Source organism: Hibiscus syriacus, unplaced genomic scaffold, assembly GCF_006381635.1.
Source record: "Hibiscus syriacus cultivar Baekdansim isolate YM2019G1 unplaced genomic scaffold, ASM638163v2 tig00113725_pilon, whole genome shotgun sequence".
Taxonomy (NCBI): domain Eukaryota; kingdom Viridiplantae; phylum Streptophyta; class Magnoliopsida; order Malvales; family Malvaceae; genus Hibiscus; species Hibiscus syriacus.
The window spans coordinates 8,679,463-8,741,815 of record NW_024063471.1 but is presented as its reverse complement, the minus strand read 5'-3'; the positions used below and the strand labels follow the sequence as shown (position 1 = coordinate 8,741,815).

The window sequence follows — 62,353 nt, the reverse complement described above, 5'->3', positions numbered from 1 at the left end:
ACCAAAGTTGATATAATAACTAATAACATTGGTACTCGAATGTACTAAAGCTGATAACTGAAAAGCACTCAACTAATGACATGTAAAGTGTACCAATAATTCTCAATATACATACAATGAGCTCATGTATAATAAATAAATCCATCATAAAAAATATCATGTTTGGGCAATTCATACCTTAAATCATTCATAAAACTGATATAAAATATTATAAAAATATTCTTTATAAACTTTATAAATCTTGTAAATTGGAATGAGGTTGATTTATCGCAAGTCATTCTCGATCAAAATAATTAAATAAATAATTGCACTCATCTTTACTTCACTATAGTACCTTTTACGCGATATTCCTAATCACATGCTTTTCCTTTTCCTTTCGAAATAATAACACAAAGTGTTTGAACTACATATTAGTATCGTACTAACATAAGTTGATTTTAATATTAAAAAATTTATAAAATAAAAATCGAGATTAAAACGATATCAAACTAAATCATAACCCTACTATAATTTCTAACTTCTAAAAATACTCATACAAATCCATGAATATTTATTTTCATCCTTAACCCTTCATCTTTTGCTAATTTACACAAATAAGCCACAATTGTGAATTCTTTTTAGAATTTACCTCAATCTTTCCATTTAGTTCATAATGGTTCTTCACCATTAAGATCATTGCACTTTAATTACTAAAATTTCAGCACTTTAATAAAATACTCAAATCAATACCTCAACATTCCAAACATTTATAATTTCAACTCAAACTTTCCTAACTTTCAATTTTCAACCACTTAACTTTATAAATTTGTAATTCAACCCCAACTCAATATTTAATTCAAAATTTAGTATACCAATAAAATTTACAGCATTCAGTAATTTACACAAATAACACCTCTACATTTAATAGCTTGTGAACAAGTCCCCAAGGTTTTGGGACCTTTCGAATTCCACCACAAAATTTACCAAATTTACAGTTTGGTTCCCAAACAACTTTCCAACTAAAATTCCAGCATTACAAATATCAATAATCAACATGAAATCCTTCAAATATTCAATCGTATAATAATATCCAACAATTTCAAAAACTTGTAAACTAGCCCTTTTGCACTTTTAAGGTTCCAAATTGATCTAAATCATTCTCCAAAAAACATAGAATACTTCTAATATCATTTCTAATCCATAGGAAATTTTTCAAAATTTTCCTCAATTTTCTTCCCTATGGCCGAATAATTCAAATCACCAGGGGGACTTTTTGTTCAATTTCAAGCATGAATTCACCCTCCCATGATTAAATTCATGCATTTCCAATCATCACAACATCAAACTGAATCAAAATCTCATCATTCTCACAAAACCTAACATGGCCAAATCTTATATACACATGTACAATTAATTCTAATCATTGTACATGCTTTAGAAATAATCACTAACATTAAAAACATAAAAATCCTTCAACAACTCTTTAAAATCACTAAACTCTTCATAACCCTAATCATCAAATCTCATCACACAATCATCTTCACCATGAAATTTTGGTACTAAATGATAGATAATTTCATGTAGATTATTTCTCTATCTAATAACTAAACTCAAAAATCAAGTAAATAGCTTCAAAAATCAAAATAAAAAATTTTACCTTGAAGAACTTGAAGTTTCGGCCCTTGGAGAGAAGAAATCTGAAAATGCCCAACTTTTATTGATTATTCTAATGATAATTAGCCTTAACATGTAGCTAAATACTAATATAATTGAATTTTTTATTCAATTATTAAGAAATTCCATTTTTGCCATTAATGAAACTTAAAAATTTTCAATTTCTATTGTCATATTCTCCATTAAAATATTCATTGGTCATAGATGAATCAACTTGACTTCGACTTTTCACTTTGGCCATGTAATTTTTGAAAATTGCATTTTAGTCATTAAACTTCCACTGTTTCGGACAAATCTGAAAAATTGCACTGTTCTGAGCCAAATTAATCTGATGTAAAATATACAAATAATATTTCCAACCATTTTCTAGTATCCTTCAAATTTTCGTAAAATTCCGGTTCGATTCAAATATTCGATTTCAATACCGAATTTTACCGCTTTATAGTTTTTAACACAAATCTCGTACTGAAAATCTGATTCCCACTAAAATCTCTATTTTAATCCACACTGTTCATTTAAATGCTAAAATATATAACTTTAAAAATTACAATTTTAGTCCCTATACTTTTCAAAGTTTATATTTTAACCACTAAACTTTTAAAACCTATATTTTAGTCACCAGACAAAATTTGTGGTATTATATTTATACATTTCTAGCCCACAATAAATGGGTTTATAGGCATATTTGAGGTGTTTTTCTAGGTTGTAAATTGGAAAATTATCGTAATTTATAAAATTAGAGGCATAGTATTGCAATTTATCTATCATTTGAGGCTAGTATCAACACATATGAGACATTGTAAGTGAGGTAAAAATTGCATTGAAAATTGTTTCAAAGCTTGGTTTTGTGCATGAAGAACTAGCTAAAATGACTTTGATAGACATGTTCGAGGGGTATTTCTAGGAAGTTAATCGAATTTTTTTGTATTTTTTAAGCTTAGAGGCGTAGTATTACAACTTATCTTTTAGTTGAGGGTAATATCAACACATACGAGACATTGTAAGCGGGATAAAAATCATATTGAAAATGGTTCCAATGCATGGTTTTGTGCATGAAGAACATGCTAAAATGGCTTGATAGGCATGTTTGAGGGGTATTTCCAAAAAGTTACTCGAAATATTTTTTGTAATTTTTAAGCTTAGAGGCATAGTATTGCAGCTTATCTTTCATTTGAAGGTAATATCGGCACATACGAGATATTACAAGCATGGTAAAAACTGTGTTGAAAATGGTTCGAAACCAAAAGAAATTGAAAATTAACTAATATATTTTATTAATTAGAAAAGTAGTAGTACAATGAAAAAGCATAATTACTCAATATGAATATATTTAGTTAATTATAAAGTTTAAATATTGATACTTATGTTATGATGTTTAATACATTTAAATTTGAAAAAGTTGATGAAGGTAATCGAAAGTTAAAATATTGATACTTATGCTATGATATTCAATACATTTACATTTGAAAAAGTTGATGAATGTAATATTGAATATTGAGGAGTCAAGTTTCTTAGAGATCCTTATGACAATATCAGTTCTAGAAGATCAACTCGCATTTTCCCTTTCAAGAGGAGCATAACTTCTAGCACTAATATTGGTATAAGGACTCAAAGAAAATGGCGCTTGAGCATAGAAAACCCACCTAAAGTAAGCCCCATCAAATTAGCACTTCTTTCTTATAAAGACATCATCTTTTGGTGACATGACTTATACAATTGATATTGACATAAGAATCTCTAATTGAGGAGCTGAGACTTTGGAGGTAAAAAGCACAAGGCTAATCAAGCAAGGAAAAAAGCTTATAACATTGCAAAAGAAACTCTAAGTATTTATGCATCGAACCAAATAAATAGTTATCATATTTTTAAACTATATTCGATTCTGTAAGTGTTGAAATAAAAAATATTTTTAACATAAAAAAGTACGATAACATATCTGAGGGACCTCGTGTTTTATAGAAAATGAGGTCTTTAGAGATTCCTGACGTGACGTGTCAAGGACCTTGAGTTCTACAAAAAGTGATGATCTAAATATATTCTTGACGTGGCAACTGTAGGGGGTTTCGAAACCAGCAAGTGGGGTTTTGAAACCATAACTGCATTTTGGCTACTTCTTTAGTGGTTTTAAAATTAAAACCATAAATAAAGTTTTTGCTACTGCCTTAGTGGTTTGGAAGCCACCTGAAGGGGGTTTTGAAACCATAAGTGAAGTTTTTGCTACTGTCTTAGTGGTTTTAAAACCACCTAAGGGGGTTTTAAAACCATAAGCTAAATTTTGACTATTATTGTATTTTTTGTATTTTATTGGTTCAATTAAATCAACATATTTTTTATTGGTTTTGATTAACTCAACATATTTTTCATTACTATAATTTTTTAAACATTACAAATTTTCATTAATACATAAAAAACATCTAATGAGTATCCACCCGTACCGCACAGTGGTGAACGACGATCCTGATGTGGATTCTTTCGAACCAATCCTACTTCGTCTTCATCATCATCATCTCCATTTAAAGTAGCACCACTGACACTAAGATCGAGACAGGTGTAGAATAGGCTCTACGATGGCGTATGCTCAACAATATCGAATATGAAGTCTATTTCCAATGGTGAACAATTATATAATGGTGTAACTGATGCAGACGAAAATGAAAGATAATATGCTTGTACAAGCACATGAAAAGTCGACGTGTCTACAAGCGTCGTATAGGGATAAAATGTGATTGTGAAAAACCTTCCAACGGAGGCCCCATTTGCAAAAATGATTGACTTCCCATATGGTAAAATGGTGAATGAGTATAGTGGGTGAATGCATGTGGTGGCACCGATGTCTCAGGCTCTACTGCTGATTGTACAATGTTATTCTTTGACTTGATTTCCTCTGCTATCACGTTGTGTCAGTGAATGTTGCATTGTCGAGCGTTTCGGAGGAGGCATATATATTTCTCGTTATCACTCCACTTCAGTTAGTATATGTGGCTTCCCATTTTTTTGTACCACTACATGTAAATAGATGTAACACTGTGGTCGAAGATGGGTTCACAAATTGATTGTCTATCAAATCTTCTCATCCACTCAATCATCTTACTGCATGATGATCTACCCAATTTACATTCGTCTTTCTTTGTCGCATTAAGCGATTCAATTTGTCTAAATTTATGGGTGCCGATAGAATTCCTTGGACAAAGTTAAACTATCGTAAAACACATTCGGGAAGATGCCACTTGACTATTTCGTAATGTATCAGCGTGACTGTCGATATTTAAACATTCAGACTTTGAAATATTTCAGGTGGAATACATCCATTAACATCAGGACCATCATACAACGTATAGAAGAACTACATAAAAATTTTGTAAATTAAGTTAGAAAAACTCGATTTAAAACAAAAATGATTTTTAAATTAAAAAATTAAATCGACTAAAAATATTACCTCATCTCTCATCTTATCGATCAACAGTCTAAAATCTCGTAGAGTTGTTGGTAGATGGGCGTGAAATAATGGACCACACCACCTATCATTCATACAAAAAAATATTATTATTCTCATATTATAAAAAACATATAATATAAACTTAGTTTATTTTTATTACCTCTAAAGTAGTGGAAATCCGAATGGGGCCAGTTCTTTAAGAATCGGACATAAAAACGACATTCAGAATCAAGCCCACAACTGTAGCAATAGTAGTCACCCTTATATTTTTGGATTGCTAAAAATTATATAGATGAGAAACCACATTAAATGTACTTTGTTGCGTGATTTGTCTAATTATACCCTAATTTTGTGTTTCACCTAGGGTTTATATTGGTCTTAATGGGTCTCAGCCATAGTAATATAGGGGCTTTAGAGAAGAAGAAAACACTTATGTTTCTCTTAGGGTCTAGTTTGGGTTTATCCGGCCACCGTTGGTAGTAGTCAGATGCTTCATTAACATTAAAATATGATAGAAGAACGACAATTTTAAGGTTTGGATGAGAGGCGATCGAGAAAGAAATGAAAAGGGATTTAGAGAAGAGTGAAAACGACTAAGGGATTAGGGCAGACTAAAGCTAGGTTTAACTTATTATTAGTTTTTTTATATAAAATAATTTGGTTTTAGTCCCCTTACTTTTAGCGTGAGATTACATTTTCGTCACCCATAATGTCTTTTTTGTTATTATTTTAATTACATTGTCCTGATTTTGTAATTTTACGCATTTCAATTATTAGTATATTTTAAGCTTGAATAAAAACGGAAAATTATGTTTAATTCCTCTTAGTTTTAGCTCATTTTTGCATATAGGTCACTAATGGGTATTTTTAATTTGTTAATTTAGATGTTCAATTTGTTTATATTTTAATTTATTCCCTGGTTTAAGTGTTTCTTTTTTAATTAAAGTTTGATCCCAATTTGATGTTCTTGTTACATCTTGGTTCCTAGATTAATTATATTATTAATTAATCCTAATATTATTTTGGTTTAATAAATTCACTTTGGTAATTAGTAAATTATTAATTAGTTTAGTTTTTATTAAATTTGTATTAATACTTTTAGCATACTTAGATTTGTTATGCATATTTGTTTTTATATATTGATTCCAATTATGTTTAATGTACTTTATTTTAATATTAGTATTTTAAATTAACAATTTTTAGAATAATCCCATATTTTTAATTTTCTTCAATTTAGTCCATAATTAGAGCCTTAGACTTTAAATTTAGTCCTTATATTTAGATTTCTCACACTTTAGTCCATAAACTTCTTAATTACGGAATAATTTAATTTGGCCCTTGTATGTGACCATTTTAATAATTCGACTCAATAATTGATTAAAATAAATTAGTATTAATATTAGAGCCTCCATTTTTTAGGTTCAATCCTCTAGATTTTTAAAATTCCATAATCTGACACTCTAAGATAGATGGAAGCCTTAATTAACCCACCTAATATAATTAGTTTCATAAATGAATGATTGATTGCATTTTAAATTTTAAAAAAATAATAAGGTAATGTTTATTTATCAAGGAATTAATAGTGTATTAGCTGTGTTATGCTTATGGGGTGACCACTAGTAATTCCCGAAGTAAATCAACATCCTTTTTAAAAACCCATATCATGATTTCTTAAACTTTAAGGCAATGTTCGTTTACTTATATCAATAACAAAACTTTCACATTAAATGCTCAAGGGTGGTCGTTATTGGTCTTAGTAAACCGACATCCTTTTCCAAACATAGCATCCATAATGATTTTTAAATTAAATAAAACATCAAACTCAAAATTTCCAATTTTTAAATATAGAGTAATAGACTAGGTATCAATTTCTGAGCATTGAGGTGGTGCTAACCTTTTCCCACGCGTAGCCTACTCCCAAACATGTTTTCTGGTTTTCACAAACCCAAAAATTTAGTATTTTTATAGAAAAAATATTTTGTTACAATTATATGATTTTATGTGTTCCAATCTTAAAGTGATTGGTGGCGACTCCCAACATTTCATTAAAAATCATTTCAAAAGAAAAAAACCACATCGTTGCACCTAGTCAGCTTTCCCTCCGAAGGGCCGGTTGTGACATATCCAACATCAAGATACCCCAATAACTCATTAAATAATGTTGAGTTAATCGAATGACGAAATTGGCCAAGAGGGGGGTGAATTGGCAATAAAAATTTTGTGGAAGCTTTTGCAGAAAATTGAAAGTAATTGCACAGCGATTTACAGTGGTTCGACTTTCTCAAACAAAGTCTACGTCCACTACCTTAGCTATCCACACTAAGGATTTCCAACAAATTTCACTAATTTGTTCTTTCTTTTGAGGCCAAAGAGATAACCTTACAATTCCCTCAAGAGTATACCCCAACTCTTGAGAACACTCTTTTCTCAAAGAGAAGATTACAAATTTGCAAACTTACAAGAAAACCTCACAAGGTAAGATGTTTGCACAATTCTAGAACAAAGAAAAGAACACTCAAAGATGAATACAATTGAGCACAAAAAGGTGTTCTTGAAAGCAAAATGAATATTGAATGAAAATGGGCTTGAAATGCTCAAACTTGAGGTTTGATGCTTTCTCTCTGATTCTCTCTTGATTCTAGTTGCTTGATGTTTCTTGTTGTTGATCAATGGCTTCTAAGCTTGCTTAAATACACCTTGGATCACTTCTGAACGTTGGGGATAATTAGAGAGATATATAGCCGTTTTAGTGTGAAAACATTTAATAAAACAGCTTGGACAGTGGGGGGAATCGGTTCCCTCTCATAGGGAATCGGTTCCCTAAGTGTAAAATTCAAATATTTCGACCGTTGAACAAGGGGGAATCGGTACCCCCTTTGGGGGAATCGGTTCCCTCCGAGCATTCTGGAAATCTCGGAGCCAAACCATTCAGGGGGGAATCGGTTCCTCCTATGGGGGGGAATCGGTTCCCTCTGAGTATTCTGGAATTTTTGGCTTTGAATTGGTTCGAAATACTTTGTAAAATATTTTGAAATTGTTTTATGATTAAAACTTAATTTTACACTTAAGTAAGGATCAAAAATGATTTTTGAAATATTTGGAGTAATGTTTTGATATTCGAATAGTTATATCGAATATACTTAGAAAATCATTTGGAAAATCTTAAAATTCATTTAACTTAATTTGTTATATCGAAATATTAAAATGTTCAACAATCTCCCCTTTTGATATAACAAAACATTTTAAGATTTTTGAAATCAAGTTTGAAATTACTCCCCCTTACTTAACACTTCTTCAATTTATCATGTAAAACATTAAACACTTATTCTTCTCCCCCTTTTTGTTAAATCAAAAGACATTGTAAAGGTTTTGAAAATCATTTAGCCAATTGATTTATTAATTATAAGCTTAAGCTGCTAAGATCACAATCAAAAGAGAGGTTAGCCATTAGTTTCATAAATCAATATTCATAAATAATGTGATGGCAAAATTGGTCATATTGCTAATGATAATGTAAATAATGCAGAAATGTATAAAACACACCAAACATAAGTTCACACCATTCATATATCCAAATCCACTAAATCAAACAAATCAAAATGTTGAAACAATATTCATTTTGTTCAAAGTTTTAAAGCTAAACATAAAAATCAAGCATCCGGATCGGTAGGAGGAAAACGGGCTCGCATAGCGGCCATCTCGTGTGTGAGTTCATTTATACGAGCGTTGGTTGATTCATTGTTTGCACGCATCTCCCGAAGAATCTCTAATTGTTGAGCTCCCATTGTGGATAAATGAGACTCTATAGAGGAAAAACGCGAGTCCATGGTAGCGTGTCGGAAATCGAATGTCTCCATAAAGGATTGAAAATATGGAGGCATTTGATGCGTTTGTTGTGCTTGCTCCTCGGCTGCTCTTCGGGTAGTTCAGGTTCTTCTTCACTTCATCAATATCCCTCATTAATTGGTCAAACTCGGATCTTCGTCAGCTTCGGGTGGAGCTTGTGAAGAGCTAGCTCCCGGAGTAGAAGAACGAACCCATTCACCGGTTTCTTTGTCCTTTACCCATCCCGCTCTCGTTAAGGAAAGAAGATTTATTTGTTTCTTAAGAGGAAAAACGGCATCTAGACCGACTCTAAGCCCAGCTTTGGAAAACAATTACTCAAAAAGCAACCGTAAACTAGAGATGAACAGTGTTTCTTGTTAGGAACAAGATTTACGGTTTCAACAATTTCAGCAAAAATAATCTGAGGTAGGTTAATTTTAATACGGTTTTCGAAACAATGTAACCACCAAAGATCCAAGCTCTAAGAGTAGAATAACGACCTCCGGATGGTCGAAACCACCAAGAAATCATTAGATGAAGAAAACGTTCATGTAGGTCTAAGACACTCGCACTATCTCTTCTTTTATAACGAGAACCTAAGATTTGTTTTCATTCGAAATACCATCATTATCTAATCCAAAAGTATTGGCTATATATGCCGGGTCAATATATAAGAATTGTCCTAGAAGGTAGGAACGAATTCCTATGGTTCGGTTTCAGCTTGGTTTTTAACACATACGGCATTAGTAGTAATATACGAACAAGTTGATGGTAAACGAGGGTTCAAGATCAAATAGTTTATCAAATTTCCATTCTTGTAAAATGGGAAGATATTTAAAATTGATAGCTAACATAGCTTGACGAGAAGGAATACGTTCTTCCCGGATTTTGTAAGAATCGAAATACTGATAATACCAATATCGGTGATTTCTAGACCCAGGATGATTGAAACACGAATTTTGGATAGTCAAGTTAGGATCATGGGATTGGGATTAGAAATTGGAATAGAATGAGGATTTGGAGGTGGATTTGGTTGACGACTGGAACGACTAGATGAAGACCTAGGACGTTTAGGATTTGACATGGTGAAGGAAATCGGAATAGATATAATAACCTGCAATTTTAAAACAAGTGTATGCAATTCAATTAATCCCAAAACTCAAATGAGTCCTCAATATTTCAAGATTCTCTAAATCAATCCTAATGGGCAAAGTTTTTGAAAAACTTTTGAAAAATGGTTTTGAGAAACAATATATGTATGGTTTTTCATAACAACAATAAATTTTGATCAAACACAATAATTTGAAAAATAACAATTTTTTTTTATTATTTCGAAAAAATTTTTTTAAAAAAATTTGAAAAATTCTTGTGTTTTTGATGAAATTAGTTGTAACATCTAGTTTCTAATCACTAAATAATCAATGCCCGATCACTATTCAACCTAGAACTAATTGAAACTAATCCTATGTTCAAAATAATGAAATAAAGAGTTTAGAAAATTTACCTTGAAATATGAAGATTGAGGGGATTTAGATGTTGTTTGCACGATTTTAATGATTCCAAAGGTTTGGAAGATGATTTATGAATCAAATTCCGATTAATATGGTTGATTTGAGGCAAAAATGGAGATTTGAGGGGTTTAGAGGGTGAGAACGGCGAAGAGAGAGAGAAGAGGGTTTTTGGAGAGTTTGGGGTTATTCTGCCCGATTTTAGCAGAACCCCAGGGGGGTATCGATTCCCCTGTGGGGGGAATCGGTTCCCCTTCAAAGGGGGAATCGGTTCCCTCATGGGGGGGATCGATTCCCTCTGCACCAAAATGCTAAAATCCGAATTTTTAAGCACAAAATGCTAAATTAATCTTTTCTAGTGGTATTGGCAACTCATATATCAAACATTAATTATGTTCAAATAATTAAATTAATCTTTAATTGATTTTTGAACATAAAATTAATTTTCATTAAGACACAAACTCCCCCTAACTAATAGCAAGAATGCAATCAAATATTATTATTATAAGCATTTTTCAAGCTTTATTAAAGTGCTAAAATTATTTTAAACACTAAGTGAAGATAGGTTGGTCAAACCTAATTCTCTCCTAAGTGTCCAAATCTTTCCTTGTCTAAGGTTTGTAAAGATATCCGCTAATGGTGCAAAGTATCAACAATTCTAGAACTACATCTTCCTTAGTGACATGGTCTCTAATGAAGTGATGTCTTATTTCAATGTGCTTAGTTCTAGAGTGTTGGATGGGATTTTTAGTGAGACAAATAGCACTAGTATTGTCACACTTGATAGGAATAGTACCTACTTCAATTCCATAATCAAAAAGTTGTTGTTTCATCCATAAAACTTGTGCAGCAACTACCGGCTGAAATGTATTCCGCTTCAGTGGTAGATAATGCAACACAATTTTGTTTCTTTGAAAACCAAGAAATCAGCATATTTCCAAGGAATTGGCAAGTACCGGAGGTGCTTTTCCTATCTAATTTGCATCCTCCATAATCCGCATCAGAAAAAGCATGCAAGCTAAAACTAGAGTCTCTAGGATACCAAAGTCCTAAACTAGGAGTCCTTAAGGTATCTAAAGATTCTCTTAACAGCTAGTAATGTGATTCCTTAGGACATGATTGAAATCTAGCACATAAGCAAACTAAACATAATGTCCGGTCTACTTGCAGTTAGATAAAGCAAAGAGCCAATCATTGACCTATATTTAACATCTACACATTTACCTCCTTCATCTAAGTCAAGCTTTGTTGAAGAGCTCATTGGAGTGTTATGAGGTTTCCCATTTTCCAGTCCAAACTTCTTGAGCATATCTTTGACGTACTTAGCTTGATTAATGAAGATGCCATCTTTTCTTTGCTTGATTTGGAGTCCCAAGAAAAATGAGAGCTCCCCCATCATGCTCATCTCAAACTCACTTTGCATTAGCTTAGAAAATTCTTGGCAAAGAACATCATTAGTAGAACCAAATATTATATCATCAACATAAATTTGAACTACTAATAAATCTTTACCTTTTCTCTTTAAAAACAATGTAGTGTCAACCTTTCCTTTTAAAAAATCTTTTTCAATTAAAAAATTGGACAATCTTCATACCAAGCTCTAGGAGCTTGTTTTAAACCATAAGAGCTTTTGTCAATTTTAAAACATGATCCGGAAATTTGAATCTTCAAAACCTGGAGGTTGTTCCACGTACACTTCTTCTTTTATAAAACCATTTAAAATGCACTTTTAACATCCATTTGATATAATTTAAATTCATTGAAACATGCAAATGCTAATAACATTCTAATTGCTTCCATCCTAGCTACGGGAGCGTATGTTTCATCATAGTCTATGCCTTCTTCTTGAGTATAGCCTTGAGCAACAAGTCTAGCCTTGTTCCTCACTATATTACCACTTTCATCAAGTTTATTTCTAAAAACCCATCTAGTACCTACAGTAGATTTATTACTAGGCCTTTCAACTAATGTCCATACTTTACTTCTCTCAAATTGATTTAATTCTTCTTGCATAGCCATAATCCAATGTTTATCTTTTAATGCTTCTTTGATGTTCTTAGGCTCTATGCATGAAATAAATGCAACATAATTATAGATATTTCTAAGAATCGAGTAGTTACCCCTTTTGATGGATCACCTATAATTTCACCATCTTTGACATAGTTGTACTCTCTTGGAAAAGATAATTCCCTTTCTTCAATGGTTGGATTCTCGAGGGGATCATGGGTTTCCTCATCTTTTGTTTCTTCCTTTGATGATGATTCTCCAACGTCATATCTAACGTCATTTGCTTGTACAATACCTACATCATCATTAACAGAAGAATCCTTCCTCGGAAGGGGATTATCATCGAAAACAACATGTATAGACTCTTCTACAACTAAAGTTCTTTATTAAATACACGATAGCTTTAGAGTTTAATAACCCAGAAAATTCCTTCATCACTTTTAGCATCAAATTTACCAAGATTTTCTTTACCGTTGTTTAAAACAAAACATTTACATCCAAAGGATGAAAATAGCTAATGTTAGGCTTTTTATTTTTGAGAATTTCATATGGAGTTTTCTTTAAAATTGGCCTAATCATTACTCGATTTATAACATAACAAGCGGTATTTGTGGCTTCCGCCCAAAAATATTTTGGCAAATTATTTTCACAAAGCATGGTTCTAGCCATTTCTTCTAAAGTTCGATTTTTCCTCTCAACAACTCCATTTTGTTGAGGGGTTCTAGGTGCTGAAAAATTGTGGCTAATACCATTAGAATTACAAAACTCAATAAATCCAAGATTTTCAAATTCAGTTCCATGATCACTTCTAACACTAGTGATAGAGTATCCTTTTTCATTTTGGATTATTTTTGAAAATGTGATGAATTTTCTAATGCTTCATCTTTAGTACTTAAGAATAGAACCCAAGTGTATCTAGAATAGTCATCTACCAAGACAAATGCATATTGTTTTCCTCCCAAGCTAGTAGTTCTAGTTGGCCCAAAAAGATCTAAATGGATCAATAGTAATACTCTACTAGTTGATACATCATTAATAGATTTAAAAGAAACTCATTTTTGTTTTCCTTTAGCACAAGCATCACAGATTTTATCATTATCAAATTTAAGCTTAGGCAACCCTCGAACTAAATCACCTTGAATTAGCCGTTGCAAAACACTCATACTAGCATGACCTAGTCTCCTATGCCATAACCAACTATCATGCTCATCCTTAGCAACTAGGCATAAATTAGTCATATCAATAGAATCTAAATGCACCATGTAAATGTTTCCTATTCTATGACCAACAAGCATAATCCGATTAGATGCAATGTCAATGACTTTACAACCATTAATTTCAAATAAGACATTGAATCCTTTATCGCATAATTGACTGATACTCAATAGATTATGCTTTAATCCATTCACATATAAAACATTCTTAATTTGTATGGAAGAGGTATTACCTATTGTACCAGTACCTTCAATGTGACCTTTTGAATTGTCTCCAAAAGTCACTTCTCCTCCATTTTTGGCGTTAAGCTCAATGAACCGGCTTTTGTCTCCGGTCATATGTCTTGAGCATCCACTATCAAGGTACCATGAGTTTGAATTTGTTTCCCGTGCCTTGTAGCAATGCTCCTTTCCCTACAAACATAGATTAATTTTTGATTTTGGTACCCAAATTCTTTTGGGTCCATATTCATTAGTTTCCAAAATCCTAGTCCCTTTAGGTATCCATTTGTGTAGGATATTTTTATCTTTAGTAGTAATGAGTTCTTTAGGAACCCACACACTTCTAATGATTTTTCCATTAGAGGTTCTTTGGGGACCTCTATGATTGTAGTTTCTAAAACTTTTTCTAACAAAGTTGGATTTTGAATTTTCACCTTTTCAAAATGTTTTGTTCCAACTTTATCAAAAGAAGTTTTAAGATCATCAATTTTCTTTTGATGATCATCATTGATCTTTGAAAGTAAATTTTGCAAATCTAAATTTTTCTTTTCAAACTCTTCTAGTTTGATTTGCAAATTTTTGATTTTACTTTCAAGATCGTTGTTGGTTTTGGATATGAGTTTGTTTTCATTTTTCAATTTTGAAACATCATTTTTATATTTTAAAAACAATTTCTCATAATCCGAAGCCAACCCATTGTACTCCTCAAATAACTCATCATAAGATAAATCATCAAAATCAGATGAGTTAGAGGTTACCTTAGAATCTTCCCCGAATGCCATCAAGCACAAGTTTGCTACTTCTTGTTCCTCTTCATCGGAACCTTCTTCATCGCTCCATGTAGCCACATGAGCCTTGTGCTTATTCTTTGATTGACCCTTTTTCTTCAATTGTGGGCAATCATATTTGACATGCCCCGGCTTTTTGCATTCATAGCAAATGATTGGGTCCTTCTCTTTTGGTTATTTTTTGAGGCCTTCGTTTCGTTTGAATTTTCTTCCTTGGTAAGGTCTCATCATTTTTCTGAACCGTTTGGCAAACAATGCCATTTCCTCGTCATCATCATCATTAGAATCACTCTCATCTTTTGTGGATTTGAGAGCAACTCCAATGTTTTTCTTCTTTTCCTTCTCCTTTGGTGTCTCTTCAACTTTATCAAGGTCCACCTCATCTTCAAGCATCATCTCATGAGTGAGGAGTGAACCGATAAGTTCTTCAAGAGTTAACTTCCTCACAAGCTTTTCATTTGATTGCCGTCTTCTTTGATTGCCATGATTTTGGGAGGGAGTAGACTAACTTCCTCACAAGCTTTTCATTTGAGATGATCTCTCCATATGATTTGAGACCATTGACAATCGTTGAAAATCTATCCGTCATAGATTTGATGTCTTCATTTGGTTTCATCCTGAAATCTTCATAGCTATGCGTTAGAATACTAATTTTTGATTTCTTTACCTCATTTGTACCTTCATGTGTGACTTGAAGTTTGTCCCATATTTCTTTGGCGGTTGTACACGATGAAACTCTTCCGTATTCATCTGGTCCAAGAGCACAAAAAATAATATGGATGGCTTTGGAGTTGAGCTGGAACATTCTTGTCTCTCCTTCACTCCACAACCTTGGATGAGTGAGAGGTTTGATGTATCCTTCTTCTACAGCATTCCATGCTCCCATGTCACTTGCTTGAATGAAGTACATCATTCTATTCTTCCAATAGGCATAGTTAGCTCCATTGAAGAAAGGAGGCTTGTTGACGGGCATCGAATCGAGACCGGAGTCGAAGTTTGAAGTGGAGGCCATTGATGACTTTGTAATCGATGTAACTCTTCCCGGATCGACTCAAGAGGCGATTAAACCTTCAAATGAGTTAGGCTCTGATGCCAATTGTTGAGTTAATCGAATGACGAAATTGGCCAAGAGGGGGGTGAATTGGCAATAAAAATTTTGTGGAAGATTTTGCAGAAAATTGAAAGTAATTGCACAGCGATTTACAGTGGTTCGACTTTCTCAAACAAAGTCTACGTCCACTACCTTAGCTATCCACACTAAGGATTTTCCAACAAATTCACTAATTTGTTCTTTCTTTTGAGGCCAAAGAGATAACCTTACAATTCCCTCAAGAGTATACCCCAACTCTTGAGAACACTCTTTTCTCAAAGAGAAGATTACAAATTTGCAAACTTACAAGAAAACCTCACAAGGTAAGATGTTTGCACAATTCTAGAACAAAGAAAAGAACACTCAAAGATGAATACAATTGAGCACAAAAAGGTGTTCTTGAAAGCAAAATGAATATTGAATGAAAATGAGCTTGAAATGCTCAAACTTGAGGTTTGATGCTTTCTCTCTGATTCTCTCTTGATTCTAGTTTCTTGATGTTTCTTGTTGTTGATCAATGGCTTCTAAGCTTGCTTAAATACACCTTGGATCACTTCTGAACGTTGGGGATAATTAGAGAAGATATTATAGCCGTTTTAGTGTGAAAACATTTAATAAAACAGCTTGGACAGTGGGGGGAATCGGTTCCCTCTCATAGGGAATCGGTTCCCTAAGTGTAAAATTCAAATATTTCGACCGTTGAACAAGGGGGAATCGGTACCCCCTTGGGGGGAATCGGTTCCCTCCGAGCATTCTGGAAATCTCGGAGCCAAACCATTCAGGGGGGAATCGGTTCCTCCTATGGGGGGGAATCGGTTCCCTCTGAGTATTCTGGAATTTTTGGCTTTGAATTGGTTCGAAATACTTTGTAAAATATTTTGAAATTGTTTTATTAAAACTTAATTTTACACTTAAGTAAGGATCAAATGATTTTTGAAATATTTGGAGTAATGTTTTTGATATTCGAATAGTTATATCGAATATACTTAGAAAATCATTTGGAAAATCTTAAAATTCATTTAACTTAATTTGTTATATCGAAATATTAAAATGTTTCAACAAATAAGGTAATGTTCATTTATCAAGGAATTAATAGTGTATTATCTACGTTATGTTTATAGGGTGACTACTGGTAATTCCCAAAGTAAATCAGCATCCTTTTTAAAAACCCATATCATGATTTCTTAGGCAATATTCATTTACTTAGATCAATAACAAAACTTTCACATTAAATGCTCAAGGGTGGTCGTTATTGGTCTTAGTAAACCAACATCCTTTTCCAAACATAGCATCCATAATGATTTTTAAATTAAATAAAAAATAAAACTCAAAATTTCCAATTTTTAAATATAGAGTAATAGACTAGGTATCAATTGCTGAGCATTGAGGTGGTGCTAACCTTTCCCCACGTGTAGCCTACTCCCAAACATGTTTTCTGGTTTTCACAAACCCAAAAATTTAGTATTTTTTATAGAAAAAATATTTTGTTAAAATTATCTGATTTTATGTGTTCCAATCTTAAAGTGATTGGTGGCGACTCCCAACATTTCATTAAAAATCATTTCAAAAGAAAAAAACCACATCGTTGCACCTAGTCGGCTTTCCCTCCGAAGGGCCGGTTGTGACATGTCCAACATCAAGATACCCCAATAACTCATTAAATAAGGTAATGCTCATTTATCAAGGAATTAATAGTGTATTATCTGCGTTATGTTTATAGGGTGACTACTGGTAATTCCCAAAGTAAATTAGCATCCTTTTTAAAAACCCATATCATGATTTCTTAAACTTTAAGGCAATATTCATTTACTTAGATCAATAACAAAACTTTCACATTAAATGCTCAAGGGTGGTCGTTATTGGTCTTAGTAAACCGACATCCTTTTCCAAACTTGACATCCTTTTCCAAACTTTGGCATCCATAATGATTTTTAAATTACATAAAACTCAAAATTTCCAATTTTTAAATATAGAGTAATAGACTAGGTATCAATTTCTAAGTGTTGAGGTGGTGCTAACCCTTCCGCACGAACGGCCGGTTGTGACATGTTCGACATCAAGATACCCAATAACTCATAAAATATGTGCATGACCAAACCATTGCAAAAATAATAATTAACGATAAAAAATTATAATAAGATAAAATAAAATAAAATTTCAAAATTATAATTAAAAAACAAAATCACAAATCATAAATAAAAATTATATTAACCCACTTAATTTCTAAAGGAGAATTTTGGGATAGCTCTGTAAAATTTCGATCCAAAAAAGTGATCATTATTTTGTCACCATCCAAATAGTTTAGAGTAATTCCGAGCAGTTCATCACACAAGTTGTATCAGTTTACTTCGGCAACACCGATTATAACCGTTCTGTCAACAGATAGAGTAAGATTAAATGCAACATCTTGTAGTGTAATAATAACCTAGCCTCCCCACACGAAAGATGAAGTGCGTGTATCAATTGAGGGTGCAACCTGATACCACCAACTATAGTGATGATGTGGCCAAAATCGACATCATACAAATATGAAAAATGTCCTCATGAGGTGGTGTAGAGGTTGAGATTCAATGAAAGTTCATATCCATTCAAATTAAAAATTTTAAATTATAAATAAGTAAATAACAACTAATAAAAATTAATTCACTAAATAAAAAAAGATTTTACCTTAGGATTTATCCGAACTAAGAAAATATAGTAGACAAGTAGGAAAGAAAGATAATTGAGAGACATGTGAAGGGAAATAATAAGGATGGACTCTATTTATATCAGTCCTCGCACCCTTTTCCGAAGCGAGGAATTAATGGACCTCGCGCTACGTGGAACGTGAGGTCATTTGAAAAGACGTGGTTTTAATGCAAATCAATTCTAATGTGTCAGAAGGGACCTCGTTATTTGCAGAACGCGAGGTCCCAAGATTTTTAAATTTATTCTTTTTTATTTATTCAAATATTATATTTTTTTGGGTTTTATTTGTTCAATTAAAATATAATAATTAGGATATTTTTTTAAAAAATATATATATCATTTTTAAATTTTCATCTTTTTTAAATTTCCATTTATTATTTTTCTTTAAAATTTAATACCTTGCTATACGCATAACGTGAAATCCTTTGAAAAAAGTGACTTTTCAATCCCACGATAAATTTTTGAGTCAGTTCAATTTCTCAAGGACCTCGTTATGTGCAGAATGTAATGTCCGTTTTCCAAATTTTAAATTGAGTTATCTAAAAGTGCTTCCACGTTGGATGAATCTCTTGCCCTACAGAACGTTAGGTCCTGTATAACACGAGGTATTCCTACATGGTTGATTTTGGGGTCATTTTTCCAAATAAACTTAGGTGAGGGTCATTTTCCTAATAAATTAATAAAAGGGGTTATTCTATTAAAATTGTCGTAGTATTTATTCAAAATCTTTCTTTGGCACTGACAACGCGTACACACCATGTAGCCATAACTGCACTAACCTGAAATCTCTAGGAATAATAAATTCTCCTTTATCCATTATACCACTGTGTTACTTAATGAGTTTTTAACCGTAAAATTGAATGATAATTGAAGAAAAAAAAACCAAGATTCTCAAATAAAAAATAGTATATAAACTATTTTTTATAAAAAAAATATGTAGAATGAATCATAAATTTTGAAATAATACAAGGACTTATTATATTTTTAGACATAAAATGTTTGGCATTGGTTTAAGACTATATATATATCACGATTGAAAATCCGAAAAATAAAATTGGGAATTCTGGAAAAATGGCGCAGTACTCACATTTGCACCAAAAAAGAACTATAGGATACAGAGTAAAGAGTAAAAGCGCCCCCTAAACCCACATTAATCCAAAAATTATCTGATTTTAATCCAAAAATTATATATATTTTTTAAAATTAAAAATACATTAATTTTGAAATAATCTCAAAATTTTGAAAACCTTCATTTCAACCTCTAAACCCACGCCAACCACCGCCATCGCTCGTCCGTTCCTATCACTGCCCAGCCCAATCGAAGCGCCTCGCCGCCATTATCAAAGCCTCAAAACAATTCGTGGATAGTCATAACCCTTGAAGTTTCGTCGAAAACCCACCCAACGCCTCGAATTTTGGACGATTCCGGCCGCCTCGGACCTCTGTTCGCCTCACCGTCACTATATTTAGCTTCTTCGTCGCTGTCCGCTCAAAACCCATCCGGTGGGTCACATCGTAGTCCTGTCCGCCGTTGTGGGTAAGCTTCAGTGTTAGGATTTAGATTTTTTTATAATTTAAAAGAAATAAGGTTTTTTTTTATAAATATATTAATATTTTTAATATTTATTTTTAAAAATAAAATTTTAAAATTACCAGATTGTGACATGTGTCACTTAACGGAAAAAACTAACGGTCCGTCACGGCGTGACCCATTATGAGTTACGGAATGTAACGTTAGGCACCAAACTGAAACAAAAAATACCTTAGGCACTGAACTGGAGAAGTGAACATACATTGGGCCCCTTTTGTATATTAAAGCCAAAAATAAATATCTGGTTGACATTGGCCAAAGATATTATCGTTCTTGATGACGTGGAACATAGCGACGATATTGACACGTGTAAAGCGTCGCCATGTGGAGTCTTTATTGGCTACCGAGTCCCGTCCCCCACCACGACATCGCCGGCCTCTCTCCATTTTCTCTGCTAAATTTAAGGTACAATTTCTTTCCCTTTTTGTAAAGTGAAATTATTTTCACCTTCTCTTGTTCCATTTTCAAAGAATATACAATGGGAGATCATCTCCGGCGGAGTTTTCCTTTTGCGACTCGGCGCTTTTTGGATCCTCAGCCTTGTGTACCTGAGTTGACTCGAACCCAATCCGATTCCTCCGACTCCGGTGTTACCATTCAGAGCGTCAGAGATCCTACTGCAGATGCACAACCGGTAATTTCTCTTTCTAATTTTACCTTTCATTTTTCCTCCAGTGTTTCGAATTATGGTTTTGCATTTTTTATTCTTCCTCAAAAAATTTATTTCTTAGTTTAAGTGTTATATAATAATTCTAGAATACTGTTCTGACCGCAGAAAATCTGTTATTTTCTAAAAAAATAAATTTTGTTTGAAAAATCTAATTAGGAAAAACTAGAAAGATGGGATCTCTTCATTGAAAAAGAAGCTGCAGTTAATATTATTCTTTTTCAGTTTGCTTATTTTTCAAATATAGAAGTTTTATTGTTAAATTTGAACATCATAACAAAAGCAATTAGTAATGCTTTTCTTGTAATACACTGACACTATATTGATGAGTTGCTTTAGTTTTGAATTACTGATCCGTAATTGAGAAACCAGTTTTTTTGAATCTTACTTATTGGGTATGATTAGCGGTTCTGGAGTGGAGAAATGGAAATTCAGTATCTTGCAGTTCTATAAAAGTATACTGTATGCCCTATTGGTTCAAATTTTGCACTGAATCATAGAACAAAAGTTTTGGTGTCTCATTAACCCTATACTTGCTTGAGATATATGTGGGTATCAAAACTATTGGAAGCAGCTCCTGCTGAAAAGTTTTGTCCACAATATCAAGAAAGTTTTGTACTCAGCTTTTCTTTGCAAAGAAAAGCTGAGTACAAAACTTTCTCGATATTGTGGACAAAACTTTCTTAGACCTTTCAGCAGGAACTGCTTCCAATAGTTTTGATACCCACAAGATATTGATACCAAATGAACCTAAGAGAACATAGCAACCCTTTGTTCCCTCTATAAGATGATATGGATAATAAAGGTGCCTTAATTTGTTATTTTGGCATTTGTTTTTATTTTTCTTTCGAAACGAAGATTTAGTTTCTGATCATTTAATAGTGTAATTGAAGGCTGGATGTAGGTTTTAAAGTCTATTTTCTGGTTCTAGTTAGAACATAGAATTGGTTACATTTTTGTTCGAGATTGGTCAGTGGTAGTTTCAGCATTATATTTTAACATTGGTTACATTTTCATATTCTTTTATATTTGAGGAACTTTTCTTAAAGTAAAGTCTGAAGTTTATATTAGGTATTTACCATTGGAAAAGCATCTCATCTTTCTAAATTGAGGCAAAAGTTTGGGTCGATGATATGGGATATCCTCATTCTTTTCTATATGATATACTGAGGCTAATGATAGGATTTTGGGAAAATAACCTATGCACATTCTCTGGTTTGAGGCTAAGCTTTTGATCTACAAGGGGTATTAAGACATCCTAGATGGAAGGAGATGTTTTTCACTTGGATTAAGTGATTATTAAACTTGTTTTTGTTGATCTTCCTCCACGCTTTGCTATTTCTATGGATCCTTGCTTGTTATAGAAATCTCTTGTTTGCCTTTTTAATGAAGAAAATGTTTCTACTTGTTGTTTATGACCCTTGGGATCTAGTTCCCTCTAGATTTCTAGCCTGCTCTAGTGCCCTCTATTTATGTACAAGACCATCATTTCCATGTTCATTTCATATATAAGATTGTGTTCTGCTGGAGGTAGTTAGGTTCCCTGTAGAATGCCTCAAATTGTCGTGTTCATTAGTTGTTTTCTATCAGTAAATTTCTCATCAGCAGTTTTAAATTGTCCTGTCTTCTCCAAGTTCCTCATGTAGTTTTTAGCATTGCATTTCTGGATTCCTTAGCTTTGAATTGCAATTTCCTCTTGGTCACCAACTAGTGCTTCTAACCTACGCTTAAGTATTTGTCAGCACCTTTTCCATCTGTTTTCTATAATAAAATCTATCTGAGAAATCCAAAAAGGTCAGCATTGTTTGTGTAGAACCTAGTTGTGTAAAGCTGTCGTGATTTAAAAACTTTAGAAAATGAGTTTTTGTTTATCTTAAATTCTAAGTTGTAATTTACTTAGTATTAGGCTTTACCTTTTTAGAAGATAAGTTTTCTTAGGAGATAAAGGTTAAGAAAAAGATACCTAGTTAAATTGTAATTCTTAGCCTGTAAAAGCATGCTGGTTTTTTATTTTTCAAGTAAGCAATACGAACAGAACTCAGGTTCTCTCTTCATTTAAAATTTCCCTTTCTATCTTCTTGGAATATCTCTTCAATTCTTCTTCGAATATTCACACTAGCAGAATCATACTTTAGCTATTTGGAGTCCCCGTGGATTTGATGGCAAGTTAAAGATTGTCCTCTTGTTGTAGAAAACCATTTTTCTTTATTGATTAGCCTTATATAAATGGTTTAATTTTTCCCCCTGCATGCAATATGTTGTATTCGATTTTTCTCTTTATTCTAAAGCTCTCTTTTCCTCGTGGTTCAGCTTTAATCTTTTACTATGTTATTTTAATTTTTAATGTAGCAGGGAAAAACTATGGTTTGGACAAATGAGAAGCACAACTCTTATCTTGATTTCTTAGAAGCATCATTTGTTAAGAAGTTGCATTATTCTAAGAGTTTGCATGGCTGTCACCAACAAATGGGAATGTGGGAACAATGTCCATTCTCACAGCAGCCACCAGAAGGGCATCATTCTTCTCATCGGGTCGGAGACTTAATCTGCTTGTTCCTTCTTATTGTTAGGGTTATATCTCAATTAACTGCCTAGCTTCAATAATTTATCTTTAATTTTCGTTTCAGTTTTCAGTTCTACGAGATGGCTATGGCCAGAAGATGAACTATAAGAGCCATGACCATTTCTTGGAAAGCACAGCTGAATCTGGTGCTGTCATGGAAAGTCCAAGGTTAGGTAAGTTTACATCTGCAGAAAAAACAAGCATAACATATCCTGTTCCTAGAGAAACTGTGGTTCCCAATGATGGAATCTACTTGGGAAATAGTGCAAACTTTTCTTGCAAATCAGCAGTAAATTCAGAGCAGAATCCCATCATTGATTCATGCAATCACAACCTGGGTAGCTGCACCGCTGGTAAATCTACTTAAAAGCCTCAATCTGATAGCAAATTTTCCTCTTTCCCCTGCCCCCTTCACATCTATTTTGAGTTTCCATATTCCGTGCTAGTCGAGCATGGTTTTAACCATTGCACTTCCTCATGCGCATGCCTTAATTTTCTGGAAATTTCTGAAAACAAGCATGTTTTCTTCTCCTAGTATGCTTTTGATGGAGATGTTTCATGGATGAACTTTATGGGGTCTGTTTCTGACTTACTGGTTTGACACCAGTGAAGGCTTGTATGCTTAGGCTATCTTTCTCTCTATTTAGACTTTTCATGATTGGTGAAAGCAATTTAATCTTACATAATTTAAGTCTTGTGAGCAGTTTCCTTGGTCTGCAGTGCCTCCAAATTTCACAGTGAATGTACTGTTTATATGTGTTTGCGCGTGTGCACCTTGATTTCGTTGTTTGTTACTAGTAGCTTTAAATGATGGATTTTAAAGGAGGGAAGACCTACAGACGATTTTATTTTATTTTTTTGGATTAGAATAGACTGGATGAAGTACTTGTTGGGCTGGGAGGCACATGTGGTGTGTAGGATTGGCGCCACAGTTCATCCAAAGAGACTCAAATTGCAGAGATGCCATGTGGGGTGCTGTGTTTCAGTAAGATCAGGCTGAAAGGAACGTAATGAAATGCTCAGGTTTTGCAGTAGTAAGTTGTAAGGAAACTTTTATGAATGGTTTGCTAGAGGAGCCCTGCTTTATCTACGGAGAGCTGGGTAGCTAAAACATCTCGATAATTGTAGTAAGGTTACGAGCTTATACAAGAAATGACAGGAACATAATAAAATGTTTGGTAAAAGCACCAACTGCCTATAGTCTTTTAGATGTTTGGTCATCTGCTTATGGATCCTAAAATGTTTCTGTGAAACAAGAGTGTTTAGATGGGAAGATGAGTTAAAGTACTAAAAAAGATTTGAAGCTTTATATTTTATCAGTTTTAGCCATAAATCTTTCTTTCTTGCATATTATCTGGGGTTCTGAATGGGTTACTATAAAAAATCATCCAATTGATTTGTGATTAAGCATCTCTAATTCCTTGTTAGGTAGCCACCTGTTGGCTATTCCTTTGTATCTGTGACTTAAGGATTTTGTTGCCATTGGATACTTTTCCTTTACATGTTCCTTGAGAGGATCATATTTATATTTTTTTGTTTATGCTATTCCTTTGCCAATGGTTGTTCTGTTTTTTTTTAACTGAAGTATTTGGTCTTTTATAGACGCCTCAGATCAGAATTTTGTGGATGAATACCAAGAAGAAAAGACTAGCTGTATGTCGGGGGCAAAACGCTTGAAGATGCAGACAGTGATTAATGCTTCAAGTAACAGTCTAGTAATGTTAAAACTTTGCGACTTGGATGTGTAAACAAGATTTGAGTTATTCAATGATGCTTCATGTTTTAGAAATCTCACATTTATTATTCATGAAATGCTTGTTCAGGTTGCCCCAGTTGGCAAATTGTTTGTTTACCGTAATTGGAATTACGGAATTGGTTTTCCCCGAATTCCCGTGTTTGTTTCACGTAATTCGTTTTTCGGAAAAATGTTTTCCAGTGTTTGTTTTACGTAATTGGTTTTTCTGAACGTAATTCATTTTCCTAGTAACAAAATTTCCTTTTTGTTTTCTGGAAAATGACTTACGGATTCATTTTCCGTAAGTCATTTTCCGAACTTTTCACTTCAAATAATAAATACTCAAAATAATTTTATTTTATGAATTTAATAATAATAAAATATTTTAATATCATTTTCATCAAAATATTATTTATTAATATATATAAAATTATAATATTATATTTTTAATATATAAAATAATCAATTATATTATAATAATATAAGATTATATTTTTTTTAATAATATAATAAAAATTTATATTTAATAATTAATAATATTTATATATTTAAATGATATTTAATAAAGATTTAAAATACTAATTAATATTTTAAAATATAATATACACTATTACTTTAATAAATATTTATAATATTTTTATTTCACTAAAATAAAAAAATTAATATTTTTATTAATAAATTATAAAAATACTATTTAATAATAAATAAATTATTTTTAATAATAAAAAAGTTTTATGATAAATAATATTATTTATTGTATTTAATATTTGTAATAAATAATTTTTAAAAAACTCCTCAACTAGTGGAAAAAATGTTTAAATAACATCTTCCAAACATCATAAAACGTCTTCCAGATGTTTTTCAGAAAAATGTAATTTATTTTACGGAAAATATTTTCCGGAAAACGTTTTCCAAAAATGTAATTCATTTTTCAGAATTCAAATTCTAATAATTCATTTTCCAGAATTCAAATTCTAATAATTCATTTTCCAGTAATTCAAATTTCAGTAATTCATTTTCCGAAAACCAATTACAGCCAAACAAACAGACCCTTACATACAACAACGGATGACTCAATAATCAGCTATATGACTGCAGAAAGAGGGGAAAAGAAATTACTGTCAGATCGTCCAGAGAGCTTGACCCGCCCGAAATCTGACATACATTACTTTCTAAGGGAGAGTTAAATTGCTACTTTGAACTGAAGCACTGATACATGTTTAACCCAACATATGGAGACAGATTGAGCTAGTTTCCCTGCATTGTTTGCTCGAAGAACAGTTGTGCACTCATAAGATCTGACACAGACATCGATTTGAGTAAGAACCCTTTTTTTTCACCCTTTGTTATGGGGTATGCATTACAAATTTAGGATTGACATTTTCCTAAACTTGTAATGGTCAGTGATGTTAATTCTTGATGCCCAAGTCTGAGATGCGAAATGGCTCCATTTGTTTTTTTTTTTTGGTAGTGAATGTAAATTCCCAAAGTTTTTTTTAGCACACTGTAAATTATAGAAACAAATGAAATTCCTATGGTGGTGGTATTGTTATATCATTGAGCTATATCAAAGTGTTATTTGTTAGGTATGTCTTGTATGAATCGAATATGCATTTTCTTTTGATGTGTAGGAATGATGACTTGAGCAAACTAAACTAGAAAACAAAAGGGATAATCCCAAAAGCTAGTTTGTTGAGCTATGATCGGCAATTTCATATATACATTGGAGATTGACAAGGCAACGATTACTGTATGCATTTATTCTTGTTCTAACTAAACCACTTGAGCTACTAACTGTTTGTCCTGTTGTAACCTTTTAATAAGATCAACTAATATACTCTTTCCTCTAACAAAACACTATACTTGAGCATTTACCTAACATTCTTGAAATTATACTAGACCCATGTTGAATTCAGGCATGATATATATTTCAATATTATTATAATTTCCCCCAAAAACAGTTTTACAAGGAATTGGCTTCTACACTCTACGTACAAAATTGAAATTTTGGTAGATTTGCGGGGAATATCCATACAATTTACTGAGTTTTGGTGTAGATTTTTATTGATTTTTTTAAAAAAATAATTTATGTGCTTCTATTCAATTTTTTTTAACCTATTGACAATTCTCACACATTTTGTAGACGTGACTGTTAGGACTCATGACTTTTAGAGAGAATACTTGATGGGTTTAATTTTTATTGATATTTTAAATCCAACTTAAACAACTATATTTGATGATAACAAACTTAGACCATCAGAATTAATATGAGATCTAAGCCATTTTTAAATCTTCTATTCCTTATTAGATATTTCTAAAATATAATTTATATTTTAAATTGTTATTTAACACTAAAATTTCTAACTAAATCTTTAAAATATTAATATCATTTCAATGATGTTATTTTGATCATCATCTTCGATATGAATAATTTTTTGATAAAAAACTGCTAGTTTTATTAAAAATAAAAAATGTCCAGAATAAATATACTGAAATAAATAAAATATTCAGAATAAATAGATCTTTAAGAAAAAAATTTAAATTCTAAACACTGAAATAAATACATGGTAAAAAAAGTAAATAAACTTAACCATGGGTTATTTTGTGAATGTAAATACAATATTAAAATTATTAATAATTTATAGAGAAAATAACCTCAGTGACAAAAAATGTCTTATAATATACGATTTTAACCAACTTTTTTTTGATTTGCCAAAATGACCAACTAAATCGCAATGCGATCGATAATTCGCAACGCGATCTCCGGTATCGCAAATTAGTTTCCAGATTCACAACGCGATTCTGACTATCGCATTGCGATTTCCCAAATTCGCGTTGCGATTTTCCTAATTCGCGTTGCGATTTTCCTAATTCACGTTGCGATTTTCCTAATTCGCAATGCGAATACGTAAATCGCAACGCGAATTTAGAAAATCGCAATGCGAATACGTAAATCGCAATGCGAATACGTAAATCGCAATGCGATTACGTAAATCGCAATGCGAATCTGTAAATCGCAACGAGATTCTGACTATCGCAATACTGAATTTCAAATTCGCAACTCGATTTCTAAATTCGAAACAGGTTTTAGTTTCGTAACTCAAATGTTTTGGGTATATAACTACGCATCAACAACAACTCATAACCTAAATCCCTAAATCGCAACTCATTCCATCTCCATCTATCACTCTCTCCGACGACATCCGTTCCTATATCCAACGACATCCTTCCCCATCCGGCAACAGGTTTTAGTTTCGCAGCTCGTTTGTTTAGTAAATTAATTTACAATAATGAAATCATCTAATGTTGATCATGTTTGGATAGATTTGTGTTTTGGAGGGTCATGGGAGAATGTTCATGGTGTTTTACAATATATGCCTTTACCCATGAATCTTCAACTAAAACTGTCATTAAAAAAGTTAACTTATGAAACTCTATGTTACGTGTTGCAAATAAATTGAATTTAGAGCCCTAAGTGGATTTAGGCTATTATCAGAGAAATGGTCAAGTTATTTGTTAACCGACAATGAAGATGTTGAACGATTCATTGCTTACATTAGTGTTTCAAGTGATGATGTTACATTGTATGTTGTTGAACCTAGAAGTAGTGAAGTTGGGTCAGTAGCGGGTAGTAATCAACTAAGTTTTTCAACCCCAGTTTATGGTGCTCAAAATTTAATGGTTCCACCACAATTTCATCACCAAGCAAATTTTGTTTCACCACATTTCCAATACCAAACACAATCTCAAAACCCACAACCTTTCCCTAATCCAAATCCCAATCAACTTTCAGCACCAAATTCGGTTTTCGTATTGACCAGTTAGACGATGATGAGCCAACATAAAAAATTATGAGTACTAGTCAGTATTCAAATTTGATCTTGGTCAATACCGGACTTTGATCTTGGTCAATACTCGGATTTGATGATTTTCAGAAGAAGAAACAGACCCTGCGTGTAATGATTTTGATATTGGTCAATACCCGAATTTTGATGATGAAACAGCCGTTGCCGAGGAAGATGTGTTGTTGATGATAATGAGGAAGAAGTTACGACTGTAAATGAACATGTTGAACATCCATTCTGTAATTATATAACACTGAAGAAGAAAAAGAAGAAGAAGAAATCCCCAAAGAAAGTCCCCGAAGAAAATGCCACAGGAGTATAATGGAATATGCCAGAATTACTTCAGATACCGGATAAGAGTTGGTAAAGATAACAGTTAATTGTTACACAAAATTATTCGTATCAAGAAAGATGATTGTTTGATACAAAGGAAGACTTGAAGATAGCTTTGTATGAAATGTGTGGAAGATGGCTATCATCTAAAAGTTAACAAATCAAGCAAAGATCGTTTCGAAACAAGGTGTATGATTGACAAAACTGTACGGGCGTATGATTGCAAAGAGGATAAAAGATTGCGAAATGTTTCAAGTTAGGACTTTTATTGATAACATACATGTTCAAGAACCCAAGTTTTTCCTCACCATAGACAGGCAAACAAAAAGGTCTTGGGTGGTTTTCTGGCTGAGTTAATGTTTTTGAATGGCAGGGGTATATCGGGGACATGAAATTATGACTGACATGAATGCTCGGTTCAAGATTAGTATCTCATATTCTCAAGCTTGGAGAGCCAAATGTTATGCCTTGGAATTGTTGAGGGGGTCGCCAGAAGCATCGTTTGCCCAACTGCCGGCTTATTGCCACAATTTAAAGCTGAAAAATCCTGGGTCGGTAACTCATATCAAAATAGATAGAGATGGACGCTTTGAGTTGCTGTTTATCGCCATTGGTGCTGCGGTTAGTAAATCAATATAATTTTGTTGACTCATTTTTGTTAGTTACATGCATTTCACATTTAAATGATTATATTTCTTGTGTCAACAAATATTATGTACACATAATGCATTCAACATTATGTAACTCAAAGCGTCCATCTCTATCTGTTTTGATTGCCATGACGTCGTTGCGATTTTCATTTCGTATTGCGATTCTCTCATTGCGATAGTCATTTTCGCGTTGCGATAGTCTGTTTTGCATTCAGCATAATGCAGATTGAAATCAACAAATCAACTATTATATTTCAATCAATTAAACAAGAACAAATATTATGTACACATCAATTAAACAAATCAACATTTACAAATCATCTTTTACAAATCAATTAAACAATCAAAAAATAATAATGAAATCAACTTTTGCACCCATACATCCATTTCACGCAGCTCACTTCAGGATTAACCTGCAGAAACCAAACATTGAATCAACAACACTTTCTACACATCTAAAACCTACAAATAGTAAATTACTGAATTCTAGCTACTTAACCAAACATTTTCAAACAAAAAAGAGTATATATGTTTAACAACACTTCCATTTTAACTTACAAATTGTTTATGGACACTTTCATAACGCGGATGCAGGTAGGCAGCGTCTCGCATATATCGCTCTAGCCATAAATGCCGAAACCACAAGCCTACTGCACCTCTATCTCTATCGGTGGGAGGTAGAAAATGTGTACTTCCTGTCGTCAAACGCTCCCAACACATGCATACGAGAGGACCACAATCCCCTCTGGCTTCCTTCGTTTATTGTGGCGCGGTCTCGTCTCTGATAACTGTAACACTGAACTTCTTTAGCTTATTGTTTCCAGACTTAGTCCAATAATTAATTGCATCCAAGAATTTAGCCAAATGAGAGCTCCATCCCTTAATAATATCTCTCAAATCAGACAATGATATGTAATTTATCATGTTGTCACATACTATTGTCTTTAGGGATGGGAGCTGAAGCTCGACGAGAAGCCAATGAGTACGGTCCAAAAACAGGGATAAACACCTGCATCGAAATGTAATAATTCAAATTGCGCACTTATTTATGAACACCTTTAAAATATTTAAACAAATATACTAACCTTATCGACCTCCCACCATGCAGGATAAAGTTTAGCTTGTCCATTAGCCAACACATATGATTCCTGTCGTTGATTCTTCAAGTGAACTACGTAAAAAGACGTCGGCATAATTGTATATCGCGTTTTTTTTTATATTTTTCTTCAATTTCCTTACAATTAGAAGACGTGTCACCCATGCATCAATATATTGTTTTACAAAAAAAAGACATATATTAGTGAATTACATAAATTTAAAAAAAAAATCAATCAAACTAAAATATAAGAAGAAATATAAGACTTACCCCCCATCGAAATAGCCGTTGTCTTCAACCCCTAATAATACACCCCACCAAGACCGTTCAATCAACAAATGCATATCATCGTTGAGTTTGTATATGTCAACGTAACACCCTTGGCTCCGCTCATGTAGATAAAAATCAACTGCGGTCTTAGCCCAAAGGGTATTATCCAGAATTGTTTCTGGTAGTTGTTTCCTCTCCACTTCATATGCCGGAATAGTACTGGCCGGTAACTTATACGAAAGCCAACAGTCATCCATCATGTCCGACACGTGAGGGGGCTTCTCAATAATTCGATATATTACGCCGTGTGAATCGGGCTCTAGAATGTTGGGAGGGACCTCTTCAACGATGACAGTGGCCTCTTGAACGGTGGGAGGGGACTCTTGAGGGATGATAGGGGCCTCTTGAACGATAGGGTAGACCTCTTGAACGATGACAGGTGAGTCAGGCTTTTTCTTACGGATTCTTCGCACTATTGGGGTGAACGGAGACGTAATGGCACGTGCACGCCGTCTGATGCGTGAACTCCATCTTGTAAGAAAAACCCGACGTAGAGCATCCACCTTAGCGGGCCGCTAAAAATAAATTAATACATAAATCAGTACATAAACAGACATGATATTAAACAGTGAAAACAAAGACAAATATATTTCAATCTTGCACGGTATTCACCCAAGTCATTATTATATCATTGTTCACAAAATGCATCAGATAACATTCCAGAAGTAAGCACTTATATAAACATTTAAAAGGACAACATATAGGTTTAGTGCAGGTTCAATGACAACATAAAGAGTAGTAGTTTATTCTTGAAACTTAAATTTTCAACACTGTGAAGTTAGTATTTGTCTTTTGGTTGAAGTAATGCAATTCATTCAAGTTTCAATTTGCAGAAGGAGAATAGAATCTGAAACTTAAAATCGCAACGCGAAAATGACTATCGCAACGCGAAAATGACTATCGCAACGAGAGAATCGCAATGCGAAATGAAAATCGCAACAACAAAATCGCAACGCGAAAATGACTATCGCAATGCGAAAATGACTATCGCAATGCGAATTTGACTATCGCAACGAGAGAATCGCAATGCAATTTTCATTTCACATTGCGATTCTTTCGTTGCGATAGTCAAATTCGCATTGCGATAGTCATTTTCGCATTGCGATAGTCATTTTCGCATTGCGATTCTCTCGTTGCGATAGTCATTTTCGCATTGCGATAGTAAACTATTCTTCTTCTGCAAATTGAAACTTGAATGGATTGCATTACTTCAACCAAAAGACAACCAAACATAAATACTAACTTCACAGGGTTAAAGAATAAACAGTTAAACAGTATTGGCAGCAACCGAATGAATTTACTAAGCAATCTAAGTGAAATTACAAGTAATTTATCCAGTTAAATATGAAAAATTTAAACTTACCTCGTTGCGTAGAGTATGAACCTCGTTCTACAACGATGCTACAATCTCACGTAGAGCTGCTACCTCATCATGTAAAGTAGACACCTCAACACGCCATGCACCATTGTCATCGCGTAAAGTACTGACCTCCTCACGCAAGGCATTGACCTCATTACGTAACTCCCCTAACTCATCCCGTGGAGAACAGGGAGATAAACGTCGTGGCATCTTTCGGTCGCCTATCATGAGGTGATGGTGGAGAAGAGGCTCGATGATGTGACAGAATAGGTGATGACTCTCGTTGTGGAGGTGTATATTCGGGTCGATCAGGTGATGGCTCTGGGTGAGGTGATGACTCTCGAAGTGGTGGCTGCTCATCATCCGTGCTATCAAAAAAACGCTTACTAGCTTGACACTAATCAGTGACAAGCTCAGCTTCCGTGGGTGTCAGCCTCTGTAATGGAGTGTTGGCCTCCTAACAATATAAAAGCTCAAACAAAGTTAAACGTGTACTAGTAATAACTTGTTTATAAATATATGGTAGTATTTGTGTTAACTTACATTATTATTGTAGTATACGGTAGTAATCTTCCATTGCTGCAAGGACCGTTTCCTCTTCCAGGAAATAGCCCTAGGAATATCATTAGAAGTTTTTAATGCATATGTCTGCATGGCGGGAAAGGCCTCAAATATCCAAATCTACAAATAATATAATAACAAACATTAGTAATTGTTAAAGAATTAATTATAATTTTGGAAACATTATATAAAAATTATTACCTTAAAGGCCCAAATAAAGCCTGACAAAGTGTATTTGGAATCATCGCCACACAAACTTTTTCGATCATCAAAGGCAGACAACAACTTATTCCATGTAGCTCTCCATAAATACGAACCCCACGGAAATAGGTTCCATGCATTTAGGGTCCTCTACCAATTTAATTAGATCATTAGGAATAGGTTGTCGGGTCTCTCTGCCTAAAAAGTCGGCTTGCAAAAGTATTAGAAGGCATACTCGGACAACATCGACGTCATCCATCCGAGTAAAACCATCTTTCTTATTTAATAATCTCGTCAAGTCTTCCACGTGTAAATTCGGCTTCTTCGTTGACAGCTCAGGAAAAACCCGGGAAAACCATGATAGGCGTGTAATATGTCTAGTGTACCGATCTACATCATCGTGTCCGAAGCGTAGACCGGTGATTAAGCAAAACTCCTCCCGCCCAAAACACGTATACGCCGGTGGAAAATCAAACCATATCTCTTCATCACGATGTTGTATAGTCTCTGGTAGATCGCTAGTCATGGTTTGAAGAAACAGATGGGTCAACATAGCATCTCCACCCGGATGTTGTACTTTCAGCCATGGCTCGAAGCAAGTATCCTCAAATATTTTTCTTTGTGCAGGTGAAAGCTTCAACGCAATTGTTTTGGCCAGGCTTACTTTATTTCTTAAGGTCAATTGAGCCGAATAAAAGTTCTGCAAAAACAATAAACATACCAATTTAGATATACCAAAAACTACACTGTGAAGATATAACAAGAACAATAAACATAAAGATTAGTAGTTTATTCTTCAAACTTAAATTTGCAACACTGTGAATTTAGTATTTTTTTTTGTTTTTTGGTTGAAGTAATGCAATTCATTCAAGTTTCAATTTGCAGAAGAAGAATAGTTAGCAAAACATTAAATTGCAACACGAAAATGAAAATCGCAACACGAAAATGACTATCGCAACGCGAATTTGACTATCGCAAACGCGAAATGAAAATCGCAACGACAGAATCACATTGCGATAGTGATTCTCGGTTTCAAATACTAAAATTGAAAGAAACTTGAATGGATTGCATTACTTCAACCAAAAGATAAAACAAAGACAAATACTAACTTCACAGAGTTAAAGACTAAACAGTTTAGAAGTATTGGCAGCAATCGAATGAATATAATAAGCAATCTAAGTGAAATGGTTCTAATATTGAAAACACCAGTAAACTTATCATCAATTTCAATATAAAAAACCTAATAATAATGCAAAAATTTCAAAATAAAAATAATTAAAAAAATTAACCCTCGGTGGTTGATTTGGTTGATTTTCCATTTCTGACCGTGAATGATTTCGCCGGAGATGGAGACTTATATCGTCGTGGGGACTGATTTCGTCGGAGATGGGGACGGATGTCGCCTTAGAGAGTGAGAGATGGAGATGAGACTGAGTTGTGATTTAGGGTTTTAGGCTATGAGTTGCGATTACGGGATATATTGTGGACGGTTCAGTGTTTCGATATATTAATATATTCGTATTTGGAATTTGAAAAAAAAATACACGTTAATACGAATGGCGCTATGTAAATCGCATTGCGATTTACGTAATCGCATTGCGATTTTCCAAATTCGCGTTGCGATTTACGTATTCGCATTGCGAATAAGGAAAATCGCAACGCGAATTTGGGAAATCGCAATGCGATAGTCAGAATCGCGTTGCGAATCTGGAAATTAATTTGCGATACCGGAGATCGCGTTGCGAATTATCGATCACATTGCGATTTAGTTGGTCATTTTGGCAAATCCAAAAAAAGTTGGTTAAAATCGTATATTATAAGACATTTTTTGTCACTATGGTTATTTTCTTTAATTTATATATCTAAATAGGAAATAATTAGATGTAAGCATATTATTGTCTTGATTAATCAGTTGAATTCACAACCTCAAGAAAAAAGCTAATCGAACCATATTACTCCGCATGAATGTTAATATTTAATGTGATAAAATGTCAATATTAAAACTCGTTTTATCAAAGCATATTTGAACATCATTAAACCATATTACAGCCCGGCCCATGATCAACGCCGCCAGTAGAGCTTTTGAAGGAGGGAAGTTTTGCCCTAATCTCTCCGACCATTATTATTAATTTATTTATTTTTCTTAAGACAAATAAAACCCAAAGAGAAAGGGGAAAAATAAAATTTTATTCGTGTAATATTTCACTAACATCTTACCAAGGTTTTCTATTTTGTTCCCTTAGATTGAGAGAGGCAGACAAGGGGCTCTGTTTTTGATAGATGAGTATCATCTCAAATCTTAGAGGACCGGGCTTGCCCTCCTCCCATACTTTGCCACTTTCTTCCCCTTCTTCTTCCTCAGCTTCCAACAAAAAGAAATGTTCAACCTTGATACCTTTTGTTGTGGCCCTTGTGGTCGTAGCTGAAATTGCGTTTTTGGGTCATCTTGACATGGCTAAAAACGCCGCCTTTTTCGATTCATGGCCTGAGATGTTCTACAAATCACACTCTCCTGAAGGTGTTGATGGTACGGGCGTTGGTAAGTTCGATATTGAAGCTTTGGGTGTCAATCAGAACTTGGTCAAAGAGAGTTGTGAGGAGTGGCTTGAAAGAGAAGATGCCTTGACTTATTCAAGGGATTTTTCCAAGGATCCCATTTGGGTTTCTGGTGCTGACCAGGTTTCTTCTTCTTTTCTTTTTCTCCTTTTCTGAGGCAAAATGATAACAATAATGTGCTGTTCCGAATTTGAAACTTGAGCTTTTGAGGATGTGAATTTCTCATATTGATTTGTCCGTGAATTTGTTAGGTTATTGGTAATTGTTATTTGCAAAATTTAACACAATCTCGACAGGGAAATGTAGATATCAATTATGTTTATGCATTATAACTTTTGATTGAAGATAACGTCTTCATAATATTTCTTTAGATCAAAATAATCATCTTGGAACCCTTCATGTTTTCCCCTTATCTATAACATTTTGAGTTTAAAATGTTACTGACGCTAGTCCATTCTAAAATGTTCTTTTCGTTTTGCATATTATTTATATTCATGGATTAGGTGTTGTGTAGAAGTGGAGCTTCTTAGTTGGCTTTGGGGGAGTTTAGTAAATCTGGCTAAGTGATTTTAGGTTTAATTATGTTTCGTTGTGTGTTGTTAACTTCCTCTTCTTGGTATGTAGGAGTGGAAAACTTGTGATGTGAGTTGTACGTTTGGATTTGATTCCGGTAAGAAACCCGATGCTGCCTTTGGTTTGCCTCAACAACCCGGAACAGCTAGTGTGCTGCGCTCAATGGAATCGGCTTCGTACTATTTCGAGAATAATATTGCTCAGGCACGACGGTGGGTAAGCACAATCCATAATGACTTGGTTGCATTTGAGACAATGATTTTTCCCTCATTATTGTGGGACTTTTATGATGCTCTGTTAAGTACTTTATTTCGTGGACGTGTAGTAGTTGTTGGGTAGGGGTCTTAGAATAAATTTGTTTTAGGAATTTTAAAATAGAAGCTGTGCCTGGTAGGACTTCATTTACTTTCTTTAGGTATGTTTGGATAAGGGATTACAAGGTGGGATTTATTTGTAGAAAGATTTTCAAAATTCTAAATTACAATTCTATTATTTGGCAAAACAAGAATTAGAATTTTCAAAATTAGTAGAATTCGAAATAAGAATTTTAGATGAATCAAATTCGCTACAAAGGGGTGGAATTTGTGAAATTTCTTGACTTATATTAAGATATTAAAATTTATTATTTTTCCTTTTCCATGTGATTATTATTATCTTTTCAGTTCTAATTATAAAACTCATTTCAAAATATAATCTTTTATTTTATTTTTTCTTCATGCCAATAGATATTTTTTCTTTTTTAAAAATCTAATGACATCCCTATTACAAATTTTCTTATTTTATTTTTAATAATATTATTTCTATTATTATAATTACTTTATCAAATTCCAATTTTAAAATCCCGTTTCTAATTCTTTCCCCCCCCCCCCCAAATATGCGAATAAGGATAGAGCAAATATGCAATCAGCATGTAGATGTGATTTTTGCTGAGAACAAAACCTAAGTCTTAGATCAAATGCTTGAAGGAATGGATAATATGACTGCTGGTAAACAAATTTTTAACTCTGGGTAGATGCCGATGTAAGTAGACCCTCTAATTGAACAAAATCATACCACAGCGGCTTCTACTGATCAACAGTCCATTTTTCTCTTTAAATATGATATTAAAAGCCTTAAACTCTTTATCAGAAAATTGTGAATGCTGGTAAGAAGTTTGGAGAGATTTAATCAATGGTGCTAATAAATGAGAATATATTCGTGTAGGTCCATAACCTCTATTAGTTTCAACTGTTAGTAATAGGAATGAAGAATGGTGTGGTAGCGATCATTTTATCTAATAAAATGACCTTTGATTGGACTACAAGGATGATTGATGGATGTGGGATCACCGAAAAAATGCCAATCATTCTTGAGGAGGCCACTTTTCACGAAGTTTATCCCGACTACGAATGAGCTTTTTTTTTTCTTTACCTTCCTCTCTTCCGGAGGGGAAGTATTGTTGTGGAGGCAAGTTGAATTTGACCAATACCTAAAAAAGAGATCTAATTCTTTCTCTAACGATTCCTAAGATTTCAATCTCCCTTTGATGAGCCGAAAGCTTTCTGTCTTCATTTGATGAGTTGAACTATCAATCACAATGAAATTGTAACACTTTATTTCTTCACAATATTCTTCTTAACAAGTTATTTCCTTCTTTTCCAAGAGTCTAGGAGGCTCATGGACATGGCTATTAGTGTGTCCTTATGTTTTCCATGAAATTTAGCACGTACTTCTAATATGTTAATATAATTGATAAAAGTTTCTGAGATTTCTACCAAAAAACATACAGTAAATTTTCTAGCTTCCTTATGTAATCAAGCTGCTACTCTTCTGAAAATGTTCGACATAAACTCGACTATTGCTCCCCCCCCCCCAAATAAAAAAAAAGCTTTTTGGTGTATGCCAATTGTTTCACTGGATAAGTGTTCCTACATGGCTAGACTTAAAGTGGATTCTAGCTAATGGGGAAGTTTCTGTAATACTCATGGTTTTATTTTGTTTTCCTTTTAAATTAGGAGGGGTTATGATATTGTAATGACAACCAGCCTCTCATCAGATGTTCCTGTTGGATATTTTTCTTGGGCTGAGTATGATTTCATGGCACCAGTGATGCCAAAGACTGAGAAGGCCCATGCAGCTGCTTTCATTTCTAACTGTGGTGCCCGCAACTTTCGTCTGGAAGCACTTGTCAGACTTGAAAAGGCAAATATCAAGATAGATTCTTATGGTAGTTGCCATAGAAATCATGATGGAAATGGTGAGTTTTTGTCTTATGCTTTTTTATATTTAAACCAAGTATATATGGACATGCACTCTGATGTTAAACTATTAAATGTTGTTCCTAATTTGTGGAAACAGTTCAAGTCAAACCGGAATGGCTGAGAAAAATGCCGAGTTGGCTAGGGTTATATGACTTGTAAAGTTTTTTTTTTAAGATCTCACTATTTTTTATGTTTTTTTATATTTAAACCAAGTATATATGGACATGCACTCTGATATTAAACTATTAAACGTTGTTCCTAATTTGTGGAAACAGTTAAAGTCAAACCAGAATGGCTGAGAAAAATGTTGAGTTGGCTAGGGTTATATGACTTGTAAAGTTTTTTTAAGATCTCACTATTTTTTAGAAACCATAATTATTATAAGCTTTGTAAACTAAGGAGTTCCGGGTTGATTTACTTGGGTAAGAAATGCCAAAGGTTCCACCTCAGGGGTAGAGAGCCGTTAACATGGATCAGTTGTGGTTTTCTGATATCATTAGTAATATTTTATGCATACATTCAGCACTGTACGCATGCTGTATCTGTAGCCATACATATTAGTTGCTCTGGACATCAAATCATCAATGCCAGCTTGTTTATCTTAGTTGGTATCCATAAGTTATAGGCCTTTTAGCAAAAGGTTTTTGGGGGTGCTTTTTTTTTTTGTTGCTCAAATGAGATGCTGAAAGAGTGGATTGGGGCTCAAATTTCATCAACTAGTTGCTTGAAGTAGTTTACAAGTATATTGCATGCGAAATTTTGCAGTGGATAAAATTGAAGCTCTGAAACGCTACAAGTTTAGCTTGGCTTTTGAGAACTCTAACGAGGAGGATTACGTGACCGAAAAGTTTTTTCAGTCTCTTGTTGCAGGTATGAATATTACGTCTAATGGAACTTTAAACATCATACTCCTGGTTTTGGAATTGAAATCTAGAAACAAGTTTTACCAAAAATTGGAAACTGTTATTTCTGACAAATTTGGGGGATTTGGATCAAGAGAATTGCGGTTCAGGTGCTAAGGAATTCATACGTGTTTTTCATTTGGGATCTGAATGTTTCAACGCCATTGTTTTTGGTTTCACCATTTGATCAATGGAACCAATAAAATTTTGTAGGGACCATACCTGTTGTGGTTGGTGCTCCAAACATCGAAGACTTTGCACCGTCTCCAGATTCATTTTTACATATCAAGGAATTGGAGGATGTTTCATCAGTTGCCAACAGAATCAAGTACCTCTCAGAGAACCCAGATGCTTATAATCAGTCACTTAGGTGTGTGGTATGCTACTTTATCAGGAAGCTGTTTCTTAATGTTGACTAGTTAAACACACCCCTCTCCCCTTATGAGGTTTGAGTTCAGTTTTGGCTCTTCATTTAGAGTTTTGTTGACGATGCAATATGCATTATTTAGGTGGAAGTACGAAGGACCATCTGATTCCTTCAAGGCCCTTGTGGATATGGCTGCGGTTCATTCATCATGCCGTCTTTGCATTCATTTGGCGACAGTCATCCAAGAGAAAGAAGAAAAGAGCTCCACCTTCAAGAAACGCCCTTGCAAGTGTACCAGAGGTTCGGAAACCGTGTATCATATATATGTAAGAGAGCGGGGGAGGTTTAAGATGGATTCTATTTTCTTGAGGTAGCCACCTTACTCTTTAGCTATTACTACATTGTTACAACACATTCTTATTGATCCTTTTTATCCGGACTCTGGTTTGATTTTCTTCAATGGGAAAGTAGTTAAAATCTTCTAGGTGTTACATTCTTAAGCATGAGCCAAGTTGTCAATGTGTTGATAGGTGGTAACTCGATCTCCTCAAATATGGAGGTTAATTTTACTTGTTTTTCATTTCAAAGTAGAAACTGGAGGAAAATCTTTAATTTCTGACATTAATGATCAGGTCTGGCAATTTGACTCTGGAGGCCTTGGAGGCTGCAGTGCTTACAAAGTTCAAGTCTCTGAAACACGTGCCGGTTTGGAAGCCGGAAAGACCCAAAAGCATAAGAGGAGGGGATGAACTAAAAGTATACAGAATATATCCTGTTGGCTTGACACAGAGACAAGCTTTATATACCTTAAAGTTCAAAGGGGATTCTGATCTCCGGAGTCACATTGAAAACAACCCTTGTCCAAAGTTTGAAGTCATATTTGTCTAGATTAAAGTCCCCATTTTCTCAATTTCACCGATAGACAAAATGCCCAGTTTCCGCACTATTCTTGCAGAAAATATTCCCCGGAAGGTCAAGGCAACCCCATGCAGGTGTTGCGACTTACATTAAATGCTCCTTGTAAGAATCTCATATATATATATATATATATATATATTTGGAATCATTGAGGAACTGATAGGGTGGGGATGGTTACAATTTTACTGATGGCTCAGTTAGTTTTAGCTCCACTTTGCATCTGATCCGAGCCTTGGAGGTTTTGCTTCGGAATTCTTGAAAGCATTGATGAAAATATTGGATGGTTGAGCTTGATTTAGGTATGTTGGAGAATCATTGTGTATAAGTTACCCGGGAATCTCTCCCTCTGCATGTTTGTTTTAGTGAAGTGGGAGTCTCGACTTTGTGAAAGATATAAGGGCTTTTCTTTTATGCATATGAAAAGGTCATAACTTAAGAGAGGTTTTGGGGGGGGGGGGGAGAACTAGTCTTTGCAACCTTCGCCATTACCAAGGGATGATTCTTAAAAGCTTCTATAAAGTCGAGTCTTTGCAACGAAGGGATGATTCTTCAAAAAGCTTCTTTAACTCCCCTTCAGTTTCTCTCCATTTCTCTCCTCAACCCAGATTTTGTTCACCATGTTGGCCGTGGTTTTCACCACCGTTGGCGCCAACCATCGCTGACCAAACAAAAGAAAAGAAAACTGGGCTCTCAAGAACCCCTTTACAATCTCACTGTCCACCATCTCAAGGCCCGTCTACTAATGCTACAATATCCATCAATCTTCGTCAGCTTCACCTTAAACGTACTCACCTAAATCACCATATTCATGCTCAAGTGTCATACTGCCATATTACCCTAAACCCAAATAACCTCCAGAATCACCGTTTCCTTTAACCAAAGCAATAAGGAACACACGTCCTATCACTATCACCCATCGCAACCAAGTGAAGCCCCACCTCTGGTCACCAAAGCTTTCGACTCTCTTCATTCATCCAACAGAACCATCATCATCCCGAAGCCACCAAAACCCTCCAATTGGCAAACCTTTTCCTTGACTTTCACTAAGCCAAACAGCCAAACCCAAACAAAGAATAACAACAAAAAAAAAAAAAGAGAAGGAAGAAGAAGACTATCCACATTCGACTAGAGGTAGTCATCGATGCTTAGAGGGTTGCCTTCTAGGTTCGGACAATGAGGAGACGTGCAGTGACAAGGAGATTATCATACTTCCGTTTGAGCTCAATCTGACGGTGAACAGAGGAGATTGGAGGCCAAAAATTCAAAAAATCTCCATCCAAATTCGTGGTGTTGAACCAAATAGAAACGGAAGTAGAAAAAGAGAGGATGTCTATACGATTCCAATCATTTCTTTATCGTAAATCCTTCTATCCTTACCGCATATCCAATTTCTCATTGTCATCTCACCAAAGCTTCATTTCGAAAGGGAACATAATACTCAAACAAAAAAAAAATGAGTGAAAAAAAAATATTAACAAAATATAATTAACGCCTATATGGTAGTTCAAAAATAATAATAAAATTATCATTTTATCACACTGTTAAAGTGTCAACTCCGTGGATATTGGCTGCCAAGTCCTTGCAACAAGATTTTTTATTTGTCAGGAATCAAGCGCCGGGGAGAGTGAGGACTGCACGATTTACTCCCAGAACGTCGTTGCTGTTAGGCCAGACGTAATGACAACCTCTCCCTGCCGATTATGTTAAAATTAATCTGGATAGTGCTTTTGAACCCATTGGGAGGAAGACAATTGTTGGTGTTATTGCTCGTAACTCTCTCGGCCATGTACTTGGAGGAATGGCTGCAGCATCGCCAGATTGTGTTGAAGCTGCCAATCGGAGATTCATTCTTTCAATGCTTTTCTTTTGGTGGCTAGCGGACATAGTTGGACCCATGTCATATCCGAATCGGACTTGACCCTCGTTGTTAACAAGCTGTCCCGACAAGATACAAGAGGCTAGGATCTACTTCAACGTTTGCAATGTTCCTAGATCTTGTAATTCAGTGGCTCATACTCTAGTTATGTGGGCTCTTTAGATCTGGCAATGTTGTGTATTTTGATTCAGTTTGTCCTGAACTTCTATCGTTTGTCGTATCCAACGATTATATTTATAGTAATTCAAGTTCCTAGGATACTCTTTTTTCCTTATAGGCCTAGAATAACGATGCATGTTTTTCTAAAAAGAAAAAAAGAAAAGGTAAAGTGATTAAAGAATTGAAAATATAAAGTTTAGTGATTAAATTGAATTTTTTTAATGTAAAGTAATTAAAATAGGAGTGACAATAACATTTAGCAGTTCGTTGTGTAATTTACTCCGTGGAGGTTGTTAAATAAAGCGCGCGAGATCTTAACCTCCACTGCGTCAGTCTCTCTCTCATTTCCTTAAAAACATTTGTTAAAACCAAAATATAATTTCATTTTCGCGTTGCCTAAACCAAGAGTTCAATATTTTTATTTTATCTGAAAAAAAGGGGCTAGAAAAGAGATCTCTTTCAATGAATTGTATTGTTTGCAGGGTGAGATTTGCTGTTTGAAAGTGGTGTGCGATGATGGAGTCATATATAATCTGGTCCACCAATGCCAAGCCAGACGCTTTGCATTTCCTCGTAGCGCTTTACTTCGCCCTCTGTTTCCCTGTCGCTAGGTTCTTGCTTGACAAACTCATTTTTCGTGTAAGTTTTTCTTTTTTATTTGGATTCTTTCTTTGAATTTTGATTCCGAGTTTCCAGATTTTAAATTGCTATCTTCGTTTTATAATATTTTGTTTGGCATTTATTAAGCTTAATGAAGAATAGGACATTTTCTAATCCCAAAGAAATTCATCATATCAACAAAACATGCTAGCAATTGGGATAAGTGGTTTTGAGGTGAAGTCAATGAGAAAAAAAAGTTTTACCAGCTTTTCCTATATTTGAAGCAATTTCAATTTTTTAATATAATATCTTGCAAATGTACATGGTAATAGAAGAAGAAGAAAATGAATAGCTTTGAATCTTGGCGTGGTTTAGGTTATAGGCTTGTACAGCTTGTAAAAACTGAATTAAGGGTTACCGATGAGCATTATGTTGCTTAAAGTATTTTCTAGCAGAATTTTTTGAAGGTGATTTTGCTTTCCATGTGAAACTACAAAAAAGAAGGGAAAAAAAAAGAAAAAATCAATTTAAAGTGGCAAGTGTAGTGAATGAAAGCCTGTCACTAGCTTTTATTAGCCATTAGTCAATAAGCATGCTTCTGTGCTATGTTTGTTGTTCCGTAGTCTTGATATTTGAAATTTCACCGCTTAGTAGTTTCATTTCATATCTGCTATAACATTCAAGTGCAAGTGCAAAATATAAATCATGTATAGAAAACACTTTATCTTTTGTTAATACAACATTTTTATTTTTATTGATGTTCCTTTAGAGGTTGTCTGTCTGGTTATTGAGTGGATCCGCTCCTTTGTGGATGGATATTAAGGCTACACAGGCAATAATTGCAAAATGCTCAGAATCTATGTGGAAGCTGACATACTTTGCTACTGTTGAAACCTGGGTCCTCAAAATCACCTACTACGAGTCATGGCTTGGAGATATAAAAGGGTACTTTAGGGGCTGGCCAAATCAAGAGTTGAAGTGAGTAAACCTATATTACCTTGATACATATCCAAACTCTTGTGTTTACCGATCTCATGTACCACTTTTCCAGATTATAATTGTCTTTGTCAACAACTGACAGAAAGTTAATGTTCCTCTTCAGTTCTAGTGCTGTATGCTTCTGATCTCTAACTTGACATTGCATGTTCTCTTGTATATGATTATTCTGTAAGAGATAATGGCAAAATTTATTATTTTTCATTTATTTAGTGATTGAAATGCTTTGAAACTACTCTCCTATCATTAGATGAAGGGATGCATCTGCACTCAAGTGAAAACAGCTGTTTCTCGTCTTATTTTCCTTTTGTTTTAATTCAAAAAAAAAAAAAAAAATCTTTCCGTTCCTTTAAAAACAAATTGTGATATCTGTTCATTTTATGTCTCAATTTTCCTTTTTTACTTGAAATTAATTGAAAACAAGATTGTATAAAGGAAGATACTCATTCCTGTGCACCACTTTGTAAACCTAAGGTGAATGTTTTCTCATATTAATGTATTTGAAGCAAATTTGCATAAAAATATCTGAGTATTTATGTTGTCACTGTTCTTGTTTTCTGTTTTAGTTCCCTAGACCTCTCATCTAATGATATTAATCTTAACCTTCACTACTAGCAGAAAAGCCTAAGTTAAACTTGTATTTGTCATCTGTAGACAAGTTTGATCACCTGATTTATTGTAATTTCATTTGATCTTTTATTTTTAATTGGAGGTTGTATAAGTGTTCTCATGCCCTCTTTCAGGTGAATATATTATCTTATCTGTGAAGTATCATGCCCTCTTTCATATGGTTTTCCCTGGATGCATACCTCAACATTTGTTCCCTCTTTTGTTCAGGATTTCCTTAAGCCTTTTCTACATGTGCCAATGTGGGTTCTACATCTACAGCATCGTTGCACTCCTTACTTGGGAGACTCGAAGGAAAGATTTTGCTGTGATGATGTCTCATCATGTAATTACTGCTATCCTGATTGGGTACTCATATGTTACAAGCTAACTTAACCTTTTATGTGGAAGCACATCTATCCTGTTGTTACAGTATATAAGAGGCAATTATTCTTTTGGTAATCATTGTTGCCTACCTCTTGGCGTCTGTTGGTATCTCATCATTTGATCACTTATCTCTAGATTGTAAAGCGGTTTTAGTATTCTGTTCGTGTTGTTTGTATTTCATTCTATAAAATACTATTATTTCTTTTAGTCTATACATACTAAAATGCGTTTGCTTTCTGTATGCATATATGGTATCCCTCATGCATATATGGTATCCCTCGTTAAATGTGCTACACCATTTGCAGTTCTTTGAATTTACTTTCAGCAAGCCTCTATAAGCTACACGCCACTATATAGTCTGATGGTTTTAAAAGTTGTAATTTATTGCTGTCCTCTGGATCATTTGTAGTTTTTTGCTTAAAATTAACCTGGAGGTTCTGCCAACTGGTATTTGAAGAAGAAAGTTTATGTCTTCTTTCAAACATCATAATTGAGTATATGAATAGAACTCTTGTGAGGGAAGAACATAGGGTTTAAGATTTTTAAACTTTTCCTTATAATTCTTGGTTTGATAAATACTATGAACTTATAGATATCCAAGCATGAAGAAGATTATAATTGGCTTGTTTACAGCTTTTTCCGCATTGGTTCAGTTGTCCTTGCCCTACATGATGCAAGTGATGTGTTTCTGGAAGCAGCTAAAATTTTCAAATATTCGGGGAGGGAGCTCCGTGCTAGCGTGTGCTTTGGATTGTTTGCAATCTCTTGGCTGGTGCTACGTTTAATAATCTTTCCATTTTGGGTCATCAAAAGTACAAGGTTTGCCTTTATGTTCATGACTTGGTTTTCACTACATGATCTGCAGACTGACTGATAATTTTGTCTACTTTGGTGTGTGGCCTCTAACAGCATTGATCTTATGGAGTTCTTACGTCCTTCAGATCCATATCCCAAATTCTTGTACTATTTCCTGAATACTATGTTGTTGATGCTACTTGTGTTCCACGTCTATTGGTGGGTTCTCATATGCTCCATGATCATTAGACAATGGCAAAATAGGGGGAAATTAGGTGAAGACATTAGATCCGGTAAGCATCTCTTATCTCTTGTTTTTGTAAATAAAGTTGTTTATTAAATTCAAACTAGTAAATATAATGATGCAGAGTTGATATTAGTGTTTATATGAGTAGGATTGTAATATAAAATTAGAATCCTGGAATAAGTGGCGGACGTTATCCAGGGTGGGCATGTGCCTGCTCTGAAATCCAAATCTTTTTATGCTAATTGTTTATTTTACTATTGGTGTCCACCGTGACAGATGTTACTTATGTCTGTTGAAATGCAGATTCCGAGGATGAGGGCGACTAAACTGAAAATGTCATAAAACTTTTTGCTTATTGTGGCGCCCATGTCAAGCCATGAGGAGATTGGTTGTTGTAGGTTTGTCTCTACAAACTCCTTTGATTCCAATTTTTGATTGATTCTAATTTTTGATTGATTCTTAGCTGAGGGCTGATGAAGATTTCTATTTTTGGTCATCTAAATCTTCATTATTTGCATTTGTAAAAATCACATTGCATAATTATGTTTTTTAAGAGCACTTGAAGCCTGAAGTAGTTTTTATATATGTTGGAAAAGTTCAACAGACCTTCTGCTTCCCAAAATAACAAATCAAAGAAAGTTGAATCCATTCTTAAGTTATGTAAATTTTTTAAGAAGTATTTCTCTCTTAGTTTTAACAAGGTCTTCAACCATGATTCTTTTGCAACAGACTAGATTTCTTTGTTTAACAATTCGCATTATATGAAATTTAACAATTTTTTGTATTTTTATTTTGCCTTGTTTTCTTTATTTATCTATTTAATTTTTTTTCTTCTGGAAAAAGTCGGATGTAGAGTAGACTAATAGCTCACTAGAAATAAAACGTATCCAAATTTTTATGTATGCATGAATTAAGCGATTTTAGTGGTTAATAAATTGTTATTATCTCTTGAAGATTCAGGTTCGAACACTACATACACAGGGGATATAAGTATTCATTGTCAAATGGTTGATTCTTTGAACATATACTACTGTGTTTGAAGTAATATAATAAAATAAAATTTAGTATTATTAAAACAAGATAAATATAAAAATTTTGCACGTGTTTTGGTTAAATGTGTAATATGATATATAAATTTTAATTTGTACCAACAACCAGTTGGGTTAATGAGATGAGATATCGGGTCAAGTCATATTTTTTGCCAACCCGATTCTGATCCGAATACTACACTCCTTCACCCGAAACCCGACTTTGGAAAGGTTCCACCCGACTTTGGAAAAGTTTCACCCAATACGACCATCAAGAACCATCCATAAAAATAATATAAAATCTAGAAATTAGGGTTCATTCAAAATGAAATAAATTAAGAAAACCAATAAATTTAAGGTTTAAAAACTCATTCATGTATTGTAATACCCACAAACCGATGCAAGTGACCCGATCCAATCCGAGGTATCACATTAGGGCCATCGAAGCGACCCACAATAGAAATCGCGAAAAAAATTAAAATTTCTTTTAAAACGGGTAAAATCATAAAACAATTTATAATTTAAAATATAAGTTCGAAAATGCATTTATATATTATAGACATAACTAAAATCATACACGTTTCAAACACGGATAAAAAATAGAATACCACCTATATGCCCCCTAAACACATGCACTGTACTCCGCAAGTAACACAGGTAGAACTCTTTTACTAATGTCGATAGTTGCACTGGTTCAATCTTTTAAACCTGATATAGTGAGTAATAGAGTGAGCTTTAGAAAACTCGGTAATACATAACTACCAAGTGGTGTTGAAGGACATGCAGATAATAGGTAAGCATAATTTTCCTTATTGATTTAGACATTTACAGATTTTTATGCCGAGCTGAGCTCCCACTGATATCTCAAGCAGTAAAAGACAAGAAGCTTTCAGTTCAGAGTAAACATTCGGAGGACTAGGTTTAGGATATTAGAATAGGGTGTCTAGTGTGTTCCCACAAAACCAGTGAAAATGTGTAGATCTTTTTAAAACAGTAGAAGTTTAAAACGTATTTTTAAAAACCATAGTAAAAACCCTCCAACCAAACGCCAATATATAGTTCCCTAGAACTGCATCTATAAGGACTTACCCTAGGACTAAAGGGCGTATGTGCCAACCTAAGGGAGTACCTTGGGTCCATAAGGTCTTACCCTAGCCGAAGCATAGGTGCCCACCTGAAGGGAGTGCCCTCAGGCCCATAAGGACTTACCCAATGCATACAGCAGTGGAGCTACCCTAAGGGATTGCCTTAGGGTCCATAAGGTCTTACCATTAGTCCTATTAGGCCCAGGAACCCACTCAGGAGTCGCCTTAGGTCCATAAGGAATTACTAGTCGGTGTTGAACCTATACAAGGAATTACTAGCAACGACTAAACCTATCAGAGTCTTCAGTCATACCAGAGTCCCAGAGTACTACCCCGTATAAAAATAATTTTAGTCAGTAAATAGAGATATCATAAATTAGAACAGAGATCAGAGATCAAAACAGAAATCAGATATCGAACATATATCAAAGTTGAGAGTAGAAACCAGAGGTCAGACCGCATTTCATATAATAGAGACATACTTTTAAAATTATATAAAACATCCGTGTGATCGGGGAACACATTAGAGGTTCCAAATATTATTCGGAGGTGATTGGTATTTATTAGATAGAGAGTTATGAAACTTATATAAACTGATTAAATTCAGAAACAAGATCCCCATAATAGGGTTTGATAGTTAACAGATTCATCAATTATTCAGAACGTGATTTAACATGTTCACATAATATTCAGATATTTTTTCGAGGCACTATGTAATCAGAAAGGTATTCAGAATCCTATGCATCAGAGTTACTTGTGTTTTCAGATATGACAGGAGTAATTCATTTATCCAAGAAATCAGAGGCATTTTGGGCATTAGTTTATTTGATAATTCTTAGTGATTTGAGCCAATTAGGGAGAAACGAAGATTCAGAGTATTAAGATTTGTGTCGATTTAATGGAATATCAAGTTAACTCGAACTGTACAAATCGCATCAATGATACCTGTCAACCGGTCAAATCTTTGCACTTCAAGGGTATTCAGTCTTTAATACAAATAAGTCTTGTTAATTAACCATCTTCAGAATCATCATGAATGGATCTTAGGGAGACGAACAAATATTCCAACAATCTTTATTTCATTTCTACATTGCAATGATATCAGGAAATGTTGATGTGGTTGATTCGTGGCTCAAAACCCTTATGGACGGTACAACATATAAGATATAAGATCATCGATGTTTCCAAACTTATCCAAGTTATTTGCTTAATTCAAGGTTATTGGGGTACTTAAATCAATTAGTATTCAAGTTTATCTCGTTCACTTAGGAGTTTTCAGAGTAATTTTATCATTTTTTACAATTCGAAAACGTACAGTACTTCCATTCAATTCAACTTTGTCATTTTGAGAAATTCAGACGTGTACGGTACTGTCGATAATTTATCCTCCATGTGTTCTCTTAGGAATTAGAAAATTTAAGTCTTTTACCATCTCAAGGATCATGATAGATTAACATGACTATTTTCACTTTCTAGGACAATCCTTATCTTTTATAACATACCAGTATTTTCGTTGTTTCTTATCCAAACATTTCCGACATTTAACCTTTAATGAGATTAATCAGAATTTAGGAGTCCCAAGATTGATTGATTTACTGATTAAATCACTAAACTTAGATTTGTCGATCGGTCTACCAATTTCTTTTATGAGCCGTCTGAGTTTTATAAAATGTTTCATCCTTATTCCAATTTCAATTAGAGTCAAATGATAATTAAATACACCTCATGGATCAATTTTTTCCATTCATGCATTAACCAATTATCAATGTGTTCCGGAAAGCATACAAAAGGTAGTAGATTATTACATCGATTGACCATTTAAATTCCATTCGACCACCCTCGAACTTGAATTCAATGTCCAATAATTCCTTGGGTACATAATAAATCAATTTTCGTCAGAAACTGAACTTAATTGAGAAATCAACTTGAATCCGAAGATAAAATACTGAAACATGGCTTACCGAGTGTAAATTTGAAAAACAGACTTTGGATTCGGACTCAGAACGCTGAAAAACATAAAATAGGACTTTTTTGAAAATCTGACTTTTTTTGTCAAAGTCAACAGTCAGATTGGTTAACGGTTAACGTTTCAGGTCAAAGTCAACAGGTCGAGTCGGGTTGACTCAGTTTGGGTCGAGTTAGGCCGATTCAAACTGGTTCAGACCGGTTCCAAAAGAAAATAGAGTGGGGGAAACGAGCCCCACACGCACTACCGGTGTATGGCGGCTTGTGCAGCGTTGACGAGAGTTGGGTCGGTCGGTCGATTACTCCCTATTCAAGGCACACACCAAGTACAACCACAATTTAGACAAAACCATGCTAAAATCGAAATAAAATTACCCAAACTATAAACCCGAGCTTACCAACGACAAAGAACGACGACAGCGTAACACTAGCGACGAGATGGGTCTGGTTCTGATTGAGATCGTCTAGGGAGTGCAACGGTGGCCGACGTGAGGAAGAAAGGTGGCTGGAATGACCGAAAATGAGGAAAATCAAGGCGGGTTTTAAATTTCGATGAAGCTTCCAAACGTTTGATCCCAATGAATGGCAGATGATCTCTGTGAGGGGTAAGAGGGCTTTTGATTAGATCGAGGTGGCGATTCGACTGGTCGGGGTGGTGACAACCACCGATGGCCAGATGATGCCAAAATAGAGAAGGGTGACGGGCGGGTTTTCATATCTCTCATGACGAACGACCGTCGATCTAAGTGATCTAACGGTTGGGGTTTGATCGGACGGTCGCAACGCTTTGATTGCAGGCGGTCGATGATGCCTCAGACGGCCGAAATAGGGTGGTTTGATGAGGAATACTTGTCGGCTCGAGGGTAAGGGTTTTGGGGGTTCATCGAGATTAATTTTGGGAACTTTTGCATATAATCGGGGGAAAATGGATAAAAACATACCAGGATAAATTGGGAAAATTCAATATTGAGTCCCTAAACTTTTTATAGGTTTTAAAACTGGACTATAACTTTTAAAATTTATAATTTAGTCCTCAAATTTTCCCTTATTATGACTTTAATTCGACACTTTAAATTAATAAAAACTAGCCCTTATTTTGGGGTGTGATAATTCTCCTCTCCTTAAAACAATTTTATCCTCGAAATTCACTTAAGTTACAAAAATGCAGAAGTGAAGCTTCCATCATTTTGTTTAATATGTTCAAGTAGCTTTTACAGAAGTACGAGTCCTCTACTAACCTTTAACCAACTGAATGCACATTCTCATCAGAACACTCCCTCATCCCAATAAAAGAATTTGAACAAAATTATGCTATTGGAATTAATTCGACATTGGTAACGAAGTTAGGTTCATAGAGCGATAATATATCCCAATTTTATTTTTAGAGTCAAGTTAGAATTTCTCAGATGAAAAACTCTCACATTACTCGTGAGGCATTTTACAGAATATGGACAAATGTTACTGTATTTCTTTATACATAGGTCGAGTCCTAACGGATAAAAAACTCAAACTAGCTTATCACAGAGAATAGCTCGACTTTGGAGTTCTAACTTAGAGAAGTACGGTTATAGTCTAGGGGCATGTACTGACTAGACATTCTATGACAGTCGATCGACCGGATCTACCCAGAAGACTTGACTCAACCTAAGCTCTGATACCACTAAATGTAACACCCACAGACCAATGCGGGCGACCTGATCCGATCCGAGATGTCACATTAGGGTCACCAGAGTGACCCACAACAGAAATCCCAGAAAAATATAAAATTTGTTTTAAAATAGGTAAAATCATAAAACAATTTATAATTTAAAATACAAGTTCGGAAATCCATTCATATATTACAGACAGAAATAAAAGCGTACACGTTTCAAACTTGGATATAAAAATAGAATACCACTTATATGCCCCCTAAACATATGCACCGTACTCTGTAAGTAATGTCGGTGGAACTCCTTTACTGATGTCAATAGTTGCACTGGTTCAATCCTTTAAACCTGAAATAGTGAGTAACAGAGTGAGCTTTGAAAAGATCAATAATACAGAACTGCCAAGTGATACTAAAGGACATACAAATAATAGGTAAGCATAATTTTCCTTATTGATTCAGACATCTACAGATTTTTATACCGAGCTGAGGTCCCACTGATATCTCAGGTAGTAAAAGACAGGAATCTTTCAGTTCAGAGTAAACATTCGGATGAATATGTTTAGGAGATCATAGTAGGGTGTCTAGTGTGTTCCCATAAAACTAGTGAAAGTGTAAAGATCTTTTTAAAACAGTAGCAGTTTAAAACGTAATTTTAAAAACCATAGTAAAACCCTCCAATCGAACGCTAATATGCAGTTCCCCAGAACTGCATCCATAAGGACTTACCTTAGGCCCAAAGGGCGTAGGTGCCAACCTAAGGGAACACCTTGGGTCCATAAGGTCTTACCTTAGTCGAAGCATAGGGTTCACTTGAGGGGAGTGCTCTTAGGCCCATAAGGACTTACCCAATACACACAGTAGAGGAGACACACTAAAGGAGTGCTTTAGGGTCCATAACATCTTACCACTGGGTTCATTAGGCCCAAGAGCCCACTCAAGAATCGCCCTAGGTCCATAAGGAATTAATAGTCAGTGTGTTGAACCTATACAAGGAATTACCATCAGCGAATGAACCTGCCAGAGTCTTTAGTTATACCAGTTTCCCAGAGTACACCGTATAAAAATAATTTTAGTAAGTAAATAGAGATATCAGAAATCAGAACAGAGATCAAAGATCAGAACAGAAATCAGAGATCATAACATATTTCAAAGTTCAGAGCAGATATTAGAAGTCAGACTATATTTCAAATAACATAGACATACTTTTAAAATCAGAGAAAACATTCGTGTGATCAGGGAACACACTAGAGGTTCCAGATATTATTAAGAGGTGATTGGTATTTATCAGATAAGGAGTTATGAAACTTCTATAATATGATTAAATTCAGAAATGAGATCTAAATAATAGGGTTTGATAGCTGACAAATTCATCAATTATTCAGAACGTGATTTAACAGGATCATATAGTACTAAGATATTTTCGGAGGCACTATGTAATCAGAAAGATATTCAGAATCCTATGTATCAGAGTTACTTGTGTTTTCAGATATGACATGAGTAATTCCATTATTCAGGAAATCAGAGGCATTTTGGGCATTAGGTTATTTGCGATTTCTTAGTGATTTGAGCTAATAAGGGAGAAACGAAGATTCAGAGCATTTAAGATTTGTATCGATCTAACGAAATATCGAGTTAACTCGAAACTATACAAATCCCAACAATGATACCTGTTAACCGGTCAAATCGTTGCACTTCAAGGGTATTCACTCTTTAATACAAATAACTCTTGTCAATTGATCATCTTCAGAATCATTGCTGAATGGATCTTAGGGAGACGAAAATATTCCGTTGGTCTTTATTTCATTTCTTCATTGCAACGAGATCAGGAAATGTCAACGTGCTTGATTTGTGGATGAAAACCCTTATAGACTGTACAACATATAAGATCATCAGTGTTTCCAGACTTATCCAAGTTATTTGCTTAATTCAAGGTCATTGGGGGTACTTAAATCAATTAATATTCAAGTTTATTCTGGTCACTTAGGAGGTTCTAGAGTAATTTTATCATTTTAACAATTTGAACACGTACAACACTTCCATTCATTTCAACTTTGTCATTTTGAGAAATTCAGACGTGTACGGTATTGTCGATAATTTAGCCTCCAGGTGTTCGCTAAGGAATTATAAAATTTAAGTCTTTTATCATCTCAAGGATCATGATAGATTAACATGACTGTTTTCACTTTCTAGGACAATCCTATCTTTTATAACATACCAATATTTTCTTTATTTCTTATCCTAGCATTTCTGTCATTTAACCTTTAACGAGATTAATCAAAATTTATGAGTCATGAGATTGATTGATTTACTAATTAAATCACTGAACTTAGATTTGTTTCTGATCAATCTACCAAATTATTTTACGATCCATCTGAGTCTTATACAATGTTCCATCTTTATTTTAATTTCAATTTGAGTCCAATGATAATTAAATACACCTCATAGACCAATTATTTTCATTCATGCATTTACCAATTATCAATGTGTTCCGGAAATCATACAAAAGGTAATATAGTATTACTTGGGTTTTCGTGCCATATCGATCGACCATTTAAACTCCATTTGATCTCCCTCAAACTTGAAATCAACGTCCAATAATGGGTACATAGCAAACGAATTTTCATTAGAAACTGAACTTAATTGAGAAATCAACTTGAATCCGAAGATAAAACACTGAAAAATGGCTTACTAAGTGTGAATTTAGCAAAACAAATTGGGAATTCAGACTTAGGACGTCGAAAAACATAAAATTTGACTTTTTTTTGTCAAAGTCAAAGTTAACGGTCAGACCGATCAACGGTTAACGGGTCAAGTTAAAGTCAACGGGTCGTATCCGGTTGACTCGATTTAGGTCGGGTTTGGCCGGTTCTAGAAGAAACCAGAGCGGGGGAAACGAGCCCCATGCACACTACCGGTGCATGTCAATGCGTACGACGATGATGGGGGTCAGGGCGGTCAGTCTATTACTCCCTGTTCAAGCACTCACCAATTACAACCACAATTTTGTCAAAACCATGCTAAAATCAGAATAAAATTACCCAAACTACAAACCCGAGCTTACCCACGATGACGAACGACGACAACATAACACTGGATGATGGGATGGGTAAGGTTATGATCGGAATCGTCTAGGGAGTGCAACGGTGGCCAACGTGAGGCAGGCTGGAATGACCGAAAACGAAGAAAATCAAGGCGACGATTTTGGGTTTCGACGAAGCTTTCAAACGTTCAATCCCGGTGAATGGCGGTCGATCTCGGTGAGGGGTAAGAGAGCTTTTGGTCGGGGAGAGGTGGTGGTTCGACTGGTCGGGGCAGTGACAACCACCAATGGTTGTGTGACACCGAAACAAAGAAGGGTGACAGGCGGGTTTTCACATCTCTCACGACGAACGACCGTCGATCCGAGCGAGCTAAGGCTTGGGGTTTGATCGGACGATCATGACGCTTCGATTATAGGCAGTCGACGACGCTTCGGACGATCGAAACAGGGTGGTTTGACGAGGAAGGCTTGTCGACTCGGGGTAAAGGTTTTGGGGTTCACCGAGATTAATTTTAGGAATTTTGGCATTTGATCGGGAAAAAATGGGTAGAAACATACCAGGATAAATTGGGAAAATTCTAGGCTGAGTCCCTGAACTTCACACAGGTTTCGAAACCAGACTACAACTTTTAAAAATTTACAATTTAGCCCTCAAAGTTTCCCTTGTTACAACTTTAATTCGATACTTTAAATTAATAACTAGCCCCTATTTTGTGGTGTGACATATCTATCAATTTAAAATAAAATATAACTATTTTATACTCTAAAAAATTATAAAATATTAAACTAAAATATAACAAAAAATTTACAAAAGAAAAAACTTATAATCGAATCTATGAATTTGCAGTGAAAAGGAACATATTTGTTTTTGTAGTTACCACTTTCAAGTAAGTCAATATATTTTAATTTCTAAGTTTTAGCATTTTTAGATTCAATGAAAAAAATGATTAAAAATAGAAGGAACAAAAGAACAATGAAAGATGAAAAATAAAAGATGAAATAAAGGACAAGAAGTACATAACAAACGAAAGTAAAATAATTGAAACAGAAATAATCAAAAAAGATGGTTGGAACGGCAGCAATAGGAATAGGTGAAAAAACAGAAGAAACTTTAATACATAGTGGTATTTTTGTAAATATATTAAAGAATATATATATATATATATATATATATATGGTCGGATCAAATTCTTTTAATATCCAACCCGAACTCGATTACCACTCTCTTAAAATTCGATCTAATCCAATCCGAATCCGAATTTTAAAAGAAAAATTCCATCCTATAAGATCAATTCAGGTCAAAACCTATCGGATCTAGGTCTCATGCCCACCCCTAACTAGATCCTTTAAACATGATTAAATGTTTGACCCACATTTGTGAATTAAGTAAATTGAGGTGGGAGGGTCGTCCTTATTTTTATAATACTCGATTCAGATTAATCAATTAATAGATCAAATATTGATAGTTATACAAAAATAAATAAATTTTAATTCGTGCAATTTTATACATAAAATTATACTTTTATTTAATTTTTATAAATTATTAAAATTATATCAACACAGAATGGCGGAGGCGAGAGTTGGCGAGGGTCATGAACCTTAAGTACAATCCTTTATAATTTCATCAAAATGGTAAAATTTTCTTTTGTCCCCCAAAAATGATGAAAATTCAATTTAGTCCTATTAAAAAGTTATATATTTTTTAAGTTATTTTTTAAAATCATAATTTAGCTTTTTCCTCTAAAATATTTTTTTTCTAAATTCGTTTATGTATTTCACTTTTTTCATTACATAAACAAATAACTATATAATCAAGTCAAAATGATTTTTTTTTACATATATGATTGAATTAAATGTAAAAAAATGTGTATAATTAGACTAAATTAAAATTTATACATTAAACTTTTAATCAAGGTTCAAAAATAATTTTATATTTATCCTTATTAAAAAAGTTTTCCTATTTATGATTATTAACATTCATATTATGTAAATCAAAGACAATTGTGTATCATAATTAAGTTTGTTATAAGAATATATTTGGTGAAACATTTTATTTATTTTTTAGGAACCTGTAATATTAGGGGTGCTTATTTTTCAGTTTAAATCGAATTGAATTACTTTGGTTGAAATAATCAGTCACCGAATTAGTTCGGTTGAAAATTATTTTTTAAATATTCGATTAACGATTAATTCGGTTTGAAATTAGTTAATTAATTGAATTAACAAAAAATATTAATATTAATTATATTATATATATGAAATACATATTTTAAGCTCAAACCTATTAAAAATTAAGATTAAATTAATTTATAACTACACTAGACCCATTAAATTATCAACATTCAATTAAATTTTTAACTCAAATAAAAAATACCTCTATTAAACTCAAATTAATCTAACTAAAAATTATAAAAATCAATTAATTCGATCACAAACTGAATTAACAAAACTTTGTTTGATCCGATTAATGTTTTTAAAAAAAATTCGATTCAATTAATAATTAAAGAACAAATAATTAAATTAATTAATTAAAATTTCATTCAATCGATCAACCGTTTAAATACTCTTATGTAATATTATCCTACATAAAATCGACCAGATTTATTCAGGTCCTTTCCGAAATGAAATTCTTCTAGAATTCCATGTGTAAAATCCGAATGGATCTTGAACTCAAAATCCTTGTTTGATTTATATATCTATATTGGATTGTGTTGAACTATGTTTTTATAATATTTTGATATAACAAATTAAGACAAAATGTTTTTGTACTTGAATTGAATTTGTTCAAAGTTTTTCAAAAGTTTTCAAAAATAATTTAAAGTCCATTAAACTATAATTTAAGCAAAAAATGCTTCTCTAGTACGTAGTATCGATACTGTGCTTACAATATTGATACTGTATGAACAATACCGATACTGTTCATGTGGCACCGATATCAAAGGTAAGAGAAGTATCGATACTCTCAAGATAGTATCGATACTACCAGTTGTTTTCCAAATTGCTCAAATTCCAGAATGCAAAGGTACAGATACTCAAAGAAGTACTGATACTATTTTACATAGTAATATCGATACCATGAAGCATTATATCGATACTGCTCAAGCTCAATGACTAGTAACGACTAGTTCATTTAAAAATTACAAAGGTAGTACTGATACTCATTAAAGGAGTACATATACTCCCTGTCCTGGGCTTTTTATTTTGCAGAAAATTTATCTCCAACGGCTCCATATCATCCCCAATGGCTAGAAACGGCCACAAGCTCATTGCAACATATAAAAATAAGTTAAAGACACTTGAAGAAGGTTACCAACACCTATCCAAACATTCATACATAAGAGAATTTTTTTTTCGATTTTTATTTTTCTTTCTCTTGTAAATATTTGTGTTTGAGCTTAATTGTATATCTTTAGGTTTTGTTTTTGTGAGATTAATTTTGTTAACACCCTACCTTGTGAGGTTTTCTTGTTTACATCTTTATTCCTTTTTGTAAAAAGGGATTGGTTCTAACTAAGCCTGTGAAAAGCTAGAGAGTGTAAAGGTTATCTCTTTATCCTGCAAAAAGAAAGAACAAATTAGTGAATTTGTTAGAAAATCCTTAGTGATGAGCTAAGGTAGTGGATATAGACTTAGTTGAGAAGTCGAACCATTATAAATTCTTGTGCATAATTCTTATCACTTTATACTCTTTACTCCATATACTCAAAAAGCCAATTCACCCCCTCTTGGAAAATCATTCGGTTGATTATTGAGTTTTATCATAAATGTTAACAGTTAGTATCAGAACTTGACTCATTAGAAGGTCTAACAACCTTGGGATGATCCTTGAAGAAGTTCTATCCTTTTCCGACACAACTGAGAAGATGACTTCCACCTCCGGCTCGTTCCACATGGAAGACTCCTAACCGATTGACAAGTCTCCATACTTCAATGGAGCTAACCACCGTCAATGGAAGAAATTAATGAAGCTATTCATCCAATCCAATGATCTTGATGCACGAGATATGATCAAGAATGACTACGCTTCTCCAAAGAAGAAGACGAAGGAGTGGAGTGCTCAAGAACGAAAGAAAACTCAACAAAAATGTCAAAGCCATGCACATGTTGTTTTGTGCAATTGGCCCCGGTGTTTATGAAGAAGTTTCTTCGTGTTCAAATTCCAAGGAGCTTTGGAATAAGCTCGAAGAGATACATGGAAACAAGAAAGAAGAACCAACAAAAGTGGTGTGATTAATGGCTCTTGAAGAGCCCGAGGTATCCTCTAACTCTTGTGACTCAAATTCTTATTCATTTAAAGAGTTACAAGATGCCTATGATGAGTTGTATTTGGAATTTGATACCATGAATTCCAAATATAAGAAATTAATTTCAAAATTTAAAGTTGAAAATGATTTGATTTTGAAAGCAAAAGTTGATTTTGAAAAACAAAATGAAACTTTGAAAAATGATTTAGAGCTTTTAAAAATCAAAATCAATGATTTAGAAAAAGAAAATTTTGATTTGAAAGTTAAGCTTGAAAGCTTAACAAAAGAAAAAGAATTAATTTCTAAAAACAACTCATTATTTTTAAAAATGAAAAAATGCTTACATTGCCACTTTCATGGTCATTTGGAACATACATGTCCTTTAAAGAAAGGAAAACATTTTAAAATTAAACAAGTATGGGTTCCAAAGGGAACAAGGGGCATCGAAATTAACATCCAAGGATCCAAAGCAATTTGGATACCAAAATCCAAATGAATGTCTCTTGTAGGTGTGTGGGAGCAATGGTGATGAAAATGAAGATGTCCAAATTCTCTAGCCACACTTTTAATGGAATGTGTAACCTTTAAGCTTAATATCTTTGTTTTGATTAATTGGTTGCCTATTTGTTGTATGCATGCATGAGTTTTGATTTTAAATAATTTTATGTTTTCATCTCATGTATGTTGAAAAGTATATTATGATGAACATTTTAAAGTTTTAATGATTTTTCATAAATGTTCATTCATCATATGAAGATTTTCAAATGCTCTAGCCACACTTGAAAAGGAATGGGTAACCTCTAAGCTTGATGTCTTTGTTTTGATTAATTGTTTGCTTATTTGTTGTATGCATGCATAAGTTTTGATTTTAAATAATTTTATGTTTTCATCTCATGTATGTTGAAAAGTATTTTATGATGAACATTTTAAAGTTTTAATGATTTTTCATAAATGCTTATTCATCATATGAAGATGTTCAAATGCTCTAGCCACACTTGAAAAGGAATGGGTAACCTCTAAGCTTGATGTCTTTGTTTTGATTAATTGGTTTCCGATTTGTTGTATGTATGCATGAGTTTTGATTTTAAATAATTTTATGTTTTCATATCATGTATGTTGAAAAGTGTATTATGATGAAAATTTTAAAGTTTTAATGATTTTTCATAAAAGTGTATTATGATGAACATTTTAAAGTTTTAATGAATTTTGGTCAAAATTGGTTCTAAATGCTTTGTTTTTACAAATTTTAATTTTTGACCTTAATTTAAATGTTTATGCATATAATTTATTGCAAATGATATCTCTCTAACAATTGATATAATTTTTTTTTTAAATTCATAACATTTTTAGATAGCTTTATGCACATGTAATTAAATACAACAATTAATATTGCATAAAGTATCTCAGACTTGGATACATTGAATTTCATGTGTTACTAACATGTTTGTTCATATTTGTTGAAATTCAATTTTGTTTAAGTGTCAAGCGTTTAAAGTAATTTTTTTACATGCATTTATTGAGGGGAAACTTTTTGATTTTTCAAATGATTTTTTTAATTTACCACTTACTCTCCATTGTTATTTTTGAACTTTAAAGTTGAATTATTTTTGATATAAAAAAGGGGATAAGTATGAGTTTGAAAATTTCAATTTCAAGAATGGAAAAAGTGGAGCTTTAATATTTTCCAAATAGTTCTCTTTTGCATGAAATATAACAAAAAGGGGGAGTTTTGCCAAAAATAATTTTTTTTCCAAATGTTTTGTTTTATCAAAAAGGGGAGATTGTTGAACTATGTTTTTATAATATTTTGATATAACAAATTAAGCCAAATGTTTTTAGACTTGAATTGAATTTGTTCAAAGTTTTTCAAAAGTTTCAAAAATAATTCAAAGTTCATTAAACTAGAATTTGAGCAAAAAATGCTTTCTGGGTACGTAGTACCGATACTGTTATTACAGTATCGGTACTGCATGAACAATATCGATATTGTTCACGTGGTACTGATACCAAAGGTAAGAGAAATATCGATACTCTTAAGGTAGTATCGATACTGCCAGTTGTTTTCCAAATTGCTCAAATTCCAGAATGCAAAATAGGTACTAATACTTAAAGGAGTACCGATACTACTTTACACAGTAGTATCGATACAATGAAGCATAATATCGATATTGGTCAAGCCCAACTGCTAGTAACATTTAGTTGATTTAAAAATTACAAAGGTAGTACCGATACTCATTAAAGCAGTACTGATACTCCATATCCTGGACAGTTTTATTTTGTAGAAAATTTATCCCCAACGTCTCCAAATCATCCACAACGGCTAGAAACGGTCACAATCTCATTCCAACACATAAAAACAAGTTGATGACACTTGAAGAAGGTTACCAACACCTATCCAAGCATTCACACACAAGAGAAAAGTTTTTCAATCATTATTTTTCTTTCTCTTGTAAATATTTGTGTTTGAGCTTAATTGTATATCTTTAGGTTTTGTTTTTGCGAGCTTAATTTTGTAAACACCCTACCTTGTGAGGTTTTCTTATTTACATCTTTATATCTTTTTGTAAAAGGGGATTGATTCTAGCTAAGCCTGTGAAAATCTAGGGAGTGTAAATGTTATCTTTTATCCTGTAAAATGAAAGAACAAATTAGTGAATTTGTTAAAAAATTCTCAGTGAAGAGCTAAGGTAGTAGATGCAGCCTTGGTTGAGAAGTCGAACCACTATAAATCCTTATGCATAATTCTTATCTCTTTATA

General features: G+C 33.7%; 3 protein-coding genes across 3 annotated transcripts; all 3 read left to right on the top strand.

Moving 5' to 3' along the window:
- The first annotated feature begins 20,488 nt into the window (after positions 1 to 20,488).
- On the top strand, positions 20,489 to 25,217 carry LOC120187655 (cold-regulated protein 27-like). The gene is made up of 6 exons (XM_039191324.1): positions 20,489 to 20,656; positions 23,039 to 23,221; positions 23,317 to 23,605; positions 24,855 to 24,967; positions 25,076 to 25,127; positions 25,189 to 25,217. Exons 1-6 carry the CDS (start codon positions 20,501 to 20,503, stop codon positions 25,215 to 25,217), a joined length of 822 nt encoding a protein of 273 aa, XP_039047255.1. The 5' UTR covers positions 20,489 to 20,500.
- A 10,411-nt stretch (positions 25,218 to 35,628) lies between these two features.
- On the top strand, positions 35,629 to 41,045 carry LOC120187446 (glycoprotein 3-alpha-L-fucosyltransferase A-like). Its single transcript, XM_039191155.1, has 7 exons — positions 35,629 to 36,042; positions 36,544 to 36,704; positions 38,487 to 38,728; positions 39,498 to 39,602; positions 39,848 to 40,004; positions 40,144 to 40,371; positions 40,634 to 41,045. Exons 1-7 carry the CDS (start codon positions 35,644 to 35,646, stop codon positions 40,887 to 40,889), a joined length of 1,548 nt encoding a protein of 515 aa, XP_039047086.1. The 5' UTR covers positions 35,629 to 35,643; the 3' UTR covers positions 40,890 to 41,045.
- Positions 41,046 to 43,470: 2,425 nt separating this feature from the next.
- LOC120187653 (LAG1 longevity assurance homolog 2-like) lies at positions 43,471 to 46,911 on the top strand. Its single transcript, XM_039191323.1, has 6 exons — positions 43,471 to 43,593; positions 44,324 to 44,532; positions 45,388 to 45,540; positions 46,174 to 46,362; positions 46,453 to 46,631; positions 46,889 to 46,911. Exons 1-6 carry the CDS (start codon positions 43,471 to 43,473, stop codon positions 46,909 to 46,911), a joined length of 876 nt encoding a protein of 291 aa, XP_039047254.1.
- Positions 46,912 to 62,353: the final 15,442 nt, after the last annotated feature.

Coding starts and splice junctions, on each gene's coding strand:
- LOC120187446 (XM_039191155.1), top strand. CDS start 35,644: ATGAGTATCATCTCAAATCTTAGAGGACCGGGCTTGCCCTCCTCCCAT. Junction 36,705..38,486: donor AATATTGCTCAGGCACGACG/GTGGGTAAGCAC, acceptor CTTTTAAATTAG/GAGGGGTTATGATATTGTAA. Junction 40,005..40,143: donor GCTTATAATCAGTCACTTAG/GTGTGTGGTATG, acceptor TGCATTATTTAG/GTGGAAGTACGAAGGACCAT.
- LOC120187653 (XM_039191323.1), top strand. CDS start 43,471: ATGGAGTCATATATAATCTGGTCCACCAATGCCAAGCCAGACGCTTTG. Junction 44,533..45,387: donor TGGCCAAATCAAGAGTTGAA/GTGAGTAAACCT, acceptor TCTTTTGTTCAG/GATTTCCTTAAGCCTTTTCT. Junction 46,632..46,888: donor AGGTGAAGACATTAGATCCG/GTAAGCATCTCT, acceptor GTTGAAATGCAG/ATTCCGAGGATGAGGGCGAC.
- LOC120187655 (XM_039191324.1), top strand. CDS start 20,501: ATGGGAGATCATCTCCGGCGGAGTTTTCCTTTTGCGACTCGGCGCTTT. Junction 23,606..24,854: donor CCTGGGTAGCTGCACCGCTG/GTAAATCTACTT, acceptor GGTCTTTTATAG/ACGCCTCAGATCAGAATTTT. Junction 24,968..25,075: donor ATGCTTCAAGTAACAGTCTA/GTAATGTTAAAA, acceptor ATGCTTGTTCAG/GTTGCCCCAGTTGGCAAATT.